General features: G+C 41.5%; 2 protein-coding genes and 1 long non-coding RNA gene across 5 annotated transcripts in view; 2 read left to right on the forward strand and 1 right to left on the reverse strand.

Moving 5' to 3' along the window:
• Positions 1-4,274, forward strand: part of LOC106893046 — a 12,489-nt gene extending 8,215 nt beyond the window's left edge. For both annotated transcript variants that reach the window (XR_001412984.1, XR_001412985.1), the window contains exons 3-5: positions 838-875; positions 3,872-3,974; positions 4,069-4,274. This is a non-coding gene — a long non-coding RNA (uncharacterized LOC106893046). The remainder of the gene's footprint in view (positions 1-837; positions 876-3,871; positions 3,975-4,068) is intronic.
• Positions 4,275-13,983: 9,709 nt separating this feature from the next.
• Positions 13,984-35,938, reverse strand: DTL (denticleless E3 ubiquitin protein ligase homolog (Drosophila)). Of its 2 annotated transcripts, XM_014950444.1 has the most exons (15): positions 35,824-35,938; positions 35,547-35,672; positions 34,277-34,375; positions 33,907-33,968; positions 33,695-33,815; positions 33,176-33,241; positions 32,237-32,352; positions 31,488-31,561; positions 30,517-30,620; positions 29,420-29,524; positions 27,280-27,392; positions 23,548-23,637; positions 21,691-21,829; positions 17,017-17,879; positions 13,984-15,512 (listed from the first exon to the last, which is right to left on the reverse strand). In XM_014950444.1, exons 1-15 carry the CDS (start codon positions 35,876-35,878, stop codon positions 15,444-15,446), a joined length of 2,202 nt encoding a protein of 733 aa, XP_014805930.1. In that variant the 5' UTR covers positions 35,879-35,938; the 3' UTR covers positions 13,984-15,443. The 2 variants fall into 2 exon arrangements, with proteins under 2 accessions (XP_014805930.1, XP_014805931.1); XM_014950445.1 differs by lacking the exons at positions 35,547-35,672; positions 35,824-35,938 and having other exon boundaries at positions 33,907-33,960; positions 34,277-34,283.
• Positions 35,939-36,157: 219 nt separating this feature from the next.
• Positions 36,158-60,303, forward strand: INTS7 (integrator complex subunit 7). The gene is made up of 20 exons (XM_014951230.1): positions 36,158-36,284; positions 36,524-36,653; positions 37,380-37,526; positions 39,576-39,713; positions 40,231-40,277; positions 40,793-40,992; positions 42,027-42,149; positions 44,568-44,685; positions 45,755-45,889; positions 46,429-46,526; positions 47,185-47,424; positions 48,141-48,278; positions 48,987-49,193; positions 52,760-52,954; positions 53,756-53,859; positions 54,241-54,309; positions 55,172-55,304; positions 56,451-56,549; positions 57,028-57,213; positions 58,137-60,303. Exons 1-20 carry the CDS (start codon positions 36,194-36,196, stop codon positions 58,422-58,424), a joined length of 2,886 nt encoding a protein of 961 aa, XP_014806716.1. The 5' UTR covers positions 36,158-36,193; the 3' UTR covers positions 58,425-60,303.
• Positions 60,304-71,002: the final 10,699 nt, after the last annotated feature.

Below are 71,002 nucleotides of genomic sequence, written 5' to 3' on the forward strand. Positions count from 1 at the left end.
GAGTAGCAAGCTATAAGATTTCAGAGGTCAGTTTTCAGTGTTAGAGTTTCCTCATGTAAATTACACCACTTTCCATCCTGAAAACACGTTCTCCCTCTTCATCCATATATATCAAAGCATAAGAATGACATTATTCTCTGAATTCTCAAAATTAAAGTGATGAACAGGAATGGTTTGGGAAGGAGAGACCTAAGTTTCACTTAGTCCATCTTCTTGATAGCAAAGACAGAGAATGCTTTTTCTTGAGTATCCAAACCTGCATGAGGATGAAGTAGACTAATTCACCTTCACTCGATATAGCTTTAAGATTTTGAATTCACATCGTCCAATATGATCTATGGCCCGATAGCGCTGTTTCATTATTCCACTGTGTATTCCCCCAAGTCAAAACATCAGTTACCTGAAATGACACTCTTGTCTGTTCAACCAGAGATAAATGTGTATAAGTACTAATTTAACTCCAACTGCAGGGCAAATGTGAGCAGATCTCAAATACTGGTGCACAGATGTGAAGCAGGTTCATCATTCAAATGAAACATGCATTTTTTAGGTAATCTCCTATTCAGAACACTGTAAAGGCCACCAGCTATAGTCAGATGAGATTTTTTCCTCTCCCATGTTCACCAAACAGTTGTTATGCATATGGACAGTTGTTTTGCCCATAATATATTAACCTTGATAACACTTGTGTATTTCAGGTATACCAAATTAAGTCTTTTCTATGTGATCTGGGAAATATGGGTAGCACAGAGAGATTAATGGTCTTCAGTATGCAATTGCCATATTTAGCATATGCCACACATGGAATATTTAATGTCCTTTTGCCTCCTTTTTTAGGTTGCAAAGGCAAGTACTCAGGCCTGCTGAAACGCCAGGTTGGTTTTTTTTAAAAAAAACTGCCTGTAATGCATAATTCTGTTTCTTTGTGTATCTATTAGCACGGTCTCCAACTGCTAGTTTTTTGGCAAGCGACTGGACCTATTTGCAACGTCCAGATGCATGGTAAAGTGATTTTCCCACTCGAGCCAAGATGAACCTTTCGGGAAGGGGGCACGTGCTACCCAACCACTGCGGGATGGCGCCGGGCTCCTGGCTCGGCTTGGTCTGGGAGATCATTGCCAGCGGCAAGTGGTAGACATCTGGATGCAGAAAAGGCATCCGAGTCCAGGCTGTGCCACCTTGCTTGGGTCCATAGCACCACGCACAGGCATCCATCCTATAGATCCTATGCATGCTGCGCTGTGCCCAGCCTTCTTGCTTTCTGTCCTCGTTGCTGCCCGAACGTGTGTAGCCTGTGCAAGCACCACCAGCCCCTCCAGGAGCAAGCACGGCTGGTGTGCTCGGGCACTGGCTGTACCCGAGGTGCTCTTGCAAGCTTGCAGGAGAGATAGTAAGTGAATTTAGTTTCCAGGGCAGCCTCTGGGTCACGCGTAATAGGTCACTCTTAACAAACGGCGTTGACGCGGAGCTGGAACGGCGGTGAGTGAATGAAACTTAGCTCTCTCCTATTTGAGCAATGGAATTTATTCCCAGCTCTGACCTTGTGCAAACTCTGTTTCCATATTTATCGCACGGAAAGAATGACCATGGCTGCTGCTGGCAGCGTGGGCAGGAGGCCTCCTCAGCAGGAGGGGCTCCCAGCCTTGGTCTGCGCACCAAGGACCCAAAACGCACCTGGTGGTGCTGGAGGAAGGAGAGAGGAGGCATATCCTCTGCTCTCCCACCTGAAAATGGGGATGTCGCAAAAGGCTGCTGAACCCAAACGGCACATGGGGTGTGGAGCTGTGCGGGATGTTGGGCTCTGCTGCTCCCCAGTGTTTCTCTTCCCCCCATCCCCTAGGTGACTCTGGGTACGGCGGGGCACTATCCAGAGCTTTGCCTCCAGAGAGGGGTGAGGAGATGGCCCCGAAGTGCTGCTCTCTCCAGTGGTGCCATTGCAGCTGGAGGTGGCAGGTCAAGGAGGCAGCAGCCTTCCGTTCACCCTCACGCTTGAAACCAACAGCTGCGTCTCAGAGAGATGGGTTTGTGGTGAGAGATGCTCTGCTCTCTCTGCCACCTTCCCAGGCGGCCAGAAGGAAGGGAGGTTTCTTCATGAAAAAAAATCTCCCCTTCAAATCCGTATCTCCTCTTGCCCTGCCAGGGGCTGCTTAGCTGCTTGTACAGAAGCTGCCCAGTCCTGTGCTCCCTTCTCTCCTGCCTGCCCCTCTCTGCTGGGAATGCACTTTGCCAGAAACAGCGACTGATCTCCCCGAGCACACAGGAAGCGTCACGCTAAAAAAAGCTAGCAGCTTGTGTGAACAGAGCTAAGTTTCCCACAAGGTGTACTTTTTCTACCTTTGTTACTTTTAAATGCAAATACGTTACGATAAAAAGATGCAGAGAAGGTATAAGAGGGCAGGGGAGGGAGCCCTTGGGACCCGTCTGCTTTTGCATTCGGATATCCTGAGCCTAGAGAGACATTTGTGCTAAAGGTTATTTCAAAGGAGCTCAAAGGGGAGGCTTATTCTTACTTAAGGATTTTTGTTAATCAGCCGTGACGCACCTCAAATCATTCACCTCCCTGGGCTTTATCTGAAATAAGTCCATGTGTTCCCAGGCCACCTCAATGGAGGAAGGAGACATCCTATTTTGGTTCAAAGTGTAGGTTCTCACAAAGCACTGAGAATAAAAGCCAAGCCCAATGCGCAGGCACAGCAGTGCTCACACCGCTGCTTGCCAACCCGCAGGGTTGCCATGGACGAGGGCTGTGGGGAGGGATTCCCCAGCCCAAGCCTGCTTTTTTGGGTGGTTTGTGGCAGCCCGGCAAGAACATGCAAAGAGCAAGAGGGGATCTGGAGCTGGTGGACCTAATGACTCAGCTGCAGGCTTGCTAGGGAAAAATCATTATCTCTTGTAAGTCTGGAGGCAGACCATAGCTTCCTGCTACGCGTGATTGATAGATACAGAAATGTCAGAGGCTACCAACAAATTGCAATCATGGTAGAGGAAAATTTTGTTGTATATTATGGCCCAGTGAGCAAACCTTTTCTTTTTCTGTGGGTGTTTCAGTCTCTCTGTGTCAAGGTGGGGCTGGGTGCTACTGCAACCTGCACTTCCTAGCCCCCCGCTTGCGTCCTGATTGTGTCAAAGCCGCCTAGAGAAAGTAGAATTGCAGCTGAGTTAGAGCTGAGCAAGATTAAACTGCTCTTTTTGTTTGCACTGTTTATCTTTTCCCTTGCCAGTGCACTTCCCCGCATTCCTCTGGTGCACTTTAGAACAAGTAAGCCTTTTGAAACGATTCTCCTAGCACACCGAGAAACCACCTCGGGCAGTCATCAAGAAGCCAGGCTCAATCTAAGTGAGGCAGGCTGGCAAGAAAGAACAAAGGTGAAGCTTTCTGCCTTGGAAAAGTGTGAAGCCGACTGTTGCAGTCTGCTGCAAAGGAGATTTTATTTAGAACCACGCACACAAATATGGTCGTGTAAAATACCATAGAAGATGTTCAAACCGAACCAGCAGCAGACCTTTCTTGCTAATGATGTGGTACAAATAGTTTGAGGCTTAAATCAGACAAGAATAATATAAGAAAATTTATCTACTGCTTTTCTGCCTTTCTGCTGGGTTCACACAACACTATCTTCATCGCTTCTTTTGGCATCAGTTCCTCTCCATAACGTGAGCCTTCTACTTCCCCTGTGCTCTGGCCTTTTGAAATGCTTTCATGAGAAGTGCTGTAGGTCTCTCATATTTAAAGATGAATACTGATTGTAGAGGTATAAAAAATACATTGGTACTTACAGTTGAGCTGGGGAAAAAATGCTTCTAAGGTATCATTATTTTGCCATGATAAGATGCTGTGGAGGCTTACATATTAATGTTTGATTTACCACAGCATGACTTCAGTGGTGGAAGATGAGCAGTGTGCATCAACACAAGGCATGAAGAGAGCAGCAAAAGGTTTCATGCATGGATCTGTCTGTCAATTTGATAAATCAGTAAGTGCCGACTTTAAAATAATATAGAGGGGCATCAGAGGCTTCAATGGGAGGATGATAATCCTTCCTGAGTCGAGATTTTTGTTCTCTTTAGCTCAACCTTCATAGTTTCCTTTGGTGAAAAAAGTTTCCGGTTTGATGACGGCAATGCCCAGACTGGACGCCTGGCCAGGAAGGCAGGTCACAGCAGTGGAAACCCAGCTACAGTTACACGAGGAACTGCCTTCAGTGGCACCTGGGCTTACAAAGACCCTATGAGGAAATGATGGCTCCGCGTGCTGAACCTGTTTGGAAATAACCGTATGGAAAATAAACAGCTTTGGTCGTGCCAAACAGGATTTGCCATGGACGAGGGCTGTGGGGAGGGATTCCCCAGCCCAAGCCTGCTTTTTTGGGTGGTTTGTGGCAGCCCGGCAAGAACATGCAAAGAGCAAGAGGGGATCTGGAGCTGGTGGACCTAATGACTCAGCTGCAGGCTTGCTAGGGAAAAATCATTATCTCTTGTAAGTCTGGAGGCAGACCATAGCTTCCTGCTACGCGTGATTGATAGATACAGAAATGTCAGAGGCTACCAACAAATTGCAATCATGGTAGAGGAAAATTTTGTTGTATATTATGGCCCAGTGAGCAAACCTTTTCTTTTTCTGTGGGTGTTTCAGTCTCTCTGTGTCAAGGTGGGGCTGGGTGCTACTGCAACCTGCACTTCCTAGCCCCCCGCTTGCGTCCTGATTGTGTCAAAGCCGCCTAGAGAAAGTAGAATTGCAGCTGAGTTAGAGCTGAGCAAGATTAAACTGCTCTTTTTGTTTGCACTGTTTATCTTTTCCCTTGCCAGTGCACTTCCCCGCATTCCTCTGGTGCACTTTAGAACAAGTAAGCCTTTTGAAACGATTCTCCTAGCACACCGAGAAACCACCTCGGGCAGTCATCAAGAAGCCAGGCTCAATCTAAGTGAGGCAGGCTGGCAAGAAAGAACAAAGGTGAAGCTTTCTGCCTTGGAAAAGTGTGAAGCCGACTGTTGCAGTCTGCTGCAAAGGAGATTTTATTTAGAACCACGCACACAAATATGGTCGTGTAAAATACCATAGAAGATGTTCAAACCGAACCAGCAGCAGACCTTTCTTGCTAATGATGTGGTACAAATAGTTTGAGGCTTAAATCAGACAAGAATAATATAAGAAAATTTATCTACTGCTTTTCTGCCTTTCTGCTGGGTTCACACAACACTATCTTCATCGCTTCTTTTGGCATCAGTTCCTCTCCATAACGTGAGCCTTCTACTTCCCCTGTGCTCTGGCCTTTTGAAATGCTTTCATGAGAAGTGCTGTAGGTCTCTCATATTTAAAGATGAATATTGATTGTAGAGGTATAAAAAATACATTGGTACTTACAGTTGAGCTGGGGAAAAAATGCTTCTAAGGTATCATTATTTTGCCATGATAAGATGCTGTGGAGGCTTACATATTAATGTTTGATTTACCACAGCATGACTTCAGTGGTGGAAGATGAGCAGTGTGCATCAACACAAGGCATGAAGAGAGCAGCAAAAGGTTTCATGCATGGATCTGTCTGTCAATTTGATAAATCAGTAAGTGCCGACTTTAAAATAATATAGAGGGGCATCAGAGGCTTCAATGGGAGGATGATAATCCTTCCTGAGTCGAGATTTTTGTTCTCTTTAGCTCAACCTTCATAGTTTCCTTTGGTGAAAAAAGTTTCCGGTTTGATGACGGCAATGCCCAGACTGGACGCCTGGCCAGGAAGGCAGGTCACAGCAGTGGAAACCCAGCTACAGTTACACGAGGAACTGCCTTCAGTGGCACCTGGGCTTACAAAGACCCTATGAGGAAATGATGGCTCCGCGTGCTGAACCTGTTTGGAAATAACCGTATGGAAAATAAACAGCTTTGGTCGTGCCAGGTTTGGTTGGGAACGCTTCCCCTTTCAACAGCTATTTGAATGCCAGTCTATTTTTAGCATTCCAAATATTTTTACAGCACAGTTTTGGCATGAATTTCCATACCATAATATGGAAAGACTAGGTTAAGGTTTTGCTTTTACTTTTTAAAATGAAAGCAGAGGCATAATGCAATGCCCTCTTCAGCCAAGAGCCTGCCAATGAGTGGGATTTGCCTCGTAGTGGGATAGAGAGTAAATATAAATTAGAATCTAACACCTGGAATACAGTGGTTAACACCTTCCATTAGTGTAAACAAGCAGAGCTGTGGTGTCGGTGGAGCCTGGCTGATTTATATCTGCAGGAATCTGACCCTGTGTCTGCGCAACTCACATCAGCTGTGGCTGGTAGGTCCCAAAACAGTCTCATTTTCTGCTCCTGGATAGAGACTTTTCCCTGGTTGCCCCGTGGGACTGAGCAGATATGTCTTCCACACCCAGAGTAAACCCATCAGGGCTGTGCTTTCCCCTTCTGTCCCCTGTGACTCTGTTCCTAGCAGGTCACCTCGGCATGAAAAATCACTTGTCTCTGCAGGTCTGTGCAGGGCCAAATCCCGATTTTGGCTCCCTACAATTACCCCTGCTCTATTTAATGATGTAGGCCTTAGTGTTGAAATGTTCACTGATGCCAAAGGTCCTTGGAAGACAAACTCCTGCTTTCAAACATCACTGCAGAGCCTCCCTGGAAGCTCAGGGGATGAAGGCTCTTCAAGGATTCAGGGACTCCTGAAGACGAGTGGGAAGGTGGGAAACAAAGGTGCTGATTTTGGATCCTGTCACATCCTGCCCACGTTGCTGTGGCTGGTGCTCCCCTGCTTTGCTCAATGGGAATGCTATCATTTTGGAGTTTTGGGGGTCTTTTTTTTTAATTCCCCAGGATACAACATGAAACGGAGGCGATTTGGGTTGCGAGCTGTCAGCGGGCTGCCTGTCAGTCACAATGGATGTGTTGTGCCTTGGTCGCTGTCAGTTGATATTGCAGGAGCAATTGTGATGGTTTATCTGTGCTGCATCGCAGCACCTCAACCCAAAATGGGAGACTGTTCTGGTGTTGACAGGTTTGGCGAGCCCCGGTGGTTTGCTGGTAACTCTTACTCCCTGTCAATGTGAGATGGAATTAATCTTGCTACGGTAGTGGGGTTTGCAGCACCCAAGTGTTGCTGAGCAATGGAAAAACTGGCAGATGTCAGAGCAGAAAGGGGCTTGTCTATAAAGTATAAATCATTGGCAATGTCATAGCGTATTTGGTAAATAGACTAAGAAATTAAAGCAAAGCTAAGGTACAGCTATCCGACCGGAGGTGTTCAGGAAACCACTGCGTGCTCTGGCTTCGTATAATTAAATAGCTGCCCTGTTTCGATCCAGAGGTGGCTAATCTTATAATAGAGGTGGTTTGCTTATAATAGGCAAAGGCAGTCTGCACAGGGCTTCAGTTAGATGCAGAAATCATATTGTCAACAAGAATAATACTTGATTACTAAGAGCTGGAGTCCTGGCCGGGAACAACACATCTTCAAGTGTATGCCCTTATGATCAGAAGGATAATCTATTGATAATCCAGTTTTTAGGAAGAGTATCTGGAAAAGCAGCCCATGAGCAGCTGAGACTGAGTTCTGCCGGGCACCATTGGTGAAAGGATGTATTATCATAGTCCTCAGTACTTAATCATTGAGTGGAATACACAAAAATAGCCAGGAAAGTTGCAGGCTGTGCTGAACGGGTTGAAAGGTTGTGGGAACATGTTCTGGCACACCCTTGTGCTGTGGCGAGACACACGAGGGGGAAGGGGAGGGAGCATTTCAGTGGGCCGGGAAAAAGGGGAATATACTCTTGTTTCCATATAAACTTTCATCTCTCTTTCTGTCTTTCACTCAGCATCATTTTGCTTCCTGGAGCAGAAATAATTTCCATTACGCATTTAATATAACACTTTTCTAATGCATGTAATGTGGAAATGTCTCAGCTACAAATCTACGGTCTCACTCAAACACTGGGAAAAAGCTTTAGTACATTACACAATAAAGTATTTGTAAACACAGATGACTTGAGTTAGGAGGAACTTTGGTCAGCTGAAAAATAAACCAATACAGGATTACAACATGACAACACACGAGCCAAGCAGGGAGCCTTAATAAAACCACCACCATAGCAAGAAGAAACCAAGCCCCTTCACTTGAGCAGGTAGGAGAGCAGATACCCCAAGTAAATTAGGATGAAAAGCCACTTGGCTGGCTACCTGTGATATATATTGAGACAAGGCCCATAAAAACCAGTCATTGTGCCACAGTTAATATCAAATTAGCCGCTTTGCTGCCAGCCCAGCCAAGGCATGAATACTAATGCTGCCCTCAGCTGCCATAGAAATTGTCTCTTTGCATAAGAGCAACGAAGACCTTTTGTCCTTCCTTACTTCACTTGTGCCGGGACTAAGCCAGGAGCTCCAGCTGCATCTCCGAGCAGACAAGCTCTGCTTGGCAGCACTGAACTCGCAGCATTGTATTTAAAACTCACTCTTCTCCGCCTCCCAGGGAGAAAATGGGAAAGGAGGCTGCGCCCAGGTTGTTTGGTAGGGCTGGCCCCAAGGAGGTGTCCCTGCTGGGTACAGATAAAAACGCAGCCAGAACATGCTTTTCTGAGCAATTCAGCTGCGTGGGTGCAGCTGGGGCCCCACAGGCCCTCCCCAAGGCCAGCAACAGGGACAGAAGGTGGTGGGAGACTGCATTTGGGCTGTGTTGACACCAACAGAGGCACAGGGACACAGCCCCAGCCCCAGAGACCTGTTGGGGCCGGGGATGTGGTGACTGTGGGTAACACCCCCCATCACCATGGGCCTGCGCGCGGTGGGAAAGCAGAGCATGATTTTGTACAAATCCGAGACCAAGAGGAAGTCTTTCTCACTCGACAGGAAGGTGAGGGCTTTGCCACCAGGCAGCAGCAGCAGCAGTTCCTTCAGCCTTGGACGGGCAGCAGCATGTCAACAGCCAAACCACAGGTTGTGTTACACGCCACTGGAGCTGTTCTCAATGTCACTCTTCTCTGCCTGATGGGGCTGGGGGTGCCAAGATGAGGAAATTAAGAAATTAATTTCCATGGAGAAAAGTTTTCCTGCTGCCTTCATGCCTGAGAGTATCCTTGGTTTTATGTAATACCACTCACCCAGCAGTCTCGCATCACTTTCTTCAAGGATCGCCTACGTGGTGGAGTTACTGCAGAGCTGCTACTTTAGAATAACCATTTCTGAACAACCCTGTGCAAAAACAGGTTTATTCTGAAACAAGAAAAGCTTATTCTGGTTGATACTCTGTCAAAACGGACTTCTTTCCAACAGTGGATTAGGCTAAATCGGACCAGGTGGAAGAAGAGTGCCCACACACAGAAGGATCAGGAACAGCCTTCAAACTCACATATTTTCAGGGTGAAATGGCAACTATGGACAACTGTGCCATTGCACAGAGGAAATAAATTAGAGTATATAGCTTGGAGTCTGACATGAAGGCACAGCATGGGCCTCTCAAGACCTACTCTTTCTTCTAAGTATGAAGCGATTGGGTGAAGATTAGTTTCTCCTGTTGGTTGCATCTCTTATGCAATGTACTTTTTGTTCTTTTAGTTTTATTCTTATGTTGATTATTTTTGACCCTGCTAACTTTTGCAGACATCAGCTTTTTCTTTATCACTCCCATCCTGCTTCTTAAAACAACTACAAGTGTACAAACAGCTGACTCCCTATGATGTGATACTTCCAATTTTTACATAACCACCTTGCTGTCAAGTACCTGCAGCAAATCAGAGCTAATTGCATTTATGCCAGTCACTTGTTTTCAAGAATCCAGTGGACCTCTTGATCTCAGAGTGTACACACTGTCCCTTCCTCCATCAGCAAAGCCATGAAAATTAGCAGAACAAAAATAATGGTGACACTGAATAATTCAGTAATACACTCCGGCAATATCTGCTGAACTCCTGTCAACACAGCCTACTTTGCTGTCGCTACAGCGTACAGTGGAACTGGCTTTAGACCTACAGACTATTATTAGTCTGGTTTTTGGGCACTTAACACCTTTTGCAAGAACAGGAATAGAACAATAAACTGAGATTTTTATCATAATGATGTTCTAACTAGAAGGATAAAACCCCAACCAAACAAGAGTACACTGATATTTTGTCATAGTTATAATTAAGTCGATGTAATAATGATCAGCTCTACTAGGTCAGCTTAGTCTTTACTGCTTGGATTTCTGTCCATCTCCTCCTCTGCTGTGCTCACAACAATTCAATGTGAGAGCATGCTTACGGGGCAATCAGGGAGTTACATAATTTATGACCCAAATAAAAAAATCCAGGCATGGTACAGAAGTGGATGGTTGAAGATACTTTGCCTAACACTTCACCCATTCTTTAGACAAGAGGGGAGAAGTAAATTATAAAGCTGAGTCCTTGAGGTGAAGGAAAGACACAGAGCGGCTTTGTGTTAGTACAAGTGGAGCTACTACTGTGGCACCTTAATGTGAAGGAACAAAGCACTTCCTTAGCTGTTTTAGTCAAGCTTGAGAAATATTTTGGGTTTTGTATGCAGAATCTATTTAGCTCATGAAAGAGGAGAACAAGAAGGGGTTCAGTCTCATGCCTGGGCTTCCTACATGTTGGATAAAAGATCTGTAGTAGCAGAAATATCTTTAATCTATATCAAAAAAGTGAATAATCTGAGCTAACAGGTGAAACGGAAAGCTAAATGAATTTAAAATATAAGTCAGCTAGAATCTTTTCACAGTATTTCACCGCTAGAATAATTTATGTACAACTGTAATGGACCTATTATCACTTGAAGCCTTTAAATCAAGACCAAACAACTTCAAAAATATGAACTGCTGTAGCTTAAAAGAGTTAAAGATACCATGTTGAACTATTAAAACAGGGTATTTGGACCTCATTATACATAATCCTTTCTGATGTTTAAGTCTATGTCTAGTTGCACAAGCCTGGAGAAATGGGTCTTCCTGTTGTAATCTAGCTGTACTTTTAGTCCCTGGAATTTTTCCATAATATGTAAATTAAGATGGAATATTACTCTGATTTAAAAAAATATATAATTTAGACTGAGGTTTAAAAATGAAGGGTAATCCTTGATTATAATTTTGCTTCTGTCCTTCTAGGTTCATGCTGGTTCTTGTACCAATGTGCGTATTTCTATTAAAAAATTGCCAACATGTTTCTTCCTCAGTTATTTTAAAAGAAAATACACATAGGGTCATTTATGTTTGCTTTCTCCTCTTCCTTGCTTTCCATCGTATTTGGCATTTTGTGCAGTGCAGATGGAGAGCACGTGGTTATGGTCAAAGCTGTTCTTTGAAGGACAACACATGTATACTATATAGTAGCAGAATTTATTTTACTTATTGTAGACTGGGTGTCCTGGTTTCAGCTGGGATAGTGTTAATTTTCTTCCTAGGAGCTGCTGTGTTTTGGATTTAATATGAGAATAATGTTGGTAACGCATATTTGTTGGTAACGCATATTTGTTGCTAACACATATTTGTTGCTAAGTAATGTTTATAATAAGTCAAAGACTTTTTGTTTTCCATAGAAGCCGAGAGGGAGCATAGACAGGACAAGCTGGCCACAGCAATATTCCATACCATAGACAACATGCTCAGTATATAAATGGGGTTGGCTGGAGGGCAGAGATCCACAATCACTGCTTGGGACAGGCTGGACAATCAATCAGTGGGTGGTGAGAGCAATTACATCGCATCACTTTATTTTGTATATTCTTTTACCATTATTATTTTTGTTTGTTTTTTTCTCTTCCATTACTGCTCTTTATTTCAACCTCCATTTTTTTCTCCTTTTTTTTCTCCCTCTTCTCCCTACCCTACTGGGGGGCGGGGAGCAAGTGAACGGCTGTGTGGTCCTTGTTGTTGGCAGGGGTTAAACCATGACACTGGGCCATACACAAATCAGAGAGGAAAAAATGCAATCCATTGGGTTCTGTTTTTCTTTGTAGAGAAGCAGAAGGTGATAATTTCCACTCACTTGGAGAACTGTTTAGGTCAGCTTCAAGAGGGGAAGAATGAAATTTGATTGTAATGGACTGGAAGAATGAACACTATTTCCCATTTACTGCCAAACCAGTATTGGATATGAAAAACTTTTAATATTTGACCTTGAGGACCCTCTTTAAGAGGCATTCTGGATGCGAGGCCGACATGTAAATCCTTGAATATGGTGATAACTCTACACAGCTACCAAATGCTTTTGGTAAATCCCTGGCTGGAAAGCATCTATGTCTAAACAAAACTTGTTAAGAGATTATACACCACATACAGAGAGCACCTAGCACCTAGAGTATTTTTCAATGCCACAATAGTGTGTTTTTCTTTAACCTCTGTAGGTCAGTTTACAGGTAGCGTGGACAAGCAAAGATGGACCATCCAGGACATTTCAGCCATGGTCAATGGCTGCAGAAACAATGGTGCCTTTAGTCCTCCCTGACCAACAAGAAGCTACCAACTCTACACATCAAGAGATAGTTTGACAGAACAGTCCCCTCAGTGGCAATGCTGTCCCCACATCCTCACTTCTGTCACCACAATGGTTTGGGTTTAACAAGCTGCTGAGTCAAGGAACTGAGGCAATTTAATTTTTTGTTTTCTTTTTAGTTAGCTTCCCCAAGGGATTCTTAAGTCAGTGCTGTTACCAGAAGAAATGCTTGCCAAGGCTTGCTGACCATGCATCTGTATAGGTCCTAGGAGTTCCTCTTCAGTTTTGCCAAGCCAGGTTAGCTCAATTCACCATCAAAATGTCATTAAACTAAACTGGCTGACGGCTCATAGCTAAGCTTCCAACAAAGCAGTAGTAAAAACTATTGGAAATAGTACCATCATAAACTGCTGTGGTCATTCCCAAATCCCACTTGACAATTATAGGGTAAACACTGAGGACAAAGACAAGACATCAGTAAGCAGTATCATCTGCATGGAAAAACCTGCAAGATAAATAAGGTGGGATTTACATACATGCATAGGATTTGGGAATAATATCTCAAAAGGCTTAATTTGGTTATAAAACATGGAGTACAGTTTCTGTCAATCCTTTAGAAGGAAAGGTAAATCAGAAGTATAGCTTGCTGACTCAGAAGAACTTAGTGCTTTGACAGCAAGTGTCCCAACTACAGACAGCACTGGTTACCTTAAACCACTTCACATACAATTTGTATCAGCAGTTCTATGCTTTTGCAATAATGATTTTATCATGATAAGGCCAAGGCAATTGGAGACAGAAGAATGTAAGTTTTAGTTAAGTCTCTTTGGCTCTGAGCCAGGTTGACCTCATCTTAAGATGAAAGAAAATTATGCCTGATGGTCCATAAAACAAGTTGTTCCACTAAACGAGTACTATTTGAAAGGAGGAAATCTCACATCCCCACACAATATTATTCATTCAAGTGGTAACACATTAGTGTAAATCATCTCCTGGAAGCCATTTACAAGATATAGGAGATAATGGTTTGGCTGCAGAACATTTCTGGAGGAGGAAAATATGGTGAAAAAAGGTCCACATCCTTATTCTGCAACCTGTTATTTACAAACTACACAGAAGAATCCTGCACCAAAACCTGGCTGTAGGCAAGGCAGGTTGTGCCCTACACAGTTGCTCTAATACTTAAAATGAAGCCAGAATTGAATCCCAAACCTACTTATTTTAGGTTATGTTTCTACTGCTTCCATCTACTTCAACATCCAGAAATAGGCTAAAATTAAGCTAACAGATTTTATGTTCCTGTTTTGCCCAAGATACTATATCTATTCAGATAATAACTTTTTAAAAATCCTTTTTTTTTTTTCACACAAGAACTGCAAAAAACTGCCTGAAGCACTACATTACCCTTTCCCACTTTCCTAATTGCATCTCCTCAAAGCCCATGGGATGGTGGCCTGTAATTCAGTAAACAGAAGAAAGTTGTTCTGGCCCCTACATGTAACTAGGTGCTCCTGCAAAAAAAGATGCAACTTGATGACTACTTTTCTTTTTCTAAAAAAGCACACTGCACATTTACTTTTGCTTTGTAGCTGTAAAATACCTTTCACGAAAGCCATTTTCTCTTGAGTCATTTATTTCCTTGCAAAATACAATCTACGACGTAAAATACAAACCAGCATGTTTTCCTCTAATCCCTTTCAGCTATCATACTATTTAATGCTACTGTAAAGTAAGTGTGAAAATTTCAGATGGAAAACATAAATTAGTTCAAATAACCTCAATTCTTTTGCAGTAGAAAAAGGTAATAGGAATTCAGAGGTTTGGTTTGGTGTGTTTTAGGGTTTTTTTTAAAGTTCATAGGAACTATAATACCAGAAGACAGAGTAAACGCTCCAACCTAAGATAAGGATCTTCTACTAGCTCCCCCTGGGGAAACCATGACTGAGGACGTAGTATCATTTGCCAGCAGGACAGTGATCTCATTTCAGTGACCTTGATCTATCAGCATCAGTGGCGACTTACAATGGCAAAGCATTTAATATAGAATATGTAAACTCTGTCAAGTGCTTTTAAAAATGTCAAGTGCCCCTCTGTCAATTTACAAGCCAAAATTTTATAGATACTGTATTATGAAAGTGTTAAGAAGTTATGTTATAAGCAGTTAATAATGCCTTTGCTACAGGCTGAATCTGTAAGAGGTGACCGAGCAACAGACTGTTACAGGATGCCTATTTGGGGTAGATCAAACTCATTTTTCTAATGCACCTGGCCAGTATTTTATTTCAGAGAAGTGAGAAGCTGTTGGCCTCAACAGCTGTAGTGTTGATGGTTCAAGAGCCAGCTAAATGCCTAAATTTTGAGACTGGGAGAAGAAAGGAGATGGCAAGAGGAATACAGACATTACGTACTTGATTATACTTTGTCTCCTCTTAAGACTATAATCACCATGGGATGGAGAGAGCGTGTCTAGAAGTCTTTTCTATTTACTTGACACATTCATAACTTCCCTTCTGGAAGTGAGTAGTCGTTGTGGTACTAGAGGAATAGCTGTAGAAATGCCACTCAGCATAAAGGGGCTCAGATCTACCTCCAAGAAGTTTGTCTACACACATTCCAACACTTGCTCTACAGGAGGGTGTGATGATTTACACATTATTCTTAAGTGGAGGAAGTTTCAATGGCAGATTAGTAACATAAACTGACAAGCTATATGTGCCTGTCAACAATGCACAGCGGAGCTGTTGCTGTCTTTGGACTATAACAGTTGCCATGTAAAAAACACTCCATTTTTCTTTATAAAAAAAGCCAAAACATCATCTGAAGTCAGGAAGAGACCATGAGTAGGTATTGTGTAGATTTTCCACACTCAGCTGACTTCAACTGTTAACAGCTTTAAAAACACAAGAATAAAACCCCCAAGTTTGTGAATGTCTGACAACAAACTGCGTAATCCCGGCGCATTGTTGTCGGTGTTGCTAAATCTGGTCTTGATACCACAGTGTCAACATCCATCAGGTGCGACCGCTGCCTGCCGCTTCAGTCATTCTGTGGCTTTCTGTGGAAGTATGTGCAGATCTTCCTCATGGAAACCGAAGTGGTTGCAGCCTAGGAAGATAAAAAGCCCCAAACCAACAAGAAACGTTTCCAGGTTAACAGTTCATACGCTGCAGGAATCTTAAAGTCTCCCCTCCGTCATTGCTCCAGCTTGTTTATCTCCCCAAGTAAGATAGTAAATGAAAGGTTCTTTAATCTGTTTGTCTCGCAGATAAGAGGCTTACTACCTACAGGAAACACTGCGTAAAACCTAGGGTCGTCTTACTGCCTAAGACAAGTGCTCTGGCTGCAGTTTCAGCTTCCCTACAGCAGATAAAAGAGCCGCAAATTTCCAAGATGTAACAGATCAACGAATGCTGATGGTACTCCATGCACCTCCTCAGGTTTTCAGTACAAGATAGAACCATCCCGAAACCTGAACTAGAACGTACTGGGCAGGAAAGGTAATTGTTCTATAGTAATCTCTCTCCAGGGCAAACCTTTCTGTCTTCTGTTTAAACATGTACAGCATGAAGCACAAGGTTTCCTATAATCAAGATTTCTTGGTGCAACCACAATATGAAGAGATCAGCTGCTATACATAACTTAAGGGCTGGCGGCTCGCCCGTTTCATATCTGATAGCAGTGCTGGGAGAGGTGAAATCGGGTAAGAAGTGAGATACCAGAATAAACCTTAATGATGGCAACAACTTCTAGCATCGGATATTCAAGTGAGAGTACCACTAAAATTTGATGATTGAAAAGTTACCTAACATTTACTGAACTAAGATTCAGTCAAAGACACTCTATGACTTGGAGTCCAGTTTCACAGACAAGTCAAGTTTGGTTTGTTTTAAAAAATGTAATTATCATTTCTCAGTTTGCATGTTAAAAACCCATGCCCTCATGCCAACATTTTTAGCTGCTTTATAAGCTTAACTTTCAGATCTCAGGATGAGCTCTGTGCCAGGCTTCTTGTACATCAAAAGTAGGATTATGTAGGTCAGATCCTGCCCTCTGACTCTTTTACAATTCCTTTGTTTTCTGCTATTTTTCAGTTGAAGGAACTGGAGGCATTATGGTTTTAACATGGGTAACAAATCCTTTTGCTGCCTGGACTAGAATAGAATTTAGCTCTTTCTTCCAATGTTAAAGTGGCTTTCCAGTAACATAAACAGGCAGATGTGACGGTGAACACATAAACAGTAAATCTGCCAGGAAAGGTGCTGTCATTATTGTGCTTCTCAGAGCGGAGCTGGATTTCAGATGACAGCTACATCCTTTGAACACCCGGCTGAGGACTGCGAGGACCTCTGAGCTCCTGTGTGCTTTAAGTCCCTTTAAAATGAGGGACACCACCACCCTAAAAATTCTGTTCCTGCAGGAGGGGATTAGTAGACAACAGCAGTAATGTACCTGGCTTATTAGGCCAGAAATCATCCCTTTTGTCCATAATCAAAGGGATCAGATAATTCTTTGAATGCCTGAGCAGGAGAGAACAAACAAGGAGAGCAGGGATAACTGTCAGCTAGGGGTAACTTCTTTCCTGACCACCTGCATTGACTGTCCCACCTACCGTTTTTGGTGAAGTGGCTGCTGCCACAGCCTCTCGTCGTTTGCCACCAGGACTGCAAGATGATGGGGGGCTGCTTGATGCGCTCTGGCTGCCAGCTCTGCCAGTCCGTAGCTTCTCTCCCAGAGCGGACAACCAATTTTTTCTTTCAGGTGAACTATTCTCTTTATCTACTACTTCAGTGTCTTTCCCACATGGAGACCTAAAAAGATGGGGGGGTGTTTGAACACCTGATGGAGTAACATGGTTTCCAGGAAAGGAAGCCTCTTTTGGGCTGCGGCTGGAGCCTTCACAGTCGTTATCCAAGCCAGCCAGGCTGAGAGAGCCTTCATCACAAGCTTTTTGGTCTGCAGCCAAGTGACATAAATTCAGCTTGGATTTCTTAGCCGTATGGTCCAGTTCAGTCACACAGCTACAGGCCTGCAGACACTTCTGCCCCGCATCGTCCTCCTTGCTGCAGTCAAGCCTTCTCTTGGCACGCTTTTCAAACTGTGAGTGTGGGGCTTTAGGAGGGCAAGGGGCTTCCAGGAGACCTTGTGTGACTTCTGCCAGGGCTTTTCTAGGAGAAGGAGCCTTTTTCCCCACTTCTGGAGGAGAAGAGCATGGAGTCCTTGTAACCCAATGTTTAATGGACATTTTGGAGGAAGGGACTGGTTTGGGAGAAGCGCATGGGCTGGCTGCACTCCGCTTGGCTGGGGTGCAGACTGCGGCAGTCTGGGTTTTGAGAGTGCCCGTGGGAGTGTTGGTAGGCAGGGGAAGGTCTCCAGAATAAATGGGAGCACAGGCAGCCAGCCGTGGCGAGGAAATGCACGGGCTGCCCACTGTGAGGGCCTTGGCAGGAGTACTCTGTGGGCTGGCTGGTGGTCCTGACAGGGGAAAAATAAGTAGGCTGATCAGGAACAAGGAACAGCTGATTAAAGACAACCCTTTTAGAAACACCCCTTCCAACTAGGAGACACATTTCAGACAAAACCAGACAAGTCTGTTTCTCAGACATACCCTTTTCAATTAAGAGGTTGCATAAATCCCTCTAATTTTGGTTAACTGATATAAGTCCTACATAAAGTCCTATATCATATTGATGACTATAATGCAGTAGGTTTGTGTAATGCCTGACGTCTATCCCTTCTGTAATGAGCACTCTTATGTGAGCTACAGCCAAGGGTCTGACGGACAGACAAAACAGATCTTGAATTGTCCAAGTTTATCTGCCCCTGCTGGAAGCCTTGCAGTGGCTTGGTCCAAACAGCTCTGGATGGAGATGCTGCCTGAGAGCAAGGCTCTGCACTCTCATCTTTAACAGCTGCATAACTGAGTTGAGAAACAAAGGTACTTTAAGCAGGTCCCACAGTTAATTACAATACCAAGGAAGCCGTACTCTGTAATGCCCTACCATATGAATAATGTACCTAGTCAGGTGTTAATAGTTGCATATTTTAAAGATAAAAAAAAAAGGTGAGAACAGGAAAGAACACTTTCATTCTCTTGTCTTTTAGATGGAGGATTTTCTGCAATGCAGTACTAGTATGAAGACAGTAGTTATTTACCACACCCAGAGAAATGTGAGAAATTCTTCACATCCTGAATAAGGACTTAAACTCCAAACAGAAAATCTGTCACTGTATTAAGTTATTTCTTTAAAACAAATGATTCCCAAACAGATATTTCACAGTGGCTTTTGAGCTCAGTAGATGTAAACCCCCCTGCTTTTAAAAAAGAGGTTCTGAATACCCAGCTTCTTTAACCAGTAGTCACACAGAGGTGCATAAGGACCTCACTAGTAACAGTAGGAATGATATACAGCAAAGATCTTGCAGCAATATTAGAGAGGGATGTTTAATTATTCTTTAATTATTTTTTTATTTCTGGCACGCTCCAACAGTGGGTTTGTTAGATGTCTACTTTCTCATTCATCTAACTTGGGGTGATGCAATTAACTAGGATAGCACCTTAGTTACTCTATGCACAAGAGCTCTAAACATTTTCTGTACACCAGGGGTTTAATCTGAACTCCTAATTCTCACCATTAGCACTGTACTACAAAGCACTTCATTAGAACAATGAGAAGTCTAGTGTGAATAACCTGCCATTTTCTTGAGGACGCTGGGCTGTCTCACAAATAACATGTCGAGTTTGCACCTACATGACTCTTTGATTATATACCATACTAAGCCTCTTTCAATCCTTCCTTTTACTGTATTATCTAGTGTCCAAAACACAAGTGTTGGTGAATCAGAGCAAAATTAAATAGGATCCCATATTAATGGGCCCCACTACAAATCACTCTAACACACAAAACAGAGTTAAAGACTCCCTTCCTGATAAAATATGCTACTTCATAACAACTTGCTTCAATCCAGATGACGAAAAAGTAACTGCCAACATTGGTTCTCCTAATCTTTACTTTAATGAGCACTTACAAGACAATAATATCTCATCTGGGGAATTAGTTGCACTTAAAAGCTAAGCTCCTAGAGGTAGAGGAGAAGTAGCAAGCTCAGCCATTCTTGATCCCTAATGACCATCTACAAATTCATACAGTAGACATAATGCATGACTAGCTGGGTACGAGCACTCTCCATCCCAATCCAATCTGAAAGTTATACTGTGGAGACACTGGGTACGGGAAGAAAAGCTATCCTGAGAGTCGGATGGGTGTCACGGCAAAAAGCAAACTCAAACTTGGGAAACATCCCCAAACTTAAGATAAAGAATATGAGGCTTTTTTGCATTATTTGCATTATTCAGTCTTCTACTAAGCCAGTTCCAAGCTGTTTCCATTTATGCCGCCATTGCATGCAGTACAATACTGTAAATACCCGCAGTCAACCTGCATAACACCAAAGCAAGTTATTTCAGAAGTCTCCTACCTGCTCTGCTACAAATCTTCTAGAGTGATATCATCAATCTCCAGATTTAAGAGTCACAAACTGCCCATGCACAGGCCTGCTCCAGAAATTTGGTTACACAAAAACATAGAGAAAGTAGTACAACTAAGGGAAACCATGAAAATAATTTCCAAAGAAAAGGAAACTGTGCTTGCTACACTTGATGATATAGGTCAACAGTCAATACACAATCTCAGTCTCACAATTTGTTCCACATAAATGGGTGGGGAACTACCTAGATCTCATCCCAGCAGGTCTGAAATAGTACTTAGCTTGCCAGCTCTCAATCAGTCTCTACAGATAACTCCTGTATTCTAACAGCACGTGCTTTGTGTTCAAGAGCCAAGGTCAGCAGGAAGCCTGCTGTTGTGTTTGCAGTGTCTGTGTACTTCCTCTTCCCTCCCGTGTTACTTTAATGCAGCAAAAGCAAGTAGCAATAAGTTATTTTTCTGGTATAATTGCCAAAGCTGACTTGTAAAGTTTTAGTGTACAAGCTACTTTAGGTTTCAGGCTTCTGGACTAGATCTATGCTTACTTCTCTTTTGCTGAATGTAATACACAAAGTGAATTTTGAGTCCTCTCTGAAGCCCGAGTGTGTGCACACACAAACCATTTACCAGCTACGGAGCAGACCTGGCACTCTCCCTGCTATTGTTCTGGAAACTTCCTGGAAGACTGTTACTCACTGGCAAAAGGTTAGAGGTAATGTTATCCCATTAGTGGGATTTGGAGACCTTCAGCCTTTATTTATGTTAGCCAAGGTGAAATTCGTTTAGAGGGTGGCTAGAAAAGCTAGGTGGAACACAGGAAGTCACACCAGCAGCTGCTGGGAAGCTATTGTACTCTTAGTTTCAGAGCTACTCTACGTTGAAGCTCCTCTCATTTCACTTGGGGAGGGGGGTTATTCTCCTTTCACCTACTCTACTGTAACAAAATACAAGTGTCAGACATGTCAAAGTAGTGCTACGATCCAGGGCTTCTTTCTTCTGGTCTAGGGCACTGTCCAGTGAGTAGCTTCTCTACAGAGCCTGGATCTGCTTGCTGGCTGAGGGAGTGTGCTCCACAGCTTGTCTGATCTCCTAGGCTTTGTAGGAAGCTATTACCTTTGTTATTAGCCTTAACAGGTAAACAGATGAACGCTACCGATTAATTCTGTAACATGACGATCACATAATGACTGTCTACATTCACTTTTGAAGTACTTTCACTATGTGGCATTTGTGTGTATAGGCAGTCAGTACTGCTACATGAGGCTGGAGAAAGAGAAGTAATATTAACAGTGCAGCAAAGAAATCTGTGCAGAATTCAACTGCTGGGCAGGAGGAAACATTTCAGAGTTCCAAGGCTGTCTATGTGCCATCAGCCCTTTACTGGGTAAACTAGAAAACTGGAAAAAGCATATGATCTTACTGTTCTCACTTATTATTTCATATAGGAAAAAAAAGTGTAACTTGTTGCTACAGTGCACGCACACGTGACATCTCCTTTGGCTTTTCAGTTACTGAACCCTGCTGATATCCACTGAAGATCTGGCTGCCCAACAAGCTGTATTAATGAATATTTGCTCTGCAGTCTGGTCATATAGACTTTCACAAACTTGTAAGGTATTTCAGCCAGCTTGTCTTGTTGGTGCCAGAAATATTTACAAGTAGAAGTGTTTGTCTGGCTATGTGAATAATGGCCTAATATGAAAAAAACAGACTAACAAGACAAGCCAAAGGCTTTTGTTGGTACAAAGAACAGCCAAAATCCAGAAGCAGTGCAAGGTATCTCAGCTCAGGGGCCTTACCTGCTGCGCGTTGCTCTTCTGGTTTCTTCTGAGTGACCCAGCCCACCAAATTGATTTTGCTGAATGCTGATTTCTCCTCCTCGGGACGACGTTGTAAGCGCCAAATCCTCACAGTGTTGTCATCAGAGCACGTGGCAATCTACAATACAAATTCGTTTCTTGGAGTAATCAGGGCTTATCACCTGGCCAACGGAACTAGAACAGCCACACCCAACATACCACACCAATATGAATGAGGGTGACACCTGGATGAGAGGGTAAAAGATTTGCCCATAAAACAAACAAACCAACTCTGTTTCACTACTGTAGCAGGCAGCAGTATTTGCTTTAAAGCTGGCAAGGCTGCCACCTTCATGCCTTTCTGCTGGAGAAACCTCAGTCACCAGTAACCCTTTGCCTGGCATAGCTCTGTAGCAGGTGGCACTCTGCTCAGGGAGGGCCAGGGCGTATTTTGAGATTTCAATCACTCGGTAGACAAAAGTGGCCGTGCTGCTTTTTGCACCCACATCTAGGTCTGTCTCTCTTATTTGGGACTTTTCGTGCTTGGGGACAAACGTTTGCAACACACTGAGAAGGTGACATTGGCAGGCTGTTGCACTAGCCTTAAGCGCTATCGCTTCAGAGTCAGATGTCAGCAGTATCTGGCAGAGAAACCAACTCTGCGAGGAGCATTGGAATAGATTGCCCCCGCCACATCACGCACTCCAGAAGGGTCTGTGGAATCTCGTCTGAAGAAGCAGCAGAACCCACCTAGCCCACATTTCATGGCTCTCTTCGGGCAGATTAGGTGATGACTCAGATGGGAATGGGCAGCAAAAAGAAATGCTATGGCCAAAGCTCATGGTAATCTGGATGGGAAAGTGTCTCTGCTCTGACCTCTGTGACACAAATATGCTCCCTACAGAAAGCAGCTTTGCCTCTCAATCACTCTAAGCAGCTTCCTGACCTGTCTTAGCACCACATTTTCTAGTTTTCTTCAGGCTTCAGCATCTGTACGATGACTTAGTATTTCTTACCTGTGTCAGTAATGATTTTAAAGGCTGTATTATGTATTATGCATTTCCAACACAGCATGATCAGGATGCTGGGCTGCCTCTAGATCATAGATTTTATCTAAAATGCTAATTCTCATATTTTTGTGCATCTTACACGACTAAAGCAATTCCTCCTGTTTGCCTGCAAGACTCCTACCCTCCTACACCGCAAAGCTTTACTGAAGAGCCTGTGCTATAGCGCTAGGGAAAGCAGCTGACTTTCTTAATACTGTGAGGTGAAAGAAACTGACTATTATTAGGACACTGCCTAGAATTTTTCAGGGTTTTCTCATTTTAGGCTAGGCCAATCACTTGAACCAACCTCCTACTGTAGTTCTCTTCCTTTTATTGATACCTAGCCCATAATTACTGACCCAATTTCACTGTAGGTTTTTGGGTGTACACACAAGTATGTCAGAAAACCAGCTTAGATTTTGAAAAAAAGTCACAATTAAAAGAGTCCACGTGTTTTTTAAAGGGCACTCAAAACTTCTTGCTGCTCTGTACAAGACTAGCAGATGTATCAATGGTCAGACAGGTAGGGAAGCTCTAGGTACAGAACCACAAAACCTTAGGAAAGGTTAATTTGCAGTTTCCTAGTCTTATCAGAAAGCCTAAATTATTTCAAAATAATGAAAAAGTTCTGATACATCATACTCATGCAACTAGATTTGGTTTACTCCCCTCCCAAATAAACATTTTTAGAAATGATTGACTTAAAATTACCACCCAAATAAACAAATACTGATGCAATTTTGAAAAGCAGACGTTGCCACATCATATCTATTGTGTCACAGGAAAGACAATTTTCCAAAAAACAAACCTTAGTGAAGTCTGAGGGACACCAAGCAATGGAGGTAACTTCTTGAGAGTGACCAATGAGTATCCGTGGAGGAAGGCTGGGCTCAGAGACCTTAAAAATTCAATAAAAAAACAAGTATACAATCAGAAGCCCTGCAACCTAATATACATCACTAAGAAAAGACCCCATAGCCCACTTGTGAAGCATGTGAATACTTTCCATCTTTCCTATATGAGATGGATAAATCAAATGCTCTTAGCCTGTTGTTATGAGGCAACAACTGACGGAGCCCTAAGAAGCAGCTGGTCAGCACTGAGATGTGCTGACTTGCCTGGAAACACGTGTTCAGTTCCTGCTACACACAGGATTTCTGCTTTCAGAGTTGTCACCCCAAAACATGACACAAGCATTTTGCTATATTAAGTACCTTGACCTGTTCTAGGTAAGATGCTTAAAGGTTTGTGAAGATCATACTTTGAATCAGGATAGACAAATGTATTCTGCTGCCATTTTACAAATGTCCCAATCACAGGTTAATAGTTTATTAAAAAAATGAAACCTCCACAAACAAAATCCTATAGATGAACCCCTTCACTGGCTTTAGAACTGGCATTTGTGTGCCTGTACCTCCTCCAACCAACCAGCTGGACCCAAAGACCCTCTTAAGAGTTCATAAAAAAGCTCCCTTGATCAGTCATGCTCATTAAACTGTTCTCCATTTCTCTTACAACCTTCATAAAAATCTTTCTCCTTTTCTACAGTGTTACTACTAATCTTCAGTTGCAGCTGATCTAAGTGGCAGATAAAGCTGAAGCTAGAATTAAGTGGCCCATGGAAGAAAACACACATGCATACATACACACAGATGTTATATGCAAGTTTTGCATGCTTTCAGCAGGCAATCCTTTCTGGAACTATGAGTCACCATTATTGATGTGACATTATAAGGGGGATTTATCACGGGGATTTGCATAAATGACTAAGTGAATGAACAGATCCTTTACTGTGTGGGAAAAGGAGCAGACATTACATATAGATTTAAGGAAGATGCAAGACTCAGGGAAGGCTTCTGATTTACACACAAATTTTTCTCATGTGGATCACCTCCTACAACAGCCTGCAAAACTGCAATTGAATATCCAGCTTCAGATCTTAAAGTTGTTCTGATACAAACAGGTTCTTCTTAACAGGCCACTTTTTTTTTTCCTGGCATAGCAGAGGCAATCACTTGACCAAATATCCACTAAATGTCTTGGTCAGAGTGTTCCCTTCTCTGCCAAAACATGCGATACTATGGAAACTAAATCCCTATTTAGGGAATAAACAACAGGCGATCTTGGTGCAGAGAACACCTTTGCTTACATTTAATAACAGCCTTGCTAAACACACATAACAGACACAACAGCAGTTCAGTAGGCACTGACTGCTGAAAGGAAAGCAGAGGAAGAGAATTATTCTTGCTAGGACACAATGTTTTTATACTATACTAGTGTAAATTAAACCAACTACACCCAACTTACATTGCTGTGAACTAAAGGAGGATGCATAGTTATAGCCGTGTCTGTCCACTGTGTTTGGCAGAAGACAGCTGGCCAGTTGCGCATGTTAAGTCAGGATTAGCCACAGCACATGCTGCTTTTCGCCTGATTTGACAGGATATTGGTGGGGAAGTTACAGCTATTGTGGAAAGGTTAAAAAGAGAAACCTAGGAAATGAGACTTTATTACTTACTCTGCTCACTGAAACAGCTGTTTTATCCATCTTCAAGAATCAGCATAAAATGGTGTATATAGTTTTGCGCACCTTACGACACAGAAGCACTTATATTCTAATGTTGGGACAGACCAAAGGGTAACTTAATATGGTCACCTTGGAGTGATCCATACCAAAGGACAATAGAAGTGTATGCCTATAAAGGATATTTTTTTTATTACCAGGAAGTTATCTCAGCTAAGTACCATCTTTGTTGAGAGAAACCTTTCTGCTTTCTGTCTTATATAATCTTAGAGTTGTTCAATAGTCAGTTCATTAATCAATGGATTAGTAATTAAAAAAAAACCAAACCCAACACAATAAAGCAAGCATTCATTACCTGGAAGTGACTTATATAAGGAAACAAGACTGAAACAGCATCCTCATCAGCAATATCTTCTAGCCACAGTGTCCCTTGGGAACTGCTGACCCAAACACAATTTAGCACTGCTGCGAAAGTTTCTCAAAGAAACAATCTGTGTGGAGAAGGTCTTGCTCTGCCTTTCATTCCTCTCTAGATATGGAAAGCTAGTGCTCTTCATTAAGTTCTGTACATTACCTGTTAATTGCTCATGCAATATCTAACCATGTTTTTTTCACAGCATAGTAAATCCTCATCTCAGGAAAGATACATATGGTTCAGAATCAGTAAAATCTGACAACATTTAAAACAAGATAAGAAGCCTCTGGATATATCAGATCTTGAAAGAGAGTTTTGCTGGAATTCATACTGTCTAATGTGACTATGGAATTAAAAAAAAAAGTAATTATCTGATGGTTTATTTAAGAAATATCCAATATGATCTCAGATCTATGATCTGAGATCTCAGTCACTCATATATGATGACAGAAGCCTTCTGTACACAAATGCATTTTAAATGTGCTTAAATCCTTAAACTTTGAGATGTAATGAAATCCTTGAATGCTCTCAACTCAGTCTCAGCCTGTGTTCCAAGAAAGTATCAAAACACACGAATGCAGGATGCACAACTCAAGTTTGCACAGGTGTTTTTGCTGAACTCATACAGAACATACAGAAGCTTAAAATTATACCACTTGGCATGGGAGCAGCCATGCCTCTGCACTCCTGCTACTACTGAGTAAGCAACCTAGGTGCTTACAAGCGTTCTCAAATCAAAGAGACTGCATGCTCAAACCACAACCTCAGCAGGCTAACCCTCTGTTCTGAAAGGTTTGTGTTTTACATCTAAACTCATCATGAAAGGGGTAAACAATTCAGCATTCTCTAAAAATTACCCCAAACCTGAAATAGGCAGACACCTGTGGTTTCTGTCTGTTCTACTTCAATAAGAGGTCCACTCTGTTCCCATATGGCTGTCAAGTATGGAGAAGAGAACTTGAAGCATGCCTTATTCTGAGGTCCCTGCTATTAACTTGGTAACATTTGCATTTCCTACACGTCAGTGCAAGATGTCAAGTGACGAAGCCTCTCGGCTGTCAGACAGTGCTTTGGAATTTTGCTGAAGGCTCTGGCTGAGCCCTTGCTGTAATACAAAGGCTTTAACTACTGTAAATTAAGCATGAGAAAAAGCTATGTCTGAAGCAAGAGCTGGAAAAGGGGAAGGTGGGGGGAAAGAGTGCCCTTTAGAACAAATTGTTAGGTTTCTGCTAATGTGCTCCATTGCTAAATATGAACCGAGAACTGTCTGTCTACTTGTCATAGCTGGCTGAATCAACAGGATTGAGAGAGGATTTTAATGCCCATTAAAACCAGATTAAGATCAGCGACTTGCAATAAGCAGCAGTGAGGAGAGACATATTGATGGCAGGAGGTTAGCTCTGTTTTACATTAAACAGTTACATCTAGCTTTGACAGCAACAAACACGCTCTGGGCACAACACGCCAGGAGCTAACCCCACGCTGCTCTGAGGGGGAGTGGGAGGCAGGGAGTGTCCTACGTGAGCAGGAAAAGCAAATGAAACGAAAAGCAGCGGAGCAGCTCCGGGGCTGCACGCCTGGATCTCTCCCAGACGCCTCACCTTCCAGATGTAGGCATTGCAGTCACTTGAGCCACTGACCAGGAACTGGTCGTCGGGGCTGGTGCTGGATTTGACGTAAAAGGTTGAATTCTGGTGCCCGTTGAAAACGGCCACTGTGAAAAGAAAAAGAAGAAAATAAGAGCCCCGCTCAACACACAGTCCAGTTGCGCAAGGAGGGCTGATCCTACAGGCTTTTCCTGCCCTGCCACATCTCCTCTGGAGAAAGTGGTTGCACTGCTCCCTCGCTCTGGGGCTCCCGCTCGGAAGCTTTTATTATTCAACTGAAGACCTTCAGGCTTCCCAAACGAAGCAACAGCTCTCTCCACAGCATTAGAAAGCGGAGGCAGCTTCATGAAAGCTTTAGCTTGACCCGTATCACCTGAGCTGCCCCTAGTCTGGGTTGAGGATCCTTGTCTCTTCCTCCCTCAGCCGCCATCACCAGACCCGCTATGTGAGCAAGGGTGGTCAAGCAGAAAACATAATGAGGACCTTCTTCCACCCAGGAGGCAACAAAGGTGCTTGCTGCTCCTTCCTCCTCCTGCCAGCATCTGTATTTCACCAACAAAACTTGCATCCTGTCAGCCACACTTGCCAGCTGCCTGTATTTAAAGCCTCAGCAGTGTTTGCCGAAGCCTTGAAACCATGGCCCCAAATGGCTGCCGTCCCCCCTATAGCGAGGGCCTGAAGAGCTGGCGGCTGGCACAAGAGCTGAGTGTGGATCTAGAGTGCTTGGCCACACCACGTCCTGCCCTCTCACCGGGGCAGACAGGGCCCGTTTCCCCATGTAGAGGGAAACCCCCTCTACCAGCCCTGTTTTAATAGTGGTTTTGGTGAAGGAGGCGACCCACGGACACATGGCTGCCTGTGGTGGTCTTTGAAAAATTGCAAGACCCCAAAATAATCCCTTAATTTTGACCCCCAGCGCAGCATTTACCAGACAGCAAGTCCCTTCCTAAGCCAGCCCTGCCAGCAAGTCCTGTCACGGTGAGGATTTCCTCGCCTCCCCCCGCAAAGCAAACTACGGCTGCCTCCATACCGGATAGGAGCGGCGGCAACCGGGATGGAAGCCGGCCAGCGAGGGAGGAGAGGAGCACGGACGGCGGGCAGGCGCTGCCCTCTGCGGGAGCAGCCGCACAGCGAGAGGCCACACGTGTTCCATCCCGCCAGAGGAAGAAGGGAGATGGCTCGCCGGGCTTCATCCATCCATCGGCTGCTCCCCGAGGAGGCCGAGGGTGGGATGCCCTCTGCTTCAGAGAGAGCCCACTCCTGCCAGGGGACAGGCCGCTGAGAGCATTTCCACAGCTCAGCGGTGGCACCAGGGGTCAACCTCCACAACTGACCTATTAATATTTACTACTTGCACCGCTTCTCGGCCCTGGAAGCGTTCCCACCCACCAGACTGCCTTCCTGAAGAGCAGACAGAAGGACACATTGTGCATTTAATTTCAATTAACTGAGAGACTGAGAAAAGGCAATGGAAACTAAATCATGTGTCTGGCTGGATCCCATCTAACAAGTTTTTGCCGCTTCCTGAGAAGCGGCCTCTGGCCTGCGACAAAGCAACTTAGTGCACCAAAGGCCCTGGGCCATCTTGTCAATCTAAAGGTCACAGACGCAGAGCTGAAGGGATCTAAAAAGCTGAAGCACCTCCCCGATATGCTGGGGATGCCTTCTCCCAGAAGCCGTGGTAGAAGCTAAGTTTAAAAGACACTTTAAAATATCTGAATACAACGTATCAGGTGATTGCTTTACATGCATTCATAGCTAAGAGTTTGAAAAATCACTGACTGCCCAGTAAGCAGAAGATCCAAACTTGCTTCAGGTGGGTAGCAGCTGGACACTAGCCATTCCTCACCAGATAACTAGAGTCAACATGCAAACTCCCATTTTTTAGTGCAAATTTTCTGTCTGGATGAACCAGTATCTGCAATTATGTAAGTTTTTGTGCGATTATGTGAATGGCTTAACACAAAATTTGAACAGCCCTTGTAACAGGTGCCTTCTTTTCCAGGTAGCTTGAGACATAAGAGCATGGAATTTCCTAAGCATTCAAGCTGGTCTCTGTCTCTCTAAGTCATAGGCAAAAACTTGCCTTTCTACGCCCTAAATTTTCTTCAGCTGTTTCCACAGATATGCTTACCTGGAGTGGTCCTTGAACTTGTCATATTGAACATGTAGATACTGTCATCAGTGCAATTAGCAAACAGATTAGCACCAGTGGAATCCAAAACCAGGCTAGAATATCCTATAGACAAAAAGAAAAGTTCTTCATAAGAAATAACTCCACCAAAAAAAACACCACAGCAAACCATTTTGGAAAACAGGCAAAGACATGCCTAAAGAGGGAAATGTGGAAAGGGTCTCTGTCACATATGAGATTGTCATTGGAAAGTTTATTTGTTTGACGGAGCACTTGCTGGCAGAGGAATCTTTCTAGAATAACATCTCCATTTTCTCAGAATTCAGGGTGATATTTAGTGAGGAATCTCTCCTTCACAGCAGGTGCGTGATTTATTTTATAGTTTCAAATGGGTAACAGAAACAACCAATTGTAAAAGCAGAGATTAAAAATAAATAAAGCCCTTATGCTTTGGTAGAATAAGCCATCCGCTGATTTGCTAGTAGTTGAGATTTAAGGAAAATATTTCCCTGCAAGCGAATTATTTCACAACCAGCTCCTCAAGGATTTCCCTCATGTTCTTGGGAATGACACTGACCATTACCACGTCAAGACAGTTGATTAGAGGAGTCACCAGGAATTACTGTGTTGCATCAGAGCATTGTAAGGCATTAAGATACAAAGAAGCACAGAGCAATACGAACAAGAGCGCTATTGTTTTTGATAACAAACAGCCTTAAGTGTTGCTTGACTCTGGAAGGTTATAATGTAAAAAAACCAGTCCAGTTTGTTGTCTTTGCAAGAAAAAATGCAAAGAAAGAGTTCAATCTGATTTCTACTTACACATCAAAACAACTAGCTAAGTTCTACCTCAAGAGTTCTAGTATTTCTGCACCTCCATTTCTGAAAATGCCTTACTGAAGTTTATGCAAGTTTTTATCATTTATGCAGTGATACAAATGTGGGGCACTTCAACTTGAAAATTTGCTATTGGCAATCAAAATACCCTGCTGAGCTTGTCAGTCTGATAAATTATTGGTTAAAAAGTTAAGAGATGAGCTGTCAGTACTTCTTAAATTCACTTTGCACTTTAACAAATACATCCTCCAATAACTCACCAAGCTTGCGAGTACTGGTCCCAGGGTAGCAAAAAGACCTGAAAGGCACAGGGTCCTGTCGGTAAGCAGTATAGTTCTTGCGCAAGTCCCATACTTTGATCACACTGAAATAGAAATAGAAAAGTGTCTTCAAAATTTCTTTTGCAATGCTGATAGAGCCTTTTAAGAGCACATGAACACAGGTTGCTATTTTCTGAGGAGTGTCCAGTGCTAAGGAGCAGAAGTAGAGCAGAGATCAGAAACATGCTGAAAGCAAAACAATTGCCCTGCTGAGTGTGGATGAGGAAGCAGCACTGTCTTCTGTAACTAACACATGATACAACAAGAGCCTGGAAGTCAACTTCCTTGAACTAGTAAATGGAAATATGAGGATGCCTTTATACTGAAGTCCTTCAAGATTTTTCTTACTTTCCAGGAGCAAGCCTCCCTCACTCTCATAGGCAGGAGAGTCAATCTAATCTGCCTTAGAAAGGTTCTGACCACATGGAACCTGCTAAAGAATTGAGTCTTGGGAGGGTAATCTGCATACTAATCAATGAGACAGTTTGCTTGAGCTCCAAGATGCTGCAATGGTTCTGGCACCTAGAAGAATGCACCTTTTGTAACTCAAGGCAACATTTTCTCAAGCACGCCTACACATATCCAGGCACCAACCACCCACTTGCATCCCAAAACAGATCACGATCTAACAATAGTCTGTTTATGTGTGGTCCCATAGGTCCATGAGAATAGAGAGAGATGATAAGAACTGCTCTCGTTCTGCCCCATACCCAAGACACTAAAATGAACATTTACCACATATACACAATTTGTCCCAGGGCTGCAGTCTCCAGTAAGGAAGAAAACCCGCATTCAGCTTTGCCAATAGGAACTCTAGCCCTGTGGGCCACCTTAGAAAAAAATCTCCCAATGTTTTTGTGCCAGAAAGAACACACAGAAGAGACAGAAAAGCAGGCATCCTCCCTCCTTACCCATCAACAGCTCCTGCGGAGATAAGAGTGTGTTCATCCTGAAGCAGCACCACAGTTACACTCTGCTGGAAATCCTTAAAAAGAAAAGAAAAAAAAAGAACTTCATTTTCTTCCAAGGTCAGCAAAATCTTGCTGCTTAGTTCAAGGCCAAGTGAATACTGAGAAAACCTCCTCCTACCCAGGCAGGAGAACCTGGAAATACCAGATGCCATTTAGGACACAACAATCCTTTGAACATTCCCACCAGTGAAATTGCCACTGAGCGGTAAGGGTTTGGGAAGCAGTTTGAGATTATACCTTTCAGGTCAGAGATAAGAGAGCTGCTTTCATCACAAGGTTTAATAAATTAAGGAAAACCAGGTTTTACTCCAGTAAAGCAGTAATTTGTGTAGTCAAATTCATGGGGGGAAAAAATAAGAAAAAAAAAATACAATCCTTCCTATCTCTCCCCTCAAAACCAGGAATGCTGGCCTCTCCTTTTCTCTCTGGAAAAAAATAAAAATGTATTTTCACATGGCACTTGCACAAAGATGGCTTTGATAGCATGTGGGTTGTTAGCAACTAAACAATGTCTAAAATTAGCTGTAGCAAGTGACCATGACACAAAAACCTATCTCTGCAAAGATAAATGGAAGTATTTACCACATTCAAGCCAAGTATTTCTCACGATAATTACTTAGAAAGACTTCTATGCACAACATTTTCCTCAGAAGAGAGGCCTGTATTTTATTTGTTGCCCGGATGCCTACCACCAAGGGAGCAAGTCCTCTTAGGTTCTGCCTCTTCTTCTTTGGTTTGGAAGGAGTCTGCTTGTCAACCACATTGTGTGCTCCACTGATTTGATTCACCTGCCTATAAAATCCATCTGAAAGATATCGAAGACATATCAATTAATAATTTCTAGGCAGTTTTGCTGTCACTTCAATAAAACAGGAATCAGCTTAGAATAAGTCCTAAAAAGCGCACAGAGACTAACTTTTAAAATCATGAATGTATTCTGAAAACAAAAATTGCTAGTGACATATGAAACCAATGAGAAGAACACAGTAGAAAACAGGAGCACATATTGCAAAAAATTACACAGGCCAGGAAACTGCTGGGATAGAGCAGGGAACTGGGAAGAGGCATAAGGGAATGACCTGACCGGGGAGGGAAAAGCTCCAGGAAACAGAAAGAGAGGAACAGAATGAGCTCACCCTCCATTGAGTAGGTCTTCCCACAATATATTCAGTTGCTCCCAGCACTCATAAGCTCCTTTGCTCCTGCACTTTCTGCTTTCCTTCCTATTCTGGCTGGAGCCTTCACAGCTTTGCTTCATCCCTCCCTCTGGATGGCTCTGATCTAAGCACTCTCACCCAGCCCATCTATCTCCATGGTGTCCCACACAGGGATGCATTCTGTACCCCCTTATCTCCTCACCAATTTACAGAGTATTATCAGGCCAGCATGTATATCATGCTGCAAACCTGAGACTATTACAAAGTGGAAAAATGTATTATACAGATAAGAGGTACCTATTCCACCCTTTTACTGTACCAAAGCAGTACACTGTTATATGATAATCCTCCTCTTCTTACCAAAGTGTTGCCTATATCATAATTGAAAGCATTAGTCCAACAAGTACATCTGAGTACTATTTTTACACAAGATACTGAGCTTTTTTGATACATATCTGAAAGTTCAGTTACCTTTCTTGTTGCATCTCATATCCCAAACCATGATGTTTCCATCTCTGCCTCCAGTACAGAAGACAGCTGAGGGGGAGAAAAAGAGTGATATTAGTTTCCAAAAGTATTCATTTAAATTATGTAGCTCTAGCTCTTCTGCCTCAAAACATGGAATACCAGTCCTAGAAATACAAAACTCAGGCCGTTGTTCTGCCATGCTTTTTGACCAGTTTCCTTACTCTTCCTAGTCTTCTACTACTCTAGAGAATCCTGCTTATGAAAAGAGTATTTACACACTTATGTATGCGAGTAGGTATCATATCTTAAACTTGCCCAAGATCAGAAATGTGCAGATGTTAGCATCAGGTCACTGTTCAGTTCCAACAAGTTAGTTTTGCTTCACCTGCTGGGTTGCTGCTCAGTCGGCCTCTGCTATTTGTAACCGTTAGTTTCCAAAGCCTTTTTTTAGCCCCCAAAGTACCAATGTGCCAGGGGGAAAGAAGGAGGAAAAACCAGACAACAGGGAATATAAACATTTACCTTTGTCAAATCTTGAAAAAGCAACTGACTTGAGGCTACACTGGTGACCTTTGCATATGCCAAGAAGCTCGCTGGCTCTCACATCCCACACCTTGGCTGTCTGATCTCCTGAAGCAGTGACCTTCAGAGGAAAAAATAAAAAGCTTTAGTCATTTTCTGCACACAGTTGCCAAAGCATTAAAAATAAAGTTAGATGGCAAAAGACTGCTTACAATCCTGTGTTCCCCTGGTACCCAGGCAAGGTCAAATACAGCATTTGAGTGAGCCTGCCATTCTAAAAAGAAAACAAAAGCCAAGATTAGTTCAGTGCACCTCAGCATGATACTTTGCAGAATGCTAAAGAACATCAGACACTGAAATCAGAAAACTTGCCAACAGCTTGCCTTAGGCAACACAGAACAATTCATTTACTACTGCTGTTGTAAGAGCACACTCATGCTGTTGCTTTGTAAAGAAGACTCAGCAAAGTATATGAAAGGATTTAAGTACTGCCCAATGTTTAAATGCCTTGCAAAAAGCTTTCTTTGATTGCAGTAAATCATGTACTTGTCACATCAAACAACACTCTATATAACAGTTTACCCTTAAAGATGAGTTTGCTGGTAGTTTGAGCTTCAGTATCATACAGTCTAACAAATCCTTCCTCATTTGCAACTGCCAGTACATGCTCCAAATTCGGGGCTGAAAAGGAATTGAAACATATTTATGTATTATGTAGCGGATTCATGATCGTGCCCCTGCTCTTTGTGAAGGGCCACAAACACTTTAAATAGGGTACACAGCAAATAGGTAGCTGTGAAATAAACAGTAGTTACATAGCAATTTCAACATTCAAAATGCAGAAATCTTGGCAAGCATTTTTTATAGATGTTCCATTCAGGAACTACTACACATGGGCAATCAAATGGCTCCAGGGGCAACTTCTGAAGTAGCGGCCTCTTTTACCAGCTGTAATAGTTCTCTAGCTAGTTTTCTGTATCTATACTACCTGTTCTCCACAATGTTTTACGTATCAGTTAGAAAAGCAGGAAGCTGCCTTGGAGAAAGGTATAAGCTCACACCAAAACTAGAGTGCTACAAATGAAAGAGCTTTGTCCTAAAGACCCACAAACGTCCATGCTTTCTTCACCCATCACGTGTTTATCATGGGGAAACACCACATGTCTAGTGACATACATCCACCCCTGATTTCTACCTACTCTTCTCCATCCTGTTATATCTTTTATATATTTTGAACAAGGCCCAATTTTTCAACTATGTAGCCTAGCGCTGTCACTGAGAGGAGGTACCTTGAAACAGACAAGCCAAAACAAAGAGACACTAAAATAAATGAATTGCAATTGTTTCCTTCAGGGAATACTTTCCACCACTACATCTGGGAGCACCATGATGCAATTCATATCACATCTGGGTGCAAGTACACTATTACCAGCTCACTCTAAAACAAGAAACTCTGAAACCAAATCAGGAGATGTAATTTTTAAAAAAACCCCACAAAACCAAACAAATGAGAGCATGCCCACACCCTGGCCCCTAAAAGGGCCTTTCAGAAGATGACTTAGACATCAGAAAGAAATTTTGCACTATGAGGGTGGTGAGACACTGGAAAAGGTTGCCTGGATAAGTTGTGGGTGCCCCATGGCAGGGGGGCTGGAACTTTATGATCTTTAAGGTCTCTTCCAACTCTACCCATTATATGATTCTATCCCTAGAGGTGTTCAAGGCCAGGCCGGATGGGGCTTTGAGCACCCTGGTCTAGCGGGAGGTGTCTCTGCCCAGGGCAGGGGGTTGGAACGACAAGATCTTTAAGGTCCCTTCCAACTCGAACCGTTCCATGATTCTATGGCTTTACCTGCAGAAAAGCTGCATCCGAAGGGAGGGACGGGCATTCCCGCTTCCCCGTAAGACAGGTGGTCATCCTCGCGGCTGCACTGGTAGCTCTCCAAGAGGTGCTGCAGGGGAAGCGCCGAGCACCGACCTGCAACGAGACAGACGGATGTCACCGCTCCGGGAGCGGCCTGGAGGAGGCCAGGGGGGCGACAAGCCCACTGCTGGGGCGGTCCCGCCGCCCGGCGGCGGTGAGGTCCGGTGCGACGCGGTGAGGGGAGCGATGAGGCCGCGATACTCACCGGGCGGCGCGGCCGCGGGCGCGGAGGAGCGGCGGAGCAGCGCGCGGCACAGCATGGCCAAAGGACGCCCGGCGCGCGCGGGCCCGGTTCGTGGCGCCAACTCCCGCCACCAACCGACCCGCCAAACCCGTCGCCGGCCGCTCATTGGCCAGCAGAAGGAGGGTTGCGCTTCGCTCTCTTCTTCTGATTGGGTAGCGTGCTGAGAGGGCGGGGCCACCCGGGCCACCTCCACCCCCGGTGATGGGTGGTTCTGCCGGGCGCGGCGCGTGCGCATAAATCCCCCCTCAGGCTGAGGTGGCGGGAGGGCGGCTGCGCGTGCGCGGCGGCCGGGCCGGGGAGCGGCGCTGAGGCGGTGGGGGGGGCCGCCGGTATGGCTGCCAGTGCTAAGTCCTTCCTGGCCGATGCGGGCTATGGCGAGCAGGAGCTGGACGCTAACTCCGCCCTCATGGAGCTGGACAAAGGTGAAGGCGGGCTCGGGGTTGTGGCCGGCCTAGGGAGCGGGGCTGGGGCCACCCCTAGGGCGGTCGGTGCCCGCTCTCTGCCCTCGCGCCGCGCTCTGGGGGGGCGGGTGAGTCCCGTCCTTGGATCCCCAGCGGCCGGGAGGTGTCTGGTACCGCTTTACCGCCAGGGACGGGGTGGAGGAAGGACTCGGTTTTGACGGAGCATTGGTTTCCCCGGTAATGATGGTTGTTTCGTTTAGGCCTCAGGTCCGGCAAACTCGGGGAGCAGTGCGAAGCCGTCGTGCGTTTCCCCAGGCTCTTCCAGAAGTACCCTTTCCCTATTCTCATTAATTCAGCTTTCCTGAAGCTAGCGGACGTTTTCCGGGTGGGGTAAGTGGAGCTGTATTTGACTGGCGCTTGTTTTCCCTGTCTGTAGTGGGCTCGGGTGGCTGGGGGTGACAGTGACACCGCTCCTGCCCGCCCACCCGCCTTTCAGCATTCACTTGCTGACTGGGTCGAGTCAACTGGTGTAAATTCTGCTCCCTAGGCACCTTCAGATTCGTAATTAATAAACAGATGAATGATCACATGTGCACAGTCCACGTCAAAGGGATGTTAATAACAAAGCCCAAAGTGTAGCTTTTTTCCAAATGCTCCATGTCCAAGTGATGCGTGTGATGGAATTGGAACTACTTTGTAGTAGCTTATGGAGTTGCTGTTGTGGAATCTTTCAGTGTTGGCTCCAGAAAGGAAAAGAGCTTCACTCGCACCTGGGAATGGCAATTAGACTTTTCTGTCTTAGTCCTAGATATGCTTTTCTAGCAGAATTAGATCCCTAAGTGTGCACAAAAGATGCATCTGCTTACACTCCTTCTCACTGGTGTCAACAGTTGCATTTCCATGGAGTTGGGCCTATTTTACACTGCCTGTACTAGAAAATAAAACAATAGTTTTATTTTGATTGTAGCAGTCTAATTAAATATAATGTTTCTAAAGCATAGACCTTAACCTGTTTTAATTTACTTTCATGAGTTCTTTTTAAAATAATTTCATGTTTAAAGTGTTTGAATTTTTATTGTAAAACAGTCTGATAAAGAAATATGTGTCTCCTAATAGAAACAACTTCCTGAGGCTGTGTGTGCTGAAAGTTACTCAGCAGAGCGAGAAGCACCTAGAGAAGATACTAAACGTGGATGAGTTTGTCAAAAGAGTTTTCTCAGTAATTCATAGCAATGATCCAGTTGCTCGGGCTATTACCCTTCGGTATGTATTACAAAAATGAATCTAACTTCCTTCAAATCTCTAGCTAATTATTAGTGTGCTGGTCTGGAATAACAAAATCTGAAACTACCTTGAGTGAAAGGTAGGAGGCATCTTATACACTGCTCATAGAGTTAAAAGCAAAGACATCTGTCTTCAGAGGACGTGAGCGATAACAATCTGTGATCAGAACAACAAGGTTATTAACCATTTCTGGTGGTGAGAATTTTGTGGATGGCTCCAGGCAAAACAGCATTTGCAGCATTGAAAGGAGAAGGAGAATGAACCTGTTGTATGTGTAACCCAGAGAATAAGTATATACTGTATATCATATGTTGCCTATGATATATTTAGACTAGGACCAAAAATGCTTCCTTACCTGTCAAAATATTTTTTGTTAACTTGTAACCATAACTTATTAATGTAAACATTATTACACTTGCAGCTATTTTTTATTTATTGTTGTCCTATAAGTTTGCAGCTTGTTGGTCTCTGATCAATAACTTCTAAGGGAGTGCCATTGTGTTATTGGTTGCTTGGACTGCCCTGGGAATCAAATGGGGAAAAACATAAAGTTAAGTTATCTTTAATGTCACTGTCCAGCTCTTTTGCTGTCTATGTCTCTACCACTATCTAATGTGGTCGTCTTAACTGCATCTTCCAACTCCTGTGCAAATGAATTCAAATGTGAAGAGAGTGCTCTTCTATCTCCCTTTGCATTTTTTCTTTTACCTGTTTAGAATTCTTACTCTTTCACTATTGGAAGATGGGAGGCATTAACAGGGGTTTGTTTGATTACCTCATACATCCATTTTTTTTCTTCTTTTGATATTTCATTTGAGGTTGTGCTTTCATGCTCTGTCTCAAAAATCTATGAATACAATATATCTACATGTTTTCTTGTAGTTCCAGTTCAGTGTTCTAACATAAGATTACAGTTGTTGACTGGCATTGAGGGCTATCTTTACAGACTGCTAGAAGATCCAGGAACCTGCTCAGTTTAAAAAAAATGCTTAAATTAGTAATCGATTCACAGGATGTATCAAATGCAAGGGTAAAATAGCTGTTGGTTCAACAGTTCCAGTTGAAAATCTTCAGTTGATTTGCTCTTATTCTACTTAAATAGTGTCAGTAAGAAAGAACATGCTGAAAGGAAGATGTGCTAAAACAAAATTTTGTGTCTGTGGAATTTTATTGCGAGATAACTGTGTGTAAATATTTGCACAGAACTCTTGCTAAAATTACCATTGGTGCAAATCCTGCATTCATTCTTCTTTTAATGATATTATGCTAAATATGCCAGAAAAGTATCTTTGAGATATTCTTAGCAAAGCTTAGATTGATTTTTCTCCTTTTTTAGCAGTTACACAAAAGGTATTGAGCTATTCCCAGTAATAACCTTATTTCACATTAGCAAAAGATCTTAGACATAAATGATGAAAGTCTGATACTTGTTTACTTGGTCATGGTAGTGTTCTAGAAACACTGCTTTCTTAGCACGTGGCTAAAATTTATGATTTCAGACATCTGGCACTTCTGTAGTCTTAATCGGGAAGAGGGATATAAAGGGTGGAAACAGTTATCTAAATGCTTTATTCCCCCTTAGACCACCACTGAATGTATATCCCATGATGTGTATTTCATGTGTGTCTGAAAATAGCCATTAGTACATTTTAGGAGTAAAACTGTTGTATTGATACCAGAGCTTGAATGTAAAAGAGCTTGCATTTTAAAAATATTTTTCCTCGTGCTACTGTGCACTCGTAATTTTAGAAGAATTCTTGGTAAGTTTCTCACTGTGCCCTTTTCAAGTGAAAGTTATCAACACATAATCAATTTGTTATTAAACCACTGACGTAACCCATGTGACAAAATTTGTTACCTTTTAATTACATGCCTACTTTGAGCATTTGTTTCTGTAATAGACATAGCAAAGCACATACTTATATAAAAATAGTCCTTTAACCAGTCCTTTTACATTCTATTTGGTTTCATCTTGCATTTCTTCATGATCATTGTTCTTGCTGATTTTGCTGTGATTTATTTCTGTAGGATGTTGGGCAGCATGGCATCTATTATTCCAGAAAGGAAGAATGCACATCACAGTATTCGTCAGAGTTTGGATTCCCATGATAATGTGGAAGTTGAAGCTGCTATATTTGCTGCTGCCAACTTTTCTGCACAATCAAAGTAAGAAGTACTTTTTTTTTTTTCAGTTCTTCGTATTACAGAGAATGGAAACTCCATTGACACTGGCATTCACAAACCTTAGTATTTCCTTCTGTAGTGCTAACCATGTCATAGCAAAACATTTAATTATGTGTAATAATGATATTATAAAGAAATCTGAATACAAATTTAATAGATTATTTTCTTTTTTATAAAAAAGTAAGGGAAAACTTGAAATATAGGAATGCAAAGTGTAATAGCAGCTTTAATTAACGATTATTTTACAGACATACTAGGGAACAAAATGTAGTGCTGTTTATCATTCTTGACACATTTTTAAAGCTTCTAGTTTTGCCATTTGATCATGCCCGTGTGCAGGCATTCTTAAACTTTAGGTCTTGGCAAGCACTCTTTTGTGAAAGTTTTTATTTATAAAAATAACATGATTGGTAGTTCAATTGATTATTTTTTTTTAATTATTTTTAAGTGTCTATTTTTTTTTTTGCATTTCACCTGGTACTTTGTCTTTTCTCTACAGGGATTTTGCTGCTGGAATATGCAATAAAATCAGTGAGATGATTCAAGGTATGTATGTATATTGAACGATAGAAGGGAAAAGCTTTAATTTCTCTGAGAATTCTTTATTATCTATATGTAAGTGTCAGACATCACAAGCTGTTGCCCTTATCCTCAAATTATTCCAGCTTTTCAATTAAAGTAGCTAATCAATAGTCTAATATCTGGTTGTTGTGTCCTCTTAAAACTCTAAGTTCTTAAAACACCTGTTTGGTAAAGAATAAAAGCTCATCCATAGTACAGTGAATAAACTTACATAGACTATCACAGGTTGCTTCCGGTGAGTTAATATGTATGTTACGTGCAATGAAGCAAGGAGCAACCCTCTCAAAGAGCCATAAAAGTGCTTGATACCACAGTTGTTGCGCTGCTAGCTAGTAGATGAGTTATTTGAAACTAACGTAGGTGTCTGCACAATCTGCATTCAGCAGTGGTAGCAACACAGACAAATTGTGTGCCTCAGTACTGCCGAAAGCCGGTACAAAGGACTTACATTCTGCCTGTGTTTCTCTTCCTTGTTGCAGGTTTGGCCACACCTGTGGACTTGAAATTGAAGTTGATCCCAATTCTACAGCACATGCATCATGACGCCAGCCTGGCCTCCAGCTCCCGGCAGCTGCTGCAGCAGCTGGTAACATCCTACCCCTCTACCAAGATGGTCATTGTTACTCTGCACACTTTTACTCTGCTTGCTGCATCTTCTTTGGTTGACATTCCCAAACAGGTAATTCTTCCTAATTAATTTATTCAACTTAAATTACATTTAAAAACCTCAGATTCTAGCTGATGTCAAAAATAAATCGTGATAGATATGCTAGGATGGATGCTCCTATGTGCTGTAGGAAAGCAGCAGCAGTTTCCAGGGTATTCTTTATTTTTTTCCCCTCTCTGGCCCCACTTCCAGATAATCCCATCAAACACAGAAACCCTTCTTTACAGATTCATAACCTGTCTTTTTTCCAGATCAGCTGGGACTGAAATTAACTAGGATCAATCAGCACTTAGGAAAGCAAATACTCTGGCTTTTTCTGAGAGCATTTCATCTTACCTGTAGAACCCAGGCTTCACTTCTCACTGCTGTATATTCTCTTGGTTCATGGGTGTGTCTTTTGCCTTCTTTGTGTGCAAGCAGATTAATATTTCAGTAGCATAGAGGGCATTTAAAAATGTGTTTCTTGATGAACTCTGAAAAGTTTGAATCTGTTGCTATAATCTAGGACTATAAACCAAGTTATGGGAAAACAGTGGAAAAAAAAACAGCCATGGAGAGGCTGGGTAGGGGCTGTTTTTGTTTGGTTGGGGTTTTGGGTTTGTTTTTGGCAACTACTGAGACATACAAAGTATGTCTGTGTTATTGTCTGTTAACTGCAGATCACGCAGACACTCAGATTAGTTAAGTATTCTGGGCATTTGGCACTAGTAGCGTAATTATGACAGTGTAAGGTGTTTACTGAGCTTCTTGGGGGTATTTTATGGTACTTCTGAGAGTGCTGAAACACGTCTCAAGGTTTCTTAGGTATGCATGGTGATGTAGAGTAGGCTGTGTGAACAATAAGAGCAGGTAGAAATTGGCTATCGGACTGTTTTAGCTTGCCATGGCATCAGAGCCTAAGCAAGAGCCTTTCTGTGTGGCAGGCAATCGGACAGATAAGGCAAGGTAGTTTTGGCAGAGAATGCTCAAAATTTCTTCATGAGTACTTCCTAAAATACTTCCTTCTAGTAGCATTTATCTCAAACAATGAATTTACTTTGTTTCAGATCCAGCTTTTGTTGCAATACTTGAAGAATGACCCCAGGAAGGCTGTGAAGAGGCTTGCCATCCAAGATTTAAAGTTGTTGGCCAACAAGACACCACATACGTGGAGCAGAGAAAATATTCAGGTTTGTACATTTTAAAGCTAAAGTTTATGATGAAACTTTGCAATTAGTTGTAGAATTGTTTCCAGAAGAGCAATTTGGGAGGTAAAATAAGAAAGAACATACATCTCCATATCCCTATATCAGGGTACTCTGCCAAGCAGAGTAGCCAACTATTGGTGAACACTTAATAGAACATCTTGAGTTAGATAAGTTGACCCATGAGGATCAAAGCCAAAGTATTATACCCGAGGAAGGGCGTGTGTCATGTTGTATGTTCTTACCATAAAAAGGCCTAACCTTTTCCATCTGACAAACTGATCTAAAATAATAGACGTGAGAGCTGAATGATTACGTTAACCTGATGATACCGAGTATGTATTTATGCTCTTGTGTAACATAGAGTCTCTCTGGAATTTGTCAAAGCATCCAGCATTTGCCGTCCAGCAAGGTATACCTGAAAGGACATAGGGCATTTTGACTTCATTTGTTAGGATTAATGGCTCGATTTCAATAGTCTCCTTGTTGCACCTGTTGCATGAAGGAGACCCTAAAAGGTGTTTATAATGCATGTGTATTATTTGGGGAAACAGTTGTTACATTGTAGATAGGATTGCTGCTTTCATTCAGTCACAGCTGCATATAAACACTTTCTTCCCCTTGACTTTCCCTTTTTTCTGGTAGAAATGACTGTAGAAGAATAAGATTCTAATGGGAAAGTAAATATTTCAAGAACTTAATGATATGGGTTTATAGCTCTATTTTTCTGGGGTTTTTTTCTTTGCTGTTCTTGGAAACTACTTTTGCTATGTGCTGTTGGAGGATAAGACAGCTGGGAGGAAAAACTGCAGATTTTTGTTAATAATTCTGTGCGAATAAAGCACCTCTTGCTTTGCCTCCAATTCTTAGATAAGATGATTTGGAGTGTGCAGAGGCTTTTGTTTTAGTGAAGTGCTTTACTCTTCATAATGGATTAATACCAGAAAATTATTTCCTTTTAGGAATGTTAAGAAATTGCTTTAATTATGGATTCTTTGCAGTCAAAATGGTACTCTAAACCATTATGCCTGATTGGTAGTTATCTCAACATGTTAGAGACACTGATAACATGGTTTTCATTGTGATGTATTGTCTTAAAGTAGGTGTCCTGATGGTTGAAAAGTAGGAAAAAGTTCCATTGATGTCAGAAAAAAAATTAATTGCCTGAAGCTTGTTACTGCCTGCTGAATGGCATGCAGAAGGAGAGTTTTTCTGACTTCCAAAAAGTCAACATTTTGACTTTCCATATATTTTCTATATATTTAAATAAGTTGGTAATGTTTATACAACAGGGACTGGAAAAGACCCTTCTTTTCTCACAGCAAAACCTGCTTCTTGTATCTTTTTACCAACAAGAGTTTCAGCAGTGTTAACTACTTCAGCATTTTGGGTCTGTCTGTGTAGGTCACATAGGAGGCTTGGTCTTTGAATTGTGGAGACTTCACTGATTTCTAGACATCAGCTTTAGAAGCTGTTGATGCTTAGAGCAGTCCTATTGACTGTGAAGGTAACAAGCAGTCTGTGGTCCATCCTGCTTTTTTTTGTGGTCCATCCAATCTTCTGTACTCCTGGAATTCTTCACAGTTACTGTTTCAAATATGCCCTGAGTGGTGATCTAATAGTACTGGAGTAAAACATCAGTGTCTTGGGAGACATCAAGATTCATTTTCAAGCCTAATCATTGTACCTTCTTCTGTCTGTTGATGCCATGCTATTCAGTAGATTAGCAAAATACTATGTTGGTACAAATTGCAAACTTATTTAGAATTTAATCCTTACACTGTACAAGAATAAGAACACTATTTGGGGTTTTTATTTGTTCTGTGAAACTAGTTCTGTGTTGTTTTTTCTTTTATTCAGCTTTGACAGTCTCTGAGGCAGCAGTATAAGACAGAAATGAAGTATACTCTTTCTCTCACATTGACTAAAAAAGCCTCCAAAGAGAAACTTAAACTTTTGTATTTTGTTGGACAACAGGACTTGAAGTAAATGACACTTGAAACTTTGCTCTTCAGAGACATATACTTATATAAACCCCTGCAGATTGTTATAAGACAAAATGATCAGTGTGCCTCATACTGGAGAACTGTCTTAAATTCTTGTGCAATATTTGATCAATGAGAACTGATAATATTTTTGCCACTTATTTTTAATTGATAAGTGACTTATAATTGGTGTCTCATAGCATATGAGGCCCACTGTCACTTTTCTGCAAGTTATGTCCTCTGTCTACAAAAACAGATGCTTCAGGACATAATTTCTAAGTTTTGATTTCAGTATAGTATTTTCTGTGGAAAAATCTTGACTCTCAAAACTCTTCACAGACAAGTGCAGCTAAATGTTTAATACAGAGAGCTCATTGGACTCCTTTCCTTCTGCATCTTTTCTCCTGCTAATCTTTAGGCTCTCTGTGAATCTGCTCTTCACACTCCTTACGACAGCTTGAAACTGGGCATGCTCTCTGTTCTTTCCACGCTCTCGGGGACCATTGCCATTAAACAGTACTTCAGCAGTGCTCCAGGTAAGAAGGCTAGATTATTATCTTTGGCATTTTTAATGGCTTGGCTGTCTACCAATAATGAGTTCCATCGAAACACTTTGTAGCATGTTCTTGAACTATTTTTGAACTTCAGAACACTAGCTGAGAGTCAGATTGTGTTCATTGTATGTAAACTTAAAATTTGATACTGTATACCCATGCATAGTTATGGTCTAAGATTTTATTCTGGATTTTGTGGGTAGTATGCTATATGAAAAACATTGTCTTCAACTTTTCTTCATTTTATGAAGAAATGTAATGCCTCTCAGATGGCTGACATGTGTCCTGCTTAAGGTGCTTTGAAACCATGGATTTGCATAGTTTTTGAGTAGTGTGGAGAGTAAATGGCTTTAGAGTGGGCTGGCGTGTTACCCTGGCACAGTCAAGCTATGCCACCCTTGTGGGAATAGCCTGGTTTGGTACCAGGTGGACCTGTCTGCCTTGTGACTATTCTCTGGTGGAATTTTAGACATTTTAAAGTGATTCAAGGTATTTTGTTCATAAAATGGTGATCGTACTGTTTTCTTTTTTCTTGAAAGCCAGACTGCCCTAATGAGTATTATGAGCCCAACTACATGGGCTTGCAGAAATGGAGAAAAGTAGTACATCCTCTTAAGTCATTTTGGCATGTCTTGATAATTACCATGCTTCCTGACTTTTTTTAATCAGATATAATGTTTCTTAAGGGAATATTTCTTTGAGACCCTGAAACATCAGCCTTTAGACCCAAATATTCTTTCTCAATGTATTTCTAATTTGTATGATGTTCAGGAATGGAGGGAGGGCCTCTGTGTGTGAAGAGAGAGAAAGATATGTTTTCATAAAGTCATAGAATGGGTAAAGTTGGAAGGGACCTTAAACATCATCTAGTTCCAACCCCCCTGCCATGGGCAGGGATGCCTCCCACTAGACCAGGTTGCATCTTTTTTAAACATGTATTGATTTAGGATTTTTTTTTACAAGTTCTTTGTAGAAATGTATACTTGAAAAGATCTGTGGTGTAATTATAAACTGTGCTGTTTGATGTCTTGTTTACCTTGTCTTTATCTAGGAACGGCAGCTACAACTGTGAGATCATTTGATTTAGTAAAACTAGCCCAGGAGTGCTGTTACCATAATAACCGTGGCATTGCAGCTCATGGTGTGAGAATTCTGACTAATATATCAGCCTCTTGTCAGGAAAAAGGTAAATGGAAGCAAGGATAATGAAATGTGTGCACTTAACAGGTATTAACTGGTCTTGTCTGTAAATCTGTCTGATCCTTCATGCTGGTTACGGAGAATTGGGACTACAATTTATTGGAAAATATTCTGTATGATTTTATGAACGGTTGGGAAGATTCCATCTTCGTCAAATTTTCAGAAAACTACTGGGCACGGTAGAACTTGTGGTAAATAAATGCTTGTCTTGTCTTTACTGTAAGACTAGCGAATTGTTTGTCAACCTTTGCAAACTCTTTGCACAAAGTCTGTTGCAAAAGAATAACAGGGTATTTAGACATCTTAGTCCAGAGATTTATTCACGTTTTACAAATATCACAGTGTGACTGCTGAGTAGTTACCTGAGACATGAAATGGCAGAATTGTTTCTGATCAAAATGAGGTAAGGCAGAATATTAGGAAGATACTTATCTGTCGTGACTGCAACATCAGTTCAAGCATTACACCAGTTATGGTCAGAAGATGTAACAGGGAACTAACTTACTTTTTTTTTTCTTTTCTTAGATCTTTTGCCTCTGGAGCAAGATGCAGTTTTTGGCTTAGAAGCTCTTCTTGTTCTTTGTAGTCAAGATGACAGTCCAGGAGCTCAGGCAACCTTAAAGGTGTGGTTACTCTTGTCTTCCCTTAGCACAGCTGTACATTAGAGTAATAGCTTGTGTAACAAAAGGCTAGTGTGCACCAGATCCTTTCTGGTGGAAACATAATATAGTGGAAGGAAATTAAGGTTTTTCTATATTTTGCCTGTAATCAGAGTTCAGAGCAGAAGAGAAACTGAGCACAGCTATAGTGCAACTCCTCTCAGCTCTAGAGTAATTTGATTGTTTCAGGGGAAAAAAATGCATTCCTCTGAGGAGTAGCTCTAATAAAACATGAACTTGAACATGGGATGGAGGTGTCTCTGGAGGATGAAGAGAATCTTGCAGAGAACCTGTTTTTTGGAGATGGGAATGCAATATATGTGATTAAAAATGATTGTCTATAGAAGTATTGTATTTTCCCTCTTCATGAGCTGCATAACCAGTAATTTTATCTAGTTATTTCCCTGTAAAGACTGGTAGTATGAGAAAGAAGGTTATTGTTTTTTGAATTTGTGATATGTTTCTGTGCGGTGAGCACAGGCTGAGAGGCTTGGGGTCTTAGAAAAGTCTCATCTTTTGCAGAGTATGTGGTTCTGCAATCATAATTGCAGATAAGTGTCTGGCTTTTTTATTTGTGAGTAGCCATTGTGTTTATTGTGCCTGTTGGCTGTGTGATTTGCAGATCACGTTAACTTGTATGGTGAAGCTGGTCAAGTGCCGTCCTCACCTGAGCCAGTCGGTAGTTGAGTCCCTGCTGACCCAGCTGCACAGCGCCCAGGACACCGCCAGGATTCTCATGTGCCACTGTTTAGCAGCTATTGCCATGCAGCTGCCTGTCCTGGCAGATGGGATGCTGGGAGACCTAATGGACCTCTACAAATTAATTGGCCGGTCTGCCACAGATAAAAAGCAGGAACTCTTGGTAAGATCACCTTCTGGTGAAAAGCCTTTTTAAATTACTGTGGATAGATTTTATTTTTAAAAGCACCTAAGCCTTTTTGTGATGTCCAGGTTGGTGTGCCAGTCTTCTATAGCCACTATTTTCAGCTTTGCTTTAACTTTTGACTACGTATGTCAGTGTTCAATGTTGGAAATTCTATCTCATAGGTGGACCTGAACTATGCAGTGTATTCCATTAAACTTTCCAGCAGATGGCACTGCTTAGACAAATCTAGGGATTGAAGTTGTTGGACTATCTGTGAAATAGTGGTTATAGGAAAAACAAAATGGCAGTTAGCTCAATTTATGTTTGGTATTCCAATTCACATGATCTTTAATATACTGTAAGAGATAAAAATGCTTTTATCACATCTATTTGGAAATGAATTTGAATTTTAAGAAATTACAAGTGTCCTGTTAACTCATTTGGAGCATTCGAAATATCTAAAGCCACAGTAAAGATTCTTTAAATGAAAGTTACTTTTATCTACAAGAAATACTTGGTTGCCATAACTATTTAAAAGGTACATGACGGAGAAAAGTTCCTCAGTTAAAATGTATATGTAATCTTCTATGTAGCTTTGAGTCCAAAATAAAGATCATTTCTGATAGTTTAGGAAACAGAATTGGCTTTTTTTTCCCCCTTGTTTTTAGTTCCTGAGATATAACCCTCTTCCTCACCCCTCTACTTTTCATTAGGTTTCTCTTGCGACAGTGATATTTGTTTCCAGTCAGAAAGCTTTATCTTCAGAAGTCAAAACTGTTATCAAACAGCAGCTTGAGAATGCCTCCAATGGATGGACAGCCTACAGGATAGCCAGGCAGGCTTCCAGAATGGTAAGTGACAAAACCTGGAGGAAAAAGGTTTGGCATGGTTGGAAGGGTGCTGCTGATTTCTTTGAAGTGGAAAGAGAAAGTAAGGAAAATGGGACTTCAAAGGAGGAAATTATTGGGGGAGGAGGGGCGGAATTTTCCCTTTTAATTCCCTGGAATGCTTATTCAGACATATACCATTTAGGGCAGTTGTCCCATCAGAATGGTTTTTCACTTGTCTTTTTTGAAGCATTTGAGAAGGAAGAAAGTAATGACCTCATACTTTCTTGAGCACATGCCTAATTTGCATTGTCAAACTGTTCTTTAGAAGGTGATATGAACCATCCTGATGTGTGCTTCTCTTCTTCAATGTGAAGAGAGGAAGAAAATCTGTTTCTCTTTTCCCTTCAGTAAAGTCAGAGCTGGGGTTAGAATTACACAGAAACCCTAGCACAAGATGCTGGGGTAAAAGTAAATTTTTAGGCTTGTTTCTTATCTTATTGAATTATCTGGTGTAAATACATGCTATACTTTACACAGGCTGATAATTCCATAAAAGAAGCATTTGTGCTTTTATTTACTGATAGGATTTTCATGAGCAAATGATTGAAAGTTTCACTATTTGGATTTTTAAAGTAAGAGTAGTTCTGGAGATCTTACTGTTCTCTCTGTTTCATAGAAATACACAGATTTCTTTCATGTCCCCTCTTGGAAACATTCTTGTCGTTACAGGGCAACCATGACATGGCCAGAGAACTGTATCAAAGCCTCCTGACTCAAGTGGCCTCAGAACACTTCTACTTCTGGCTGAACAGTTTGAAGGAGTTCTCCCATGCAGAACAGTGCCTGACAGGTTTGCAGGAGGACAACTACAGCTCAGCACTTTCTTGCATTGCTGAAGCTTTAAAATCCTATCACAAAGGAATAGCGTCACTGACGGTTAGCACAGATCTTCTACTTTTGTGATGATATTTCTGTGTACTGCAAAGGGGCTGTTTGGTTTCTCTTCTTAAACTTCTGAAAAGTTTTTAAAGTTTCTAACATCTGCCAGGCCCTCTTTTTGAGAGGTCTGGAGGGAAGAGCCAGTTGTAACACACTACATCTTCAGAGAGGAGAAATGTAGCTCAGCTAAGTGTGATTAGCTACATTTCTCTTTTCTTCTCCACCTCCCCACTTCCTTCCTTGATCAAGTAATGTGTATGACAGATCTTTTTTTTTTTTAAAGTTACAGTACTTAAAATTTTCTTCTCCTTGTCTTGACTGAGTAAATGCTATTGTAGTAGTCAAGCCTGGGAATTTGTCTAATTGGCTGCTATCTTCTTGAGATACGGAGGACGATTTAATTGCCTTCCTCTGCTGCTGAGTTTGTTGCCTTGTATTTGACACTGTGATCCTATGGAATCCTAACAACAAGGCAACTCCAATTTAGTAAGAGGAAGGAGGACAATTAAATCTCATCAAATCAGCAGAATTCAGATACTACCTACTTCTATACAATACTTCCTGTTTCTCTGAAGTAGTGAAAATGGCAAGAAGCTGTGTGTGTGATGTCTGTGAGCATAATCAAAAAAAGCATTAATGGATATAGACCTTCAGTTCTTACTAAAGTTGCTGCTTAATGAAAGATGATCCAGCTTCACACAATGCTTTATTTCATATTTTAGTTTCCAAAAAGTAACCTTTGCATAAAGTTTTCTGTATGTCTTTTGAATGAAGCTCATTACTGGAATTGTCAGTGTTATGACAATTCAGGTATTAATGTTTAATAAAATTCAGATATTACTGTTTATTAATAAATGTCCCTGAATAAGCAGGAAGGATGTAAATTTTACATCTTTACATCATGTCCTCTGAGAGAAAGTTCCATTATTACTGAAGTATTTGTCTTTAACTTGTTGGCAGAGTGAATAAGCCTTTTAATTCAGCATTTCAAGATGCTGTAATGTCTAGAAGACTTTGAGATTTAGACCTCATCTAATTAGATGTTAATATTTAATACAGTCAGAAGAATAACCTGCTTAAATAGGTCATTCTGTGATTCAGTAATTTCATTAGCCTTTCCCTAGAGTTTGGGGTTTTTCTCTGTTGAAGGATTCTTGTCCTCATCTCCTCTGCTGACTTTTTCCTGCACATTGCACATAGGTATTGCTCCCAGAAAAGCACTTCCTGTGGGTTGTTGTGGTCCAGAGGAGTAAGTACAGGTTTCAGAGGGCTAGAGAAGAGGAAACTGGGTTTTATTGCTGGCTGTTGGTGACTTGTTGCATCACTCTGGATGAATTCCTAACCAGGCTTGAGTGTATCAGCTGTAAAAGGAGCCACTCACTGCTTGCTTTTGCAGAACTCAGCATCTCAAAGGGGAGCAAAGTGCTATAAGTGTATGATAGTCTGACTGCTGAAGACTTTTGGTGTCTCTTCCCTCTGGCTTCACATTTACCATTGCTGCTGTTTCAGTGCAGAGTATGACTCGGCGCTGGTGGTACCGCAGAGCGTTAGCGCGTGTGATGGACCCTGCGTAGCTGGAAGACTCTGTGCCAGTAAATCTGTTGCAGATGTTCAGTCAGCACAGTTTAGCAATGACATAATATTCAGACAGTGCCTGATCTTGTCAGAAAATTTCTCAATTGCTTCTTGATAGACATGCAACTGTCTTGCATTGCTGTATGCAAAATGTTCTTTCATGTGGGTTAGTCCATCTGAGGAAAAAAAAGTCCCATTACTTGATGGATGAGGTGGGGGGGAGGCCAGGGACTTATAGAGTGTATTGGCCACAGTCCCCATCTGTCTCGCTGTGTACTTGCTTGTACAGTTAGCAAAGGTTTTGAATAGGACCTGCTCTTTCTGGCACAGAACACGCATCACATTGGTAGCATTGTGCTTATTTTTCACTGCTGGTAATCTAGAGAAGATTCAGAGCACTAATATAACCATTGAGCAGAGCACTAATATACCTGTTGATTGAGCGGCACTAACTCTATGTTGGTAGCAAGTGGTGGTGTTTGAAGAACTTGGCTGAGCCAAAGAGCTCTTTCTGTCACTTTCAAAAAAGAATTGTAACTCATTTATTGCCCCGTGCTTTATGGGTAGCAGATAACGTAAATTGCAGTATTAATGAGACAAGCTTGTATTTCCATTTACAAGAATGGAGTCCAATTTGTGCGACTAAAACCGTCTGAGTTTCCTGATATAAGTACTGGTACTTCACTCTCTGTAAAAGCATGTAGTCTCTGTAGAGCAATTACAGTGCAGTGAGATCTCTTCCACAGAGGGTTTTCTGAAACCACCCTTGCAGAATAAACTGAAAAATTTCTATTCAAAAGGGTTTTTTTTTTTTAATGCCCTTGGAGAAGAGAAAGCAAAGTGGTAGATAAGAGGGGCTGAATGGCTCAAATGATGAAATACTCTTATTTCTGTAGTTCAAATCTGTAGTTTAAAGTGGCTGCAGTTGGCTGATGTTTCCTCACTTTAGTCAATAGCGGGCCAGTTTTCAGAAGGCATCATGTTTTGTGAAAAACTAGTTTGCTGCCTTCTGGCTGACAAAGGAATGATTCCTAGCAAGGTTTTGGGATGGGTTATAGTTTCTTCCTTCCAGAAGTGACATTTTCTGTTGAGAAATAAGAAGCACTGGGGAAGACACGTGTGAGTTTAACATACCTCTATTCTATGAGTAAGAGAAGGTACCAGTGCTTTGTTTTGCAGATGGCTTTTCCCCCAAAGAAAAAAGTGTACTCTTCTCAAAACCCAACAGCGTAAGAGAAGTAAGTGGTGCAGTTTTGGCCTAACTAGTATCAAATCTTGAGTGCTGCAGTCTGCCTCCTCGGTGTCCTAAGCTGTCAGAGATGTTTCTGCAAGTCACATAAGTTCTTAGGGAGCAAAGTTTCACAGAACCATATTTTCTAAGTAAAAGCAGCATTTCTACTCTCCTGGAGTTCTGTTATTTACTGTTCTTAGTTGTCACTGAACTGTGTCTCTGCCTTTATCAAATGCAAGGTTCAGTGCCTTTGGAATGTTCCTGTCTGTTTCAGCATTCCAGAAAAATCAAAGGTTATCACCCCTTCCTCTTGCTGCAAGTAACTTTAGCTATTTTTTTCTCTTCTGGCTGATGCAGAGAATCACTTTTTCAGTCTTTTGTGTTTCTGTTTGCTTTCCAATTCAGTGTGCTCTCTTATTGCAAGGACTGTCTGGAGTGATGTCCTTTGAAGCTTAATGACTTGGCCTTGGAAAAAGAATAAATAGATGCCCTAATAGCATTGTAACAGCTTAAGTCACATTTATTACAAGGATGATACACTTGAAATATGGCTTAGTAATTACCAAACTTTAGTATGATTTATATTCAGTATGATTTAAATTGAGCCAACTTGTTAAATGTAGTTTTAAAAAAACAGCTTTTATAATTTAACTGAAGGGTTCAGTTGTCTAATGAGACAGTTCAGTGACATTGCAAAGTTATTTTATCATGTTTGCTTTTGACCCAGATTGCCAACATTCCTATTACTGTGTTTCAGGCTGCTAGTACGCCTCTTAATCCTCTGAGCTTTCAGTGTGGATTTGTGAAACTCAGAATTGACCTTCTGCAAGCTTTTTCTCAACTTATTTGTACCTGCAACAGCCTAAAAACAAGTCCACCACCAGCTATTGCCACAACGATTGCTATGACATCAGGAAATGATCTGCAAAGGTGTGGGCGCATCTCTAACCAGGCAGGTGTTCTTGTTTCACTCTTGTGCAGTTATGTTTATGACTCTGGTATAAATTTTGCTTCTCAGCAAGCTCATCTGACAAAATCAATGAGAAGTGGTAGTGAAGAGTTTTTGCTAAGTAGTGGGCCTTGGTTTTCACCTGTAGCTTTAAAAAACATCTGCCCATAGCGGGCCATTTTTTGGAGCTGAGTGTGTACATAGGTTTTCTCATACTTTTCATGTGCACAGCTTCCAAGGATATGCATGTAGTAAGCCTCTCGGTACACTCAAACTTGCAGTGAGACCTTTCACACTTTGTTTTGAAATGCCTCACATACTGTGATTATACTAAGGAAGAATATATACTTTAGGATCCTACTGCAACTCCTTTGAGTGTTGGCAATTGACTTGATACTCTACAGAACACCCAGATAGCCTGTTTCTAAAATGCATCTAGTCTGCAAGAAGGAATCAGTGGGTAGTCTTTGAAAGGTAGAGCAGTTTGATTTACCAGTAGGGGATGAGGGAGGTTGTTGGTGAGGTTTTTTGGGGTTTTTTGTTTTGTTTTTTATTTGTTTGTTTGTTTTTTAAACTCAAGGAGGGTATGTTGGTGCTGTGTTACAGGAAAAATACCTGTTTAATGCATGGATAATACTTTGTTACTCTGATTTTTATCTGTGTGGAAAAAGTGTATTTTTCCAGAGTATCTTGTCTTATCCCTTCAGTGTTGTATGTTATAGTATAGTGGTGTTCTGGATGTGTGGGGTTTTGTTTGTTTTGCTTTGATTTTTTTTTTTTTCACTAGTAACATTGTCTCTGTAGATGAAACACTCAATGGAGGAATTCCGAAACCTGGCTACACGGTATGGAGACCTGTATCAGTCATCTTTTGATGCGGACTCAGCAACTCTAAGGAATGTAGAACTGTATCCTTTTAAAATCATAGAATTTGTATGCTTCTCATGAGGACAGCATGAAGCTTAACAGTCCTCTTTTCTATAAAGACTGGCACAAAGTCATTTTGAAGCAGTTAGTACCATAAAAATTAGGCACCAATTGCTGAAAACCTATTTGGAAATGAACATTGCCATACTATTGTTTGGAATTATTTATAAACAAATTATGACACAAAAATTGCAACAGCATAAAACTTGGGATTTTTATAGTTCTTGCTCTGTTTACTAAAGGAGTAATGACTGTAGGGTTATTTCACAAAAGCTAGAGAAATAAGTGCCAGTAAGTATACTCCATTTCTTGTTTTAGGTGCCAACTTTTAAAGTTTTTTAACTCCTTAGTATTAATATCAGACAACAGCAGAGCTGCCTGTTGATTTCACATGCAATAGAAGCTCTGATTTTGGATCCAGAATCTGCAAGGTAGCTTTGATAGTTAACTTTCTACTCCTTTGCTATTTATTTCTGATTCCTTGGGGCTTTAAGCCTGGGAATTCAAAGAATGTTCAGAAAGTTTCTCATTAGACTCTTCTATTTCTACTCGGGGCAGGCTGTAGGACCTGTTGCTGTGGTGCTATACCTGGCAGGTTGGGGACTGTGTTTTGGGTTCTGAATTTTATACTGATTTTGCACTTGAAGACAAATCCAACATAATGTTCTCAATATAGACTTGCATTAAAAAATAAAAAAACAACTTTTAATCTCTTCTTTAGTCACCTATTTTAACTTGTGTTGTTCTGTGTTACCTCCCATACCTACTGTTTCCACTTGTAAGCACACATTAGTTTCCTTCAGAGCCCTGAAAACATATGCACTAAATTGGTTTAAACTTCTAATATAAATTCATCACCTCTGGCTCTTTTTTAAGAGTGGTCTTACCCACTAAAAAATCATGTTAAAATGCCTATAAATTGAATCGCTCTAAAACTGGCATTCTTGATTTTCCTTGAGTTGTGGGACTTTTAAAAACATAAACACTGCAGACTTAAATAAAAGCTAGGGGAAATTAAGTGTGCTTAGTCTGTTAGATCTGTAACTGCTTCAAGTGAGAGAGGGTGGGGACAGAAAGTGATGGATAAACTGTGGTTAAGAAAGGGTTTAAATGTAAAGCACAAGACTTACAGTGGAAAAAAAAATAGTAAAGAAACAGTGAACAGTCTGAAAGCCATAATTTTTTCTTACTGGATTTCAAGTTGTAACAGAGGATGGTTTTGTTGGGCCTGTTTGAGAGTGAGCCTCCCAGATTACAATGAACATAGATAGGATGAAAAGTTTTATTTTTTAGTTTCCAGGAATATAGCTCAAATGGAACAGCACATGTCGAGAGTGAATATGAAAGAAGAATGATGTCTGTATTTAATCATGTACTGGAAGAAGTGGAATCCCTCAACAGGAAGTATGCTCCTGTGTCTTACTTGGTAAGTAATGGTTTTAAATGTATATTCTGTAGACAAAGGTTCCAGAAACTCAGCAACTCCATGTGTCTATGGTGGTCAAGAAACTGAAGAGCACACTTAGTTGATTAACATAACCTCTTACTGGTGCAAATCGTCTCTGTGGAGACTCACTACTTCAAAAATAGTTAAAGGTTTGACAAGACATCTGTAACCACGCTCTCATTCAAATACTGAAGTCTATTTTCTTTGCTCATGCTCTTGTCATGAAGGAATTCTTCCCCTACCACACACAGCACTTGGAGGGTCCAGCAGGAGCTTAGCTTTGGTCACTGAGCTGTTGGCAGTTAATACTGTGTTTTGTGAGTGTAGTGTTTCTCTTATCGATGCAGGTCATCGGAGAACACAATGTAAAGTGTGCTGAATGCAAACACTGAGCTGATAAATGTACTCCTTTACAGGGCTAGTATGGTTTTGTCTTTTACTGTTAGTGAACGTTGTAAAGCTGAAGTGCTTGTTGATGGGAACAATGTAGTTTATTTTTCAGTTGTCGTGATTCGCATCTATTTGCCTTGTTTCTAAATTCAACAGTCCTTACTGATTCCAAATAGGAGAGAAGAATGAGTTGTGTAAGACAAAGCAAAAGTAAACTGTGTAAACTTAGTTGTCACTGGCTCCATATCAGCGTAGCTCAGTGACTTCAGTAGCGCTGCCTTGGCTCATCTGAGCCAGAAGAACAGCATAGTGCAGTGGGGAAAGGCAGAGTAGTCAAGAGGGTTAAAACTTAACTGTTGCATCGCATTAAATTGTGGTAAATGCCAGTCTTGTTTGCTTGGAGAGGAATTGTTTATTTGAGAGTTTGTGTGTGACTGTTTCAAGCAGATCCTGCTCTGCTGACTCTTAACACTACGACTGAAATGATTTGGATTTTTGTTTTTCTTGGCCTCCTTGTCCTTTCTGGAGCAGAATACCTTCTCCATAAAGGGCAGAACATAAACAGAGAGGCTGAATGTAGTCACTGTCATCATAGTGGCTGTTATTCTATGACTGTATCAATATATTTCTGGACTTCTAGTGGAAATTACTGCAATTTCAGTACCTCAAGTGCACATCTTTTTTCCTATGCTATGAATATTATTTTCTCAACTGTTTTGGCTCTGTTTCTTACAGCATACGGCTTGTCTGAGCAATGCTGTCATTGCATTGTTGAAAGTACCCCTTTCATTTCAAAGGTACTTCTTCCAAAAGCTGCAGTCTACAAGTATTAAGGTAAGTACTGCTGAAATGTGGCCTAAAACTTCTCTGTAAAGAGTCTTTGCTTCACGAGAAAAGCTTTACTGAAGGCACAAAGCTTCTGCTTTTTAGTGAAGATACTTAGCAAATAGTATCCGTGTTTGTCTGTTAGGAATAACTTGAATAATGTGTACATATGATCATTAAGAACCACTAGACTGTGACTTGGGCAAGTAGGATTCGGTTCTTTTGATTGCAAAGCCTTAAAGATAAAATCTAACTGGAATTTTTATTGATTCTGAGTCTGCAATGCTAACCCAGTTAGATTTTATCTTTAAGGCTTTTCCTTTAAAAAGCAACGTCTCAGATGTAAGTTCTGTGTTTCCATTTGCTGGTTTTCCTACCAAACACCTCCTTGGAAATTTTTCTATAAGAGGGTCATCTGTTTCATCCTTGAGTTCTTTGTTTTTCTGGAGGCATAAAAGTACATTTTAGTCTGTTTTTCTTGTTTCAGCTTGCTCTGTCTCCATCCCCGAGGAACCCAGCAGAACCTATTGCAGTACAGAACAATCAGCAATTGGCCCTAAAGGTGGAAGGAGTGGTTCAGCACGGATCTAAACCAGGCCTTTTCCGTAAAATCCAGTCTGTCTGTTTAAATGTCTCTTCAGTGCTGCAGAGCAAATCTGGACAAGACTATAAGGTATGGATAGAACAGAGCCAGGAGGAGTCTATAAGTTTTCTTGCTGTATTTTCCTGCTCTCTTGTTTGGCTCTGGCTAGCAGAATTTTTCACATTGAAATGAATGGGTTCTTCTGTAATCCTCTCACTCTTGACAGGTGACTCTCAAAGACTGGCCAGAGCCAGGCACAGTGCATGGAAGGGATCTGGGATTTTTAAGTGTGCTGTATGTGGATATGTTTGTACTAGTTTTTCTTCCAAGCAAAAGAGGCTTTGTGATGTTCAGAGCAAGTCATTAGGAATGTGCTTGAGATGAGGAAATTTTAACATAAGTATATATCATATGGAACTCTATACAGAGAAAAATAGGCAGGAGTAGATTATTCTCTACCACATAGTCTCTGGAGCTTCTTTATTCTCGTTTTAAGGTGGATTTTGTTTGCGTGTGGAAATCGTAAGGACAGGCTGTCAGAATTAAATAGCACCTGAGGAGATGCATAGGAAATTCAAGTCAATGGTTTTACAAAAAATCGCATGTCTGAAGTTCAGGTTCTGCTACTGTGTGACATTTAGTGAAAGAACTGTTTTGGTCCATTTTGGGGTTGGTTTTTTATTTGTTTTTTTTTGAGGGGGGGAAAAGTCAGTTGCTTCTGAAAGAAAAACAAGACTAGGAAGTATGCATTGTTTGTCTGACTCTTATTACTCTATGGAAAGCTAGGACCTTGAGGAGAAAAAGACTTGTTAGATACCTTGCTTCTGTAAATAAATCTAAAAGAATTCATTCATTGATGAAAAAGCATATCAAGGTGGCTCAAACATGCCCATCCATTGCTTTAGGAAAATTGAGGACAAAGACTTTTTTCTTTCCTCTTTCAAACAGAGAGCAGACATTTTATTTTAGCAAGTTTATATAAAATGGCATTTTTACCTTCCATGTGTTCTCAGATTCCTATTGACAACATGACCAATGAAATGGAGCAGAGGGTGGAACCACACAACGACTACTTCAGCACTCAGTTTCTGTTAAACTTTGTGATACTTGGCACCCACAACATCACAGTAGAGTCCTCTGTAATAGATTCAAATGGTATTGTCTGGAAAACGGGGCCTAAAACAACTATTTTTGTTAAATCTCTTGAGGATCCATACTCCCAGCAGGTTCGTCTTCAGCAACAGCAAGGACAGCCACCATCACAGCAGCAACAGCAAAGAACAGCCTACTCACGGTTTTGATTCCCAGCAGTGACTCTATCCCAGTCAATGGTATTACAGTTTTTTCTTGGACTCTCTTTTTGAAAGACCTACAGTTTTAACCTTCTAGGAAGTCTCAGATGACAATTTGTTGCTTTTTAAACTATCTGGAGTAAACTTGAACTTGATTCAGCAGAGGCAACTCTGTTCAAATCTGGAGTTGTGCTTTTAATGTAAGAACTTCTTCTACCTGATGCCTTCACTTCTGTTTACAAACCTGTTACAGCAGGCTTCAGAAACTTTGATAGCAGGGAACACTAACAGTTCTTTGACTAGTGTTTTCTGTACTGTCTTTTTTGAAGCACATAGGTTCTAATGTTAGGCTTACAGGACATCTGTAAACGCTTTGGCTAGTTACATAGAACTGAGTGTAATACCAAGTCTGTATCTTTTAACAGGAAGGAATTGGCAGGAATATCCAGAGATTTATTTTTTTTCTGACATTTTTAATAGAAACTTTCAGTATTTGGTTGGTGTATGTGTGTTATTACAATTCATCAGCACTACTTAGTGCACACACCTGAAAGAAAAAAAAAATTGCAGCTCACTTCTCATACCTAGTCATTGTAGAGGAAGGAGACTGCTTGAAGGGTTGCTGTCTGGGGAGTCTTACAAGAGGCAGAATTTTACAGGTGGGAACAATAACTGTTTCTCAGATGATATAGGAAAGATTACTATGTTGTTGTTGAATGAATCTTCGTGTATATCTGTTTTGGAAGGCTTTGGTTTTGTTGGGGGCTTTTTGTTTGCTTGTTGAAGAGCGAAATTATCTTGCAAGTTGTCATTTGTTTTAACTGCTTTGTTTTTTTAAAAAAGGAATTTTATATACCAAAGCTTTGTGGTCTTGTGTACTCTTTGACCAATTTAGTGATCTTAATTGTTACTTTTACAGGATAACTTGAAGGAGAATTTTGCCAATACTAGAAATTAATTCAGAGTAACTTTGGAAATATATTACTTCATACATAGTTTTCATGCTTCCTTTGAGATGTAAAAGGCTGAACTCGGCCTGTGTCTGGGCTCCCAGGCAATAGATCACATAACACGTCCTTCACCTGCTCCTCATAAATAATCTCTGCTTATCAGTGCAGGAAAGTAGGACCCACTTGAATGGGGAGGAGGGAAGAATGTCTTACAGACTTCAGTTTGTAAATGGTTTAATCCCTCTCATTGAAGCAGAAATTTTCATTTGTTGTTTTCTCAGTAAATTCCTAAGATATTGTTATTTCTTCAAGTTGATTTCACTGTAGATGCTGACTACAGCTTGCAGGTTCTGCTTGCTTTATATGCAGAGAATATGATAATGGATTGTTATAAGACTAGGTTTCTTTGGCATAGCTGGATGAAGAATTGTTTTCACTGTGTTTTCCCGTAATAGTTGCTTAAGAAATCAACTTTCTTCCTCTTGGCTTAAGATTAACTAGAAAAAAAAAGGATGAGATCATGGTAGATTTCATAGTGTCTTGGTCAGGCTACAATCCTAAACAGAAAAGATAATTGGGCAGCAAGGTGGAAATAGAAGACTCACAAAATTGGTGAAAAATTCACCATTATCCTTCTTAAACCTCATTTTTATTTTGTGCAGGAGACAGAAACCACCACTACACTTCAAGCTGGCTGAGGAAAATGGTGATTTCTATCCCCAATTCTATGGTTTTGTACTTAGTTTTTTAGGCGTGTGTGTATATATACACATACAGATTTGCATGCATACATGGACCTATAGCTACATGTAGTTGTGTGGTCCAGAAAGTTGATTCACCTAGAGTTGTGCATGCAAGTCTGTCAGATTGAGGACCTGAACTGTTTGTGGTTGGTTGCATTTTCCAATAAAGTCATAGATCAATGTCTTAACCACAAACTGTCTTTATTTTGATGCAAAAAGAAAAACAAACAAAAAAAAAAGGACTAAGAGGTCAAACTTTTTTTTTTTATCCTACATAAGAAATGTGTGTTTCTTGGTCTGTTGTTGACCAATATGTTGCTGGAAACCTGTGATGGAAGCATTGCAAAACAACTCAGAAATGAAATGAAGTTTCCACACTGGGGAGCAGACTTTTCTCATAAGTCATACAATGTTCACGGTGCATAGCTAAACTTATGAGAAGCCTAGTAGAAATAAACTTATCCTGAGGCTTAATTGTCTGCAAGCCCCAAGGATTAGCCCTGGTGCAGTTGAAAAAATTGTTTCTCCTCCAAACAAGTTTGTTTACCTGCTCTGAAAAGCCTCTAGAACTCCAGGAACCTGAATCAATTTTGGAGCCAGGCAAATAATAACTGAAGTCTGAAAATCTGGATGGGAGGTATGGGAGATTGCGGGGTGATGGTAAATGTCTTCTGGAAAATGGCAAGTAGTATTTATTGGAAATTAACTTGTATAGGAAGGTGGCTTGCTGTGCAAGTGTCTGAATTTCTAACAAACTCTGAAGGATTTCTCATGCTGGCTCACTTGCAAGTTAGTTATGTTGTAGAATTGTAGAATGGTTCTGGTTGGAAGGGACCTTAAAGATCATCAAGTTCTAACCATGGGCAGGGACACCTCCCACTAGAGCAGGTTGCTCATAGCCCCATCCAGTCTTGTCTTGAACACTTCCAGGGATGGGGCATCCACAACTTCTCTGGGTAACCTGTTCCAGTATCTCGCTGCCCTCAGCAGAGCAAAGAATTCCTTCCTTGTATCTCATCTAAATCTCCCCTCTTTCAGTTTAAAAGCATTACCCCTTGTCCTGTTGCTATGCTCCCTGATAAAGAGTCCCTCCCCATTTCTCCTGTAGGCCTCTACTGGAAAGCTGCTATAAGATCTCCCTGGAGCCTTCTCTTCTCCAGGCTGAACAACCCCAACTCTCTCAGCCTGTCTTCATAGCAGAGGTGCTCCAGCACTCTGAGCATCCACTGGACTCGTTCCATCAGGTCCATGTCCTTCTTGTGCTGAGGACTGCAAAGCTGGACACAGTACTCCATGTGGGGTCTCAGAGTGGAGTAGAGGGGCAGAATCACCTCCTTATATGTCCATGCTGATCAGGAAAGACCCTGGATCTGTTACTAAACTGTCCTTTTATGCAAGCACAGTATTTTACCTTATGAGGGGTTTGTAATGAGGTCATTGCTTGGGTGTTTGTTTTGTTTGTTTTCAAACATTGTGTATTTTTATTCCTAATAGACTGTGAAATACACTTGGCAAACAGGAACCAAGACTTTCATAGAAATCAATGACTCAACATACCCAAAGAGAAGTGGGGAAGGGTGTCACAGTTACAGCAACGTACCGAAAGCTGCTGTTGGAGCTATCAGTAGTGAATGTGATCCTTGACTATTAATAGAAGCAGGGAGGTTATCTTGCTTGAATCCTGCATTCCATTTCTGGTGCCTCTACTTGAAGGTGTGCAACAAAGAATCTAGAAAGTACTTCTATGATATGGACCCAAGTAAAATCTACATAGCATTTCTCAAGAAACAAAGCTGTAACTTGATCACCATGCATAGCTGTGCACAGATAATGGAAGGCACTTCAGATCTGTGCCACTTACTGGCAAAGGAAAGAAAATAGTCACTGGCTAGACCTTGGTCTTCAGGCTGCTGCTGAGCATTCAAACAACAAGGCGACTTATGCAGGCATCTACATCATTATCTAGTCTTAATGATTAAGATATGCTTTTATCTAGCTTTGATAAATTCTTGGGTTGGGGAAGAGTGGAGATGATCAAATTAAGATGACCGGAGGTATTCATAATACGTGCAGTTCTGCATTAAGGCAATAGGAATTGATGCTTAGGCTCTAGAATTTAACCTGACTTTTTCTCAGTGGATGATGTAGCCAGTTACTCTCAGAAGTACTTACTACTCACATTCTTGTGAATATGTGCTCAGACATACCAGAAAGTGTCATTTCTAGATTCCTGGCTGATCTCTTGCTCAAGGCAATGTGGAACTCAACAAGAAATTTCCTGTCAAATTCTGACTTACTCTGGAATTTAGAGTGCAATCTCCTGCTAAAATCATTTAAGTGTGTTTTGTAAGTGACTCCCTGAAGTTGCACTTGTCATGGGTATTCATGGCATCTTAGATTTGCTTCCCATTTTTGTTTCCCTGGCTGTGCACTCATTTTATCTGAGGACTGAAATGCTTTCATTTAATTCTATGGCTTTTGTATTTTATAGTGGATATATGTATATCTTTGACTTAAATCCTGTGAAACTGTACAGGAATTGGACACTCTAGAAGCAAATTCAGTGGTCCTTTAACCATATGCATAAACTTTAAAAATTGTATTCTTTAGTGATGTCACAACTTCAGTTAAAAAACCAAAACAACTTATTGAAGGAATTGATAGGATTTGAATTAATTATATTGCATTCAGAAAATCTTTTTTGTGTGATGTTTATGTGTGTATATGCATAGAGAAAGAGAGATCTTGCACAACACAGTATAGAAGCATCTTGCCTTTAAAGTAGCTGTATTTCTCTTTTGGCTGTTATCTTTCTGCTGGCCTACAGTGTTTTGCTGTCTCCTTGGTCAGCATATTTACATGCATGTACTTCTAATACTTTGCAGCATCTTCTCAAAACAATCTGTTCATTTTGTGGCAGTGCAGGTGTGCTCGGGTATCTGCATTGCCCAAAGCAAGGTGGGGGGTGGAAATAAAGAAGGGCAGAGGGAGTGACTCCGTAGTCCTACCAGCTCACAAAGCAGTTCTGAGTTGAGTAGGGCCCAAGAACTGGTTGTTCTCTTTGCTCACCTGCTGTATCCCAGCATCCAGCACTATCGGAGATGCTTTTGCTTCATCCACGTAGATGCCTCTGAGGACAGAACCTTAGATGATGAACCTTAAGTTCTTGTGGACAACAGGATGACCATGAGCCAGCAATGTGCCCTTGTGGCCAAGAAGGCAAATGGCATCCTCGGGTGCATCAAGAAGAGCGTGGCCAGCAGGTCGAGGGAGGTCATCCTGCCATTCTACTCTGTCCTGGTGAGGCCCCATCTGGAGTACTGTGTCCAGTTCTAGGCTCCCCAGTTCAAGAAGGACAGGGAACTGCTGGAGAGGGTACAGCAAAGGGCCACAAAGATGATTAAGGGCCTGGAGCATCTCTCCTACGAGAAGAAGCTAAGGGACTTGGGTCTTTTTAGTCTTGAGAAGAGAAGGCTTAAGGGAGATCTAATTAATGCATACAAATACTTAAAGGGAGGGTGTCAGGAGGACGGGGCTGGTCTTTTCTCGGTGGTGCCCAGTGACAGGACAAGAGGAAATGGGCACAAATTTGAGTATAAGAAGTTCCACCTAAACATGAGGAGGAACTTCTTTACTGTGAGAGTGGTAGAGCCCTGCAACAGGCTGCCCAGAGAGGTGGTGGAGTCTCCTTCTCTGGAGACATTCAAAACCCTCCTGGACAAGTTCCTGTGCAGCCTGCTCTAGCTAGACCCGCTCCGGTGGGGGGGATCTCCAGACGTCCCTTCAAACCCCATATGATTCTATGATAAGCAAAAGGAGACTTATCCAGGACCTTGGCCTATTGACCTCCAAAGCAGAGAGAATGATAGAGACAAAAGCATTTCTTGAAAGCAAGGGAAAAATAAATGTTATGTTGCTTTTCTTACAAGATACATTGTGCAGTATTGCAGTTACCTCCTCCCCATGTGAATTTTTAAGCCTGGTGCTGTTTTGTGTTACCGGGAAACAAGTCTCTTAGTGGTGACCCTAGGTAGCTCCTGGGCCCTTTGTACTCCAGGGGACATCCATCTGACAAACAGCAGCTGCTCAAACTCGCTGTTGAATTCACAGATTACATGTATTTCAGCGAGCAGTCATCCTGGTGGTTGTTCTGCACACTCCAGAAAGTTTCTCTGCTGATTGTCATCATAGTGTTGAGAAAACACTTTCTTGGTGTTCTCATTTGCTTTTAGGATAAAGTTTTCACCTACTTCTTGCTTGCCCACCTCAAAGCAATGCTCTTGAAATTCAGGACAGCTTATTAGTGGAGTTTCCAATTAGGTTCAGCCTCCTGATCCATGGATCTTAGACAAGGTAAAAGCAGTAGTCAGTGAATTTTGAGAGAAGAATCTTTCTTAGGCTAGAAGGAACCTGTGGCAGTGTCTTAAACTCTTTAGTCTACTGGACACCTAACTGTAGCAAAAAGCTGATTTTTCTTCCTGTCAGTGCCAAACCAGTGACCTAGTAGAGTGGTCAAGGAGATACTCAGCTCTTCTATTGATTAGAAACAAAACTTAGACTATCGCTACTTCACAGTAGTAAAATCAGTACTTCACAGTCTCAAAAATCATCCTTTTTTCCCCTTTCTTTCCAATGGATAGGGAGTCTTACGTTCACATTCCCTCAGATTTGAGTTTGGGGTTTTCAATAATTCTTTTAAAACTCTGATTAATAAAAGCAGTTGTTTGGAGATTTTTATGGGTATCAGTGGTGATTAAAAGCTCCAAAGAAGATAAAATAAAGACTTGTGTGGGTTGGCTGATTTAAAATACCTTTGCTCAACAGTTTTAAGTATGTGACTTGCTGGCAGTCCATCTTATAGATCCCTTCCCTGCTTACTAGATGTACCACATTTAGGAATGCAGTTAATTTGAAGTTGATAGCTGTCCATGCTTAACACACAGCTTCTAACTATGGGGCAGAAACAATGAGTAGCAGTTAAACTAGAAGAGACAGTGATAAATATAAACTGAAAGGTATGTGGGTGGGTGGACTCTGCCAAAGTTTATGGGTGAAATCTTCAGGGTACAGTCTTATCCTTCACTTGACATGGTCTAGGTGTGTGGTGTTGCTGAAAGGGTCTCTATTCCTGCCTCCGTCTTTGCTCTTTGCATCAGATCACGAGTTTATCCTGTTAAAACAGTTTCATTTTGCTAGGTTTTGGTTTTTTTTTTTAGCTGAATCAGAAAGTTTATCTTAGCTGGCTGTGCAGCAACTTGATCAACAGAGCCAGTAGAAGGAAGGTTCTGGGGAAGACATTTGATGTATCTTAGAAGTAATAATCAACTGTTGGACTGCCTGGCCATGCATCTGTGGTACATTTCTGTATTTAACACAAGTCTGGAGGGAACAATCTGTTCATGTACATCTGAACTGTGGCATTTCTGCATGGCCAGTTCTGAGAGGGCAGAGATCACTGCAGTAGTTACCAGCCAGCTGTCTGGCCTTCCCATCTGCTGTGAGTCACCACCCACGAGTGAGGCAGCAGAAAGGAAGAAATGCCCTTGTGGAGCCGTGGATGAGGCCAAGCCTGCAGTGATTTGTCAGTCTTTGCTCTGGAGCGTGTGAGGTGTGCTTGGATGTGTCCTGATTTGGCCAGCAGTGCATATGGGTAGCAGCTAACAGTTGTGAGCGATGCCAGCTATCTAGCTCACCTTGTTTCACAAAGTCCTGAAGTGTGTGGATGCCGAGGTTCTGATTTCACATTGATTTTTTTTTTTTTAGTTATATTGGTGTTATTCCTACATGAACACTTTGAAATTTTGGCAACAGCCAGGCTTTAAACTCCTTAATCTTAAATCCGCTGGCACTGGTTTCGTGGGTATGTGTTTATGGAAATTGGTCTGTGGAAATGACAATGTTCAAACTAAATCATTGTCCACTGAGTAAAGTGGAAAAGCAAGATGGATGGAGACCTCTCGGAGCTAGTCACCCAGCTCAGATAGGAAATTCCAGAAGCTGTAATAATTCACAAAAAAATGTTCTCTGACCTCTTCAGAAGGTCTGTTTCCCTCATTTCAAGAAGCTATTGTAATTAATTATGCTAATTGTAGTAACTCATTTAGTGAAGCCATTGCTCTGGCACGTTTTTTCCTAAGCAGCATGAATTGATCCTGTCTGCAATGTACAAACTATGAGAGCTTATTTCCTTTGTGTGTCTCTGTATGTCATCAGTACAGAACTGATGGGCATTTTCGTCCTTGCAGAGGCACAGATTTACCTGACAGTCTTCTGTGTCCTGTGGGAGAGATGCAGAACCTCTCCTTGTTTTGCCTGTTGCAAGGGTTTGCGTGTTAATGTGGACAAAGTCTGAGTTGGGTAGGATTTCCAGGAGGATTAATTCTAAGTGCATCTGGGTAGTGCAGCCCACACGATGGATTCCCTAGAGGGATTTGTATTTCTGTTGGCATGTGTACACTAAGTTAAGAACAAAAGCATACTCTGATTTTCACTTTTGGGGCAAGTGGGGCGATACAGGTGAAACATAAGGATAGGTTTTAATGGTTTTCCCATTAAAAAAAAAAAAAAAAAAACCCAAAACCAAAAAAACCCAACCAAACAAAAAAACCCCCCAATCCTTAATTCCTTATATTTTGCTGTTCAGAGTTCTAGAAATTCATTGATGCTATAGAAGTACAAAACACTGCTGTTGTTTTGTGAAGAGATATTTTTTCTTTTTGTATAGGAAAAAGGAGGTCCCAACCCATGATTATTAAGGGTGTTGCAATACCAACAGTAGTAGAGCTTGGCAAGACCAGAGCAGAACTTGCATGGCAATAATGCTTTAGAGAAAAACGATTCTTAAATGCCGTGCTGATGAATCAGTCTCTTCCTCCCTCTTGCGTTTTGTTTGGTTGGGTTTTTTTTTTTTCCCCTCAACAAAGAACAGTGGTGCAGAGCAGGTACTCATGTCCAAGTCTGTCCTTTAATGATATGAGTGTGCTAAGTGGCAGATGGGAATGTTGGTGATTCACCAAATATGTATATACGTAAACACTACCTCACCAGAAAATAGCTTACCAAAAGGGATATGGTAACTTAAAATTTGTTTTCAGTGAGGCCCATTCTGTAGTATAAACACAGTGAGCTCTTACTGTGAGGAGACAGATGGGAGAGCCCTCTGCGATGCCCGCCTCATCACCTGAAATATGTCTTTCTGCTTCTCTTGGGCTTTGTGTTTTCTGGGCACTGCCCTTATCCTCACGGCTAATGGCAGCATTTAAGGACTAATAATCTGCTGTCAGGTCAGCCACTGTTTGCCTGTGACGTAATGTAGTTTTTCTGATTCATGAGTTCTCACCTATGTCTGGCCACTTCTGGCAGAGATGAGAGTGTTCTTTGATATGAAAAGCTGCTGGTACCTTGACAGCCTCTTCCTGCTGTAAATCTTTGACTGCTTCCAGCAGCTCCAAGGCAGCCCAGGGAGAAGTTGGCATTGGCCACCTCAAATACTCTGCTGTGCAATCGGAATAAATTTTAAAAATGCCACTTTTAATCTCTTGAGCTTTTACTTTCAGCTGCTTCTCCCCAATCATGATAGCTATAAATCATGTTTTGCATAATCTCATTCCTCATTTTTATTTTTAGTACTTGACTCCAGGATGTGCGGCTTTTAAAAAAAAAAAATTTAAAAAAATGCCAAGAACCAAATGTTCAGTAAAATCTGTCCATCTGACAATATTGTTAGAAAACTCAATTTGCTTTGATTTGGCCTTCAAATGCCCGGTCTTGCTGAGCTGTGCCTGACTTACTTAGCCATTCAAGGAGTAAAGGAACAGCAGAATAGGAAATTAATAGAGGTTTTACAAGTCAGGTGTGTTCCACTCAAACCTGTAGAAACGGAAGTGGGGGCAGCAGGTGGGGAGCATTTGTGGGAATGAGGCTTCTAAGTTGGCAAAAGTTAATTGCAAGTTAGCAATTTTAAAATGTGTCACTGTAATTATCATCTGGTTTATTTCCTCATCCACCTTTTGGAAGAGAAACTCAACATCCTCTGATTGTGCTCGTAGAAATGATTACAACTAATAAAGTTACATATTCAGGAAACCAGAGTTTTGAAATATTGATATCACAGGGAATACAAAAAACTCTGACCAGTTTTCTGAAGAAGCTGTGGAGCCTGGGCTAGTCATAGCAGTTTAGCTGTTTGAGCACTGATTCATTTGTGCCAGTTCTTAGTACTAGTTGTGGTGTTGGTAATGAAAAATTGGCGGCTGAAACTAGAGGAGGAGACAGATGGAAAGGGCCTTTTCCAGCAAGAGAGTAGCAATCTACAGCTGTGCTGCCTGAGACATCATTTGTTCGCCAGTGATTTGGTTACTTGACAGTCGAGATGATTCACAAGCCATTCACAGGAATTGGATTTCTAAACAGAATGTAGACAAAAGTTTCCTTCCATGTAGGATAAATCCTGTTAATGCTGTAGTAGGGTTGACACAGGGCACAGGATCTCTGCTATAGTTCTGTATTGGACTTCTGTTAAAACAAGGTACATAATTCATGCTCAGCAGAGGCAGTCAAGACCATGACTCATTTGTGCCACTCTAAAATATTAAAACTTCCAGGCCACTTCAATTACAAGCCTGGCAGGACATACAGCCTGATACAGTGAAATATTTACCTGTGTTATCCAGGCAATGGCAAAGAATCCAGGCATTGCAAGGAATGCTACTTGTGATTAAGGATGTCATTACTTAAATTGTTTCTTTAATTATTTTGACTATCTAGGAGTAGAAGGAGCTATAGTTGAGTGGGCATTCCACTTACTAAAGTATGTTAGAGGTGCATAAAATCTTTGTACCTTTCCTTTAAGAATTTGAGCTTTTAAAGTATTTGTGCATGTATAAGCAACTGCTACTCTGAAGTGGGGTGGAAGACAAGAGAAACTGGACAAATTCATAATTCTGTAATAGCAAAGATTAGAGGTGAATTCTAAAATAATTTGAAAAGGATCTAGAGATATTTGAGTTTCTGGGGGAGGGGAGAGATACTAACATTGCATTTAATAAGTACACTCAAGTAGCATATGTTAAGTAATGAAACTACTGATTAAAGACTAATCTAAGTGTACTTAATGGCCATGTGCATGTAACAGATTTATTACTTCTGAATTGCTAAGAATCTTGTTCACAAGCATTCTTTTTAATCTAGCTTGTAGCAATAGCTGGAATTTATATGCTCCTGTGCTTGTTTGTCTGTTTTTGTTTTGTTTGTAAATGGCCAATCCAATAGCGTTGTATCACAAATTCAGAATTCGATTTTTTGCATTTGTGTGGGTGGCTCTGGTGAACTTTGTTTGCAGACAACAGATGTGCTTAGTAGTGGACTTTGTCTGGAACTGAATGCATGCAAATGGCTCTCTACAAGTGAAACTGTAGACTGGACTGAAAAATCTGAGTATTCCAGCTTGTGTTTCCCAGCATAATGAAGTCACTGACTAGTACGATCAGATTATATAAAAGTAATCTTTGGTGTAGATATAATACCTAGGTTCACATGAACTGGTTTTAATCAGGAATTCATATTCTATCCTTTCATTATGCAAGATACACAAATGAATGTACGTTTGTGTACATTGTGATGACCTTTGTAGAAACCCTGCAGGATTTTTATAGCAGTTCAACTGAAATTCAGCGTGAACCAGATCAGCTCTTACAGGCTTGGTAGGATCCCAGCAGCACAGCTCACAGGATGAAGAGTTCTGTGAAAAGGGCGCAGAGACCTAGAAAGAAATGGTTAATTAAGTAGAGCCTTACTGAAAAGCAGTGGTAATAGTTGAAAAATACCGGCTTTCAACTGAAATAGCAAATATATAGGGTTTTCTGTGGCACTCAACACTTTCCTATCAGAACAGAATATTAAGCCATTTGTATTTTGTAAGGAAATTTGTCATCTGTTTTTAAAGATAGTGACCAGAGACAGTGCTGATCTCTGGACTATAGGATTGCAAGACTCAAGCTGCAAATGGATGTTTTTATCTTTTTATTTTGATCATAAAGTCATGGTGGTGTTTTTAAGGTCTCTGGTAAATACTGGTGAAGAATGACTGCTGCTGGGTATGTTGGTTAAAGTAAGGATTTGCAAATCTTCCTGACTTCCTGCAGTGGTTTAGGCTTCTCCAGAGTGTATTATGTAGTGTATTTGAGCAATCTTATGTAAACACTTGATTAACTCTTTTCCCTACAATCTATTGACTTCATTCTTCAAATTCACAAAGGGATTTCTACTCAGTTGTGTTTTTATCCAGCTGCTACCTTGCACATTTTCATCCATATCCTCAAGACATAGCTCACAGCTTCTAACAGGTCATCCTGTACAACTGTTTATACCCAGTCCTTCCAAATATACCTGGAGATTCTTTGTGTCATCTCCTTAAGTTATCTTTGCAAAAGTTGGGATAGTTAGGAATTTATGTTGGAGAAGGAAGAGCAGAGGGAGCTAGGAAATTATGTGTATGTATGTGGTGGGATCACCCTTGCTGCTTTACATTGTGCTAGGGCTGCTTTCTTCCGTGTTCACACTTCACTAGGAAAATTTAATGGGCAGGAGCATGTGCTAAGGTGGTTGGCAGTATATTGAATAGCAGAGATGTAAGTGTGTTTCCTCACTTGGAATGTGAGCCTTTCTGCTATAGACTGGGACACGTCTACCTTATGCTTGCATGTAGTCCTAGCTCCTGCCTCTGCCATCTGTCAGAGTGAAGCCCAGGGAATGTTTTTGTGGCCTCATCTAATGACTGCTGTTGTTTTGGGTTTGTTTGGTTTTTGTTTGGGTTTGGTTTTGTTTTTTTTTTAACATGTACCCCATCCTTAGGGCAGAGGTGATCAATATCTAAGGTATGTAACAACTCCTATAC

This window comes from Calidris pugnax, unplaced genomic scaffold (assembly GCF_001431845.1).
Source record: "Calidris pugnax isolate Ruff unplaced genomic scaffold, ASM143184v1 scaffold24, whole genome shotgun sequence".
NCBI lineage: Eukaryota > Metazoa > Chordata > Aves > Charadriiformes > Scolopacidae > Calidris > Calidris pugnax.

Excerpts from the sequence above, each read along its gene's own strand:
- DTL (XM_014950444.1), bottom strand. The coding sequence starts at position 35,878 with ATGCTGTGCCGCGCGCTGCTCCGCCGCTCCTCCGCGCCCGCGGCCGCG. Across the intron at positions 33,242-33,694 it reads TTTTTCAAGATTTGACAAAG|CTGTCTTCTGTACTGGAGGC; the intron begins GTAAATGTTTAT and ends TCTCCCCCTCAG. Across the intron at positions 29,525-30,516 it reads GACCAGTACTCGCAAGCTTG|GATATTCTAGCCTGGTTTTG; the intron begins GTGAGTTATTGG and ends TTTTGTCTATAG.
- INTS7 (XM_014951230.1), top strand. The coding sequence starts at position 36,194 with ATGGCTGCCAGTGCTAAGTCCTTCCTGGCCGATGCGGGCTATGGCGAG. Across the intron at positions 54,310-55,171 it reads TTGGATCCAGAATCTGCAAG|TTTCCAGGAATATAGCTCAA; the intron begins GTAGCTTTGATA and ends TTTATTTTTTAG. Across the intron at positions 57,214-58,136 it reads AATCTGGACAAGACTATAAG|ATTCCTATTGACAACATGAC; the intron begins GTATGGATAGAA and ends ATGTGTTCTCAG.